This window comes from Sorex fumeus, unplaced genomic scaffold, assembly GCF_029834395.1.
Source record: "Sorex fumeus unplaced genomic scaffold, SorFum_2.1 ptg000019l, whole genome shotgun sequence".
NCBI classification, from domain to species: domain Eukaryota; kingdom Metazoa; phylum Chordata; class Mammalia; order Eulipotyphla; family Soricidae; genus Sorex; species Sorex fumeus.
The window spans coordinates 14,414,740-14,486,828 of record NW_026606076.1 but is presented as its reverse complement, the minus strand read 5'-3'; the positions used below and the strand labels follow the sequence as shown (position 1 = coordinate 14,486,828).

At 42.7% G+C, this 72,089-nt stretch overlaps 5 protein-coding genes across 5 annotated transcripts; all 5 read right to left on the bottom strand.

The window, feature by feature from the left end:
• Positions 1-26,779: 26,779 nt before the first annotated feature.
• LOC130021989 (olfactory receptor 2G6-like) lies at positions 26,780-27,706 on the bottom strand. The gene has a single exon (XM_056112719.1). It carries the CDS (start codon positions 27,704-27,706, stop codon positions 26,780-26,782), a length of 927 nt encoding a protein of 308 aa, XP_055968694.1.
• A 4,781-nt stretch (positions 27,707-32,487) lies between these two features.
• Positions 32,488-33,426, bottom strand: LOC130021988 (putative olfactory receptor 2W6). The gene has a single exon (XM_056112718.1). The coding sequence runs from the start codon at positions 33,424-33,426 to the stop codon at positions 32,488-32,490; it is 939 nt and encodes a 312-aa protein (XP_055968693.1).
• A 5,992-nt stretch (positions 33,427-39,418) lies between these two features.
• Positions 39,419-40,357, bottom strand: LOC130021987 (putative olfactory receptor 2W6). The gene has a single exon (XM_056112717.1). It carries the CDS (start codon positions 40,355-40,357, stop codon positions 39,419-39,421), a length of 939 nt encoding a protein of 312 aa, XP_055968692.1.
• Positions 40,358-48,444: 8,087 nt separating this feature from the next.
• On the bottom strand, positions 48,445-49,383 carry LOC130021986 (putative olfactory receptor 2W6). The gene has a single exon (XM_056112716.1). The coding sequence runs from the start codon at positions 49,381-49,383 to the stop codon at positions 48,445-48,447; it is 939 nt and encodes a 312-aa protein (XP_055968691.1).
• Positions 49,384-63,201: 13,818 nt separating this feature from the next.
• On the bottom strand, positions 63,202-64,140 carry LOC130022356 (olfactory receptor 2Y1-like). Its single transcript, XM_056113101.1, has one exon. The coding sequence runs from the start codon at positions 64,138-64,140 to the stop codon at positions 63,202-63,204; it is 939 nt and encodes a 312-aa protein (XP_055969076.1).
• Positions 64,141-72,089: the final 7,949 nt, after the last annotated feature.

Genomic DNA, 72,089 nt, shown 5'->3' with positions numbered 1-72,089 from the left:
CTTTGGGATATGAATGCATTGGAGTTAATTAAAAATGATTTTGTGTTTTTTAGAGCAACATCGGGCTGGAGACATAGCACAGCAGTAGAGCGTTTGCCTTGCATGCAGCCAGCCTGGCCAAGCCAGGTTGAATTCCTCTGCGCCCCCTCGGAGAGCTCGGCAAGCTACCAAGAGTATCTTGCCCACACGCCAAAGCCTGGCAAACTAACCATGACCTATTCAATATGCCAAACACAGTAACAACAAGTCTCAAAAAAAATGGAGACGTTACTCAGACTGTTCATCCATATCTCTCCAGCATCCTGGTTCCCGTCATGTGAGCCGCGGTTGAAGCTGACAAACACGTTCAACACTGTGAGTAGACAAGGCACAATATAGGGGTGCATGAAGACAGAGACCCGATATTTCACATGGACGATCAGTGACAGCCTTAAAGGATAGATTCTGTGACAATTTGCTGTTCTATTCTGGCCAGGAATTCTTGTCTGCTTCCTTCTGGTCTAAACTTGTTTTCCTTAGGGGACTACCCCAACTTTGAGCTTTCTGTTAGAGGGTGAATTTCCCACAACTTAATATTCATTACCAAAGTCTCCTGCCATGTCCATGAATTCATAGGGATTTTGGTTAAGGTCGCATTATCTTTTCTGGACATTATCTTCATGTACTTCTCTACGATGAGTCACAACTTCTCAAGAAACTTTCATGGGGCAGGGCATTTCCTTGTATGCCGCCAACGTGTGTTTGATCCTTCACATCCCAATTGGTACCTCACGCACTGCCAGGAGTGTTTCCTTTGTGCAGAGCCAGGAGTAAGACTAGAGCATTTTCTGGTGTGGCCCCAAAAACAAACACGAGGGAGACAATTCTGGGGTAAAACACTGAGAAAAAACACAAAGCAAACAACTTTGTGTTGCGGCCGGACTTCAGCTGGAGGAGGCAGAGGAACCTTCTTTGGTCCACACACCATACAGCTGTTAGAAAAATGAAGTTCTGAAATTGCTTATAAATACATGGATATGGAGAGTATCATGCTGAGAGAAATATTCAAAAGGACAGGGACAGAATGACTGCACTCTAGTGGGATATAACAACATGGTATAAGTCTAACAGTCAAGTACGGTAGATCTAAGGGCCAGGAGGATGGTTGCTGATTGGAAGCCTGTCTCAGGGCTGGGGAGAGGGCAGTTGATTAGAGAAGGGACCTCTATGACAATGAGGGCTGGAAGGGATCACTGTGGGTGGGAGACGTGTGCTGAGAGTGTGCAAAGGGAGAAGCGTGATGGCTTCTCAGTTAGCTCCAGGCGCCGGCGCAGATGGTTTGTTGCAGAAGGCTCAATAAAAGAGAAGGGGGAAAAATACAACTAGAGGGCTGGAGAGAGATAGCACTGCGTGAAGGGCACTTGCCTTGCATGTGGACAGTTCTTCTTAGTACTGAAATAAATTTCTTAGCTTGTTGCGGGAGGTGGGGGTGGGCACTAAAACTTCCAGACAGAAAGTCGGAGTCCAGGGAAATAGATCCTGCGTGAAACAGCAACGGGCTGGAGTGATAGCTCAGAGGGTAGGGCATTTGCCTTGCATGCAGGCTGACCTGGGTTTGATTCCTCCATCCCTCTCAGAGAGCCTGGCAAGCTACCAAGAGTATCCCGCCTGCACAGCAGAGTCTGACAAGCTTCCCATGGCGTATTCGATATGCCAAAAAGTTACAAGTCTCACAATGGAGATGTTACTGGTGCCCGCTCAAGCAAATCGATGAACAATGGGAGGACAGTGCTACCACGCTAAGTATTAATATCAACAATCACAGCTCACTTTATTCCATGATATCTTCAATAATATGATAGAGAAATAAAGAAGCTTAATAGTGATAATGATAAATTGTTAGGTTTCTTAATTCAATATTAATGATCTGCATTGGTTCGTATTGAAACCTTCAAACAAAAATATCATTATGACAGCACAATTAATACCATACGTAAAAGATAAAGGATTAGCAGCATAAAAACTACTATAAAACAACAGCAATTGGTGCAAGAAATTGTTGGTCAAAACTTTTTAAGCTCGTAGAAACATTTTGTTGGATGACAGAAAAAGACATCTGAATGCATAAAATATTTATGAATCAGAGCCTCTGGTATTGTGATAGAAACTTCTTACCAAAATGAAAAACTCTGAAATTTATAAAACAAATCCCTAAACAACCCTAAAATCATTTAATTAAGCTGAAGTAGATAGGATATTTCTAATTTTCTTTTGTTCGGTTTTTGGACCACACTCAGCAGTACTCAGGGCTTACTCCTGGCTCTGTGCTCAGTGGGTTGGTGGGATCAGGGACATTATGGGCTGTCAGGGATTGGACCTGCATCAGCTGCATGCACGGCAAGAGCCCTCCCTGCTGCACTGTGGCTGACAACCCCAATAATCCTATTTGTTTATTAGATCATAGGATCTAAGAAAAATACATGGAAAAAAAGGCATTTGAGAGAATAGTTAAGTGTTAATGAGAAATACATGAAGAGGCGGGTAGAAGAGAAATACAGAAAAGTGAACATCAGAAAACAAAGTTTAATCATAGTGGAAAGGTGAACAGAGCTTCTGTAAAAGTTATGAATGAGGATGTAAATATTCTTAGCAAATTGGTATATGTGGTACGATTAGGACTAGTGTTGGCCACCATAAAGTTTTCAAAAATATTTTTAAATGAAAACGCAGATTAAAGCAACAAAAGGAGTCAGAGAGATAGTCCAGAGCATAGGGCACTTGCCTTGCTCGTGGTGAGTTTGGGAGTAATCCCTGGCATCATAAAGGGTCCCCAGAACCCACCAGCAGTGATCCCTGAGTACGTAAGCCAGGAGTAAGTCCTGAGTACCGCTGGTATGGCCCCCAAACAACCAAAGTTAAATAAAAGGGAAAGCACAGTAGAATAAAAGCATAACAATGTATATGGTTGAAACTGCAGAAAAGAAAATCATAATTTGATGGGGCTAGAGTGACAGTGCAGTTGGTAGGGCGCTTGTGTTTCACGCAGCCAACCAGGGTTCCATCCCCAGTATCCCCTGAGCACGACCACAGTAATTCTTCCTCGTTTTTCACGCAGCTGACCAGTTACCATCCCATAGGGTCCCCTAAGCGCCACCAGGAGTAATTCCTGCATGCAGAGGAAGGAGTAACCCCTCAACGTTACTTGGTGTGACTCAATAGCAAAAAAACAGAACAAAGAAGAAAAATACCCAGTATATCATAGTATAAAGGAATGTGAGTGTAGGAACTCAGGTGAGCTTAGCATTAGAAAGTGTTTCCCACAAAATCAGCATCAGGAAAAATAAATTCTCCATTTTTTTTCTTTAACTTTTGGGGTCACACTGGTTAGTGTCTTAGGCTTCACCAGGCAATTGACCCTTTCTGTATAATCTTTGTCGGTGGCCAACAAAGGCCCCAGCGGCTGTCCCCCTCACCACCGAGTTCCTGGGGGTCTCAGTCCACTCCCTCAGCCAGGTGGCCCGTGACATGGGGCAGACGGGGGAGGAAACAAGGGCCATGCTAGTTGATTCCTGACTGCCCATCAGGCTCAAGGGCTGAAACACCACCTAGGGGTATTCCTCTTCTCCTTAATTAACATCTTAATGAACATCTTCTTATTAGTTATTTTTGTATGGACACAGTAAGAGATGAACTGAGGCTTGTAGGGCAGCTCTCCTGGGAAGATCTTGCCACAGACTCAGACTACAGTGCTCAGGCCAGATTAGTCATTCCTAACCCTAGCAGGGTCCTATCTGAATCTAGTTATTGCTTTTTGGTTCATGACAGCACTTGTCCATGACCAAGCTCTTAACTTTTAGCTAAGCATTGTGGCACTTTGGCCAGGCCCATTTTGGTGCCAAGGTAACACATAGCTCACCACTTGCCCTGGGTCCATCCAGTCTCTCGTGGGGACCCTACTTTTGGGGGTGCTAGGTCGAAAGTGCAACTGAGGCTTAGGTTGTAAATATCATTGAGTGTCAATTAACTCCCACATTACAAATAGAGCATTTACTGTCTTCTTGTACCCATACAAAAAGGACATTGCTCTGAATTAACTATGCAAAGGACTTAAGGAGAAGAGAAAAACAATATTTACAAGATAACAGAGCACAAAGAAAGAAGTTACAAATAAACACAAAGGAATGGGAGAACTGTGATGGGAGCAACCCAAAAACCCTAGCACCCTGATGCAAGGCAGAAAGGACAAACCAATGCTATCCTACACCTTTCCTCCTCCCAGAGAAGCTTCCCATGCCCTTGCTAACATCCCTAATTTGGTTAAAGTCTGTCTTTCACCTTTCCTTTGTCTTGGATATTAACCCTAAGTGCTTTAGGCTTCATCAGTGAATTTCCCCCTTTCTTCCTCCCAGAGAGGCTTAACATGCTCTTGCTGGCAACCCTAACTTGGTTAAAGTTTATTCTTAACCTTTCCCTTATATTTAACCTCTCATTGCCACAGTTCCCCAGGTCAGTCTTGATTAGTTAGAAGCCAAAACTTTCTGGTAATTCTGAACTTTGTATTTGTACTGCTTTGTATTCTTCGAAGTGCTGTAGATTTGTACCTGCTTTTCTATCTCCCCTATAGAGCAACGTTCTTTGGTTAAACAAAGAAAGACCGTTAATGCTATGCTTCTAATATTTGGGAGTTGATTGACTCTGAGATATATCTGTTCCAGGCCATAATTACTTGGTCCTAATTACTAACTCGAGCGGGCCCAGTAACGTCTCCATTGGAGACTTTGTTGTTACTGTGTCTGGCATATCGAATACTCTTGGTAGCTTGCCGGGCTCTCCGAGAGGGGCGGAGGAATCGAACTCGGGTCGGCCATGTTGGCCGCTTGTAAGGCGGACGCCCTACCCGCTGGCGTTTGCCTTGCATGCGGCCAACATGGCCGACCCGAGTTCGATTCCTCCGCCCCTCTCGGAGAGCCCGGCAAGCTACCGAGAGTATTCGATATGCCAGACACAGTAACAACAAAGTCTCCAATGGAGACGTTACTGGGCCCGCTCGAGCAAATTACTAACTCAGGCTTCATTTGCTGTAGTTCCTAACACCCCAAAAGGGAGGTCCCGCCCTGGGACTGGGATGGACCAGGGGCAAAATGCAAAGCCAGCCGGTATCAAACTGGGACAATCTAAAAGGCATAAATGTATGGTCTTGATGCAAATTGTTACAAACTAGGAGACAGGACCCTCATGGGGAAGGACAAGCTGAACTGCCTGAGGACTTAGTCTGATATTTATGGCAAAAGACTTGCTTCCTCTCAGAGCCCAGAGACCTAAGTGTTGGAATCTTTGTCTCTTGCTGCTTTCATCCAAACAACTGCAAGAATTGATAACTTACACAACTAGAGGGAAAGATAAGAGAAAATTAGATGTCCCTTGGAGACAGAGTGTCTTTTTGAGTTGATTTACCAAGATAATTTCCTCTGCCAAATGTTTTCTATGTAAATGAGCAATCATACCTATGTCCTTACCTCAATCCCCCATCAGATGTTCTATAAAAATGCTAGCAACTCTGCATTAAAAGAGCCATTTTCACCCTCAGACTGTGATCCTCCATCTCCCCATCTCTCATCTCTATGCTTGGGAGCCCTGAGGAGGCAGGGAGGCAGCTCTGGTCCACGGAACACAAACACATCACAGTAGCAGTTTGTGAACTCACATACATGGTGATGCTCAGGTTTCTACCTGCTCTGCATTCAGGAAATATTCCTGGTGGTGCTCAGGGGACCCTATGGAATGCCGGGGATTGGAACGAGGGTCAGCTGTGAGCAAGGGAACCTTCCTAACCCCTGCTCCATCCCCAGGTAAAGAAAATTTTTCTAAAGAAAAATCCCTGCCTCGTCCTTCAAGCAGGAGCAGAGACAGGAGGTACTTACTGAGTCTGAGGCTGATGAAGTTGACAGCACCCTCTGCCAGGCTGCAGGTGAATGCCTGTGTATTAATCCAGGGCTATAAAAACACACCAGTGACTTGTCCCCAGACTCCCTGTCACTTTTAGCTCAGGAAACTTTCTGGTGTGCCATGGAATCACAAGTTACTGTCTGAGTTGATCAATTTAGAAAAGTTTTTAATGAAAGTCCCCCTCAGGTGTTCACTTCAGAAACTTCCCCATTACGTCATCCTGAATCCGCAAAGGTCTGCAGGAGCAGAGCAGGAAACAAACTTGGGGATAATTGGCTACTCGCAGAGAAATCAAAAGTTCTCATTTCTCTGATCAAATAGCTATGACAGCCTTTTGGAGAGTAATCGCTTTTCTCTCAGGATTTATTGTGGGAACAACCAAATATCCACCGAGATAAGAAAAGAAGGATTAAAAATTATAATTTTTTTATTAAATCACCATGAGATACAGTCACAAAACTTTCATGTTTGAATTTCAGTCCTACAATGATAGAACTCCCATCCCTCCACCAGTGCACATTTTCCACCACCAATGTCCCCAGTATCCCCACCCACACACCCCTTCCACTGCTTCTGTGGCAATTTCCCCCCATAATCTTTCTCTACTTCTGTGCATTATGATTTCACAATATACATACTGATGGGATATCACATTTGGTCTTTTAAGGACTTTCAGCACACATGTCTCATCCTGAGTGATCCATCCATCATCAACTCAGGGATCCCCACTCCATCCGAGCTGCCTTTTCCTCCAGCTCCTAAGGAAGGTTTCCAACTATTAAGCAATATTTCTGGCCCTTACCTGTACTGTCCTTGGGTTTCAGTCTCATAGTATGTTATTTTGTATTCCACAAATGAATGCGGTCATTCTACATCTGTCCCTCTCTGTCTGACTCATTTCACTTAGCATGATACTATCGATGACCATCCACCTATAAGCAAATGTCATGATTTCATCTTTCCTAACAGCTGTATAGTATTCCATTTTGTAGATGTACCAAAGTTTATTTAACCAGTTGTTTGTTTTGGGGCACTTGGGTTGTTTCCAGCTTCTGGCTATTGTGAATAGTGTATAGATTAGCTCTTGGTCATGCATTCCACTTGTCTTTGAAAGCTCAACTTTTTCCTGTGGTCCACCTTTTCTCCAACCCATAAATGATTTAGTCTACCACACTACCTCCCAAACTGTCACAAGCTCTCGCTGCACTCTGAGGTTTCATGTATATTTCTCTGCTGGAACAGAGCACAAGGTCACCAGGCACGCAGTGAAGCTGAGAGGAGAGGAAGTGGCGTGTCCCGGGTATACTGGGAAGATTTCCAGCTCTGGGTTTTGCTCAATGATTAAGGATCAAGCCTCAGGCAATAAGCAGGAGAAAACTGGGTAGAAAAGCGTGCCATCCCGTGGCTCTTAGGCTGAACTGCCCTTGCTTGAATTTCCCACCCTTAAGATTTCTAGCCCTTGGGTTTGCTTCAATGTTGGGGGTCATTAAAGATCAAGCATGCAGCCTGGGAATATAGTGGGATTATAGTGGGTAAGTCGCTTGCTTTGCATCGGTTCGGAACTCTTGCACCCCATATAGTCCCCTGCGCACCAACAGGAATATTTAACGATTGGCGGGACCAACCCCTGAGCATTACTCTGTGTGGCTCCCCCAGCCAGTTGCTTGCTGCCCTCGGCAGCCCTCCACACTGACTGGCCCTGCAGGTGTTTCTGACTTCTATTTTGGGTGTTCAGAATTTGCAATTCCAGGTGGGGTTTGGGGGACCATAAAGAGAAGTGTTACTTGTCCGTTCCCATCTACCATACTGACTCACTGGTCAAGTGACTCAAGTTTTTTATTGGGGAGGGGGGCTGGTGGCCACAGCAGAATTTCTGCAGGCGCTCAGAGACCCTACATAATGCAGGAAATTGACCTGTGTTGAACACAGAGAATTACCTCCCCCGTATTCTATCTCAAAGAACCTCCTCTGAAAGGTTTCCTGTCTCGGTCACCCCATACCTCATCAGCCCACATTTCAATAAATGCCCTTTATCAATTCCATGTGTAGGTGCTGAGGTCGAAGCAAGATTTAGCTCAGTAACCACGGCCTAAGGTGAAGGAATCAACTGACGAAGAAACTGTAGTTATGGTTTGTGTTTGCTAGTTTCTAATTAAGCGCCACACCCAGCAATGTTCTGGGGTGATTCCTGGCTATTCTCTCTTAATTACTCCTGTAGGTACTCAGGGAACTATATGGTGTGCCTGGGATCGCACCCGGTTTAACTACTGCAAGGGGAGCGCTTTTCTACCGTTTTCTCCTGCTTATTGCCTGAGGCTTGATCCTTAATCATTGAAGCTGAACCCAGCACTGGAAATCTTCCCTGTAAACCCGGGAAGCAACACTTTCTTTAGGTAACCACAAGAGGGCGCTGTGGAGCGTGTCCGTCCCTTCCCAATATCCTTTCTCTCAGGAATGTCCACCCCTGGTCCTGACCTCCAGAACCTGCTGGAGCTCCCGGACCCTCTGAGCTCTTTGCAGAGGGACCCCCGATCCTCGCTCACCTCTGCAGCCCCACACACTGCCACACCAGTGCTCTGGCTTTATTTTGGGGTGGCGACAGCAGAACTAAAGTTTTGGGTGTGCAAGGCAGTTCTATCTCCTTTACGGACCGCTTTTTTTTTTAAAGGTTTCCCATCACAGTCATCCTCACAACCCATCCCGCTCCGTACATTTTTTTTCTTTATCCATGATACTTAATTACAACACATTATAATTTGGTATTATTTACTACAATTGGATTACACCATGAGAAGGACATTTCAAAAAAACATAAGCCTCGGGGCTGGAGCAATCCCCACCTGTCCACCTGGTGCATTTGGGACTGACAGGCATTCCCAGGTGGTGGACAACTGGACAGGTTGCAGACTGTTCGCCAGAAAACAAACTTTATTGAAAAATAAACACGGCTAAAGAGGGGAAAGAGGAACTGTGAAAAAACGGGAGAAGGGGATAGAATGGGAAACAATGCGGGGAAGCACAGTGGAGGAGTTGAACACAAGCCGGAATTCAACACACATGGAGAATTGTTGTGTCCCTGGGCGTGATGAGCCACGGATGCACTGCAATGGGTGTCAGTTTACTCAAATAACGTAACCTCCAGCAAGGGAGAAAAGTCAACTCATAGTCAAGTCAAACTGCTTGTAATAGAGAGGTAATGATAACACAGAGCAATTACAAATTATGGGGGGGACAGCGCCCCTTCTGGGAATGCCCTATGCCATCTCTGGAGCAGTGTCTCTGAAGCCCTCCCACCTGCAGGAGAAGCCCTGGATCTTTATTCAACAAGGTGGCACTGTCCAGATGACCCAGAAACAGTGCCTGCGGGAACCAAACACATGAGGTACACTTGCCTTGCACCACAAGCTGATCAGGGTTTAATCCTCAACACCACATAGAGGTCCCGAAGAACTGCCTGAGTGTAGAGCCAGAAAAAGCCCTGACCATCACTGAGTGTGACCCACATAGCCAAAAAGCCATAAACTTGATCAAAATGAAGATTAGATTCATACAAAGACAGTAATTTTTGAGTCCTTGGGCACATCAGAAAGTTTCCTGAGCTCAAAGTGACAGGGCCTCTAGGGACCAAGTCACTGGTGTGTTCTCATGGCTCTGGAAAACACACAGGCATTCAACCGCAGCCTGGCAGAGGGTCCCGTCAACTTTGCCAGCGTCTCTCTCTCTCTCTCTCTCTCTCTCTCTCTATATATATATATATATATATATATATATATATATATATTTACCCTCTGTCTCTGCTACAGCCAAAGGAAGAGACAGGAATTTTTCTTTGGAAAAATTTTCTTTCCCTGGGACTAGAGAGATAGAGCAGGGGGTAGGGAGTTTGCCTTGGACGTGGCTGACCAGGTTCCAACATCCCTGACATTCCATAGGGTCCCTAGAGCACTACCAGGAGTATTTCCTGAATGCAGAGCCAGGAGTAACCCGGGAATCACTAGGTATGATCCAAAATGACAAAAAAAAGAAGAAAAAGAATTTAATTTTCCTGATCCCATATTTGTGGGACACACTTTCTAATACTAAGCTCACCTGAGTTCCTTAATCACTTAATCACTTAATTTCCCGTTAGTCGTTGATTTGCTCGAGCGGGCGCCAGTAACGTCTCCATTTGTCCCTGTCTCGTGCTAGTGTAGCCCAATGGCATCTGTTCGCTCCGGGAACATGAAGGGCCTCAAACTGATCGTTCATGATCTTGACGAAGAAGTCTGACCATCTGGTAGGTGGGCGGCCACGCAGTCTCTTGACATCCCGTGGAATCCAATCAGTAACAGCTCTAGTCCAATGGTCGTCTTTAAATCTCATTACGTGACCAGCCCATCTGATTTTCGACACCTTGGCAAATGAGACAGCGTCCCTGATCCTTGATCATCGACGGATGTCAGAACTCCGGATTTGTTCTCTCATTTGAGTGAAACGTGATATTCTAAGCATAGCTCTTTCTATTCTTCTTTGGGAGACCTGAATAGCGTTCTCATCTTGTTTGCGTAGGGCCCAGGTCTCTGAGGCATATGTTAATGCAGGAAGAACAGTGGAATCAAAGAGATGTGCCCGGAGCCGGAGGTTCTTCGTCCTCTTAGCTATTTCTTCGACGTTCTTGAAGGCATTCCAAGCCACTCTCTTCCTCCTGCGCAGCTCGGGTGCCAGGTCATTTGTCATGTTGACCTCTCGACCTAGGTACACATAGCTGTTGCATTCAGAGATGGTCGTTCCATTGAGAGTGAATGGGGCGTCAGGAACAAGGCTGTTTCTCATAAACATTGTCTTCGTAAGATTCAGCTGTAGTCCTACCTTTCCACACTCACGGTCAAAGTCAGCCAGCATTTGTGCCGCTTGGCTGATGTTTGGTGTTATTAAAACAATGTTATCAGCAAAGCGGAGGTGGTGTAGTTGCCGACTCTCTATCTTCACTCCCATTCCTTCCCATTCCAGTCGCCGCATGATGTTCTCGAGGGTGGCACTGAAGAGTTTCGGTGAAATGGTATCACCCTGCCGCACCCCTCTCTTGACATCAACGATCACTTCTTTGTATAAAGGTGAGATCCTGGTAGTGACCATTCATGGTAACTCACAGTTCCAGCAATACAGCTCACGGAGGATCCTGATGTATTGGGCTTGAATGCCCTGATTGGCTAGGGCTTCAATGACCGCTTCCGTCTCAACAGAATCAAAGGCCTTCTTTAAATCAAGGAACGTTAAGCAGAGCGGCATCTTGAACTCCCGAGAAACCTCAATGAGCTTGGCTATCGTGTGGATATGGTCGATGGTGCTGAATCCTTTGCGGAACCCTGCTTGCTCGCATGGTTGTCCTTCATCTAGTGTTCTGCCAATCCTATTCAGGATGACTCGAGTGAACAACTTGTAGATGACAGACAATAGGCAGATCGGGCAATAGTTGCCAATGTCATGGATGTCTTCCTTCTTGAACAGTAGTACGGTCCTGCTGGTTTTCCACTGGGACGGAACCTTGCATTCAGACAGGTAGCGAGTGAAGAGCCGAGCCAGTGTATTGATGAGTACTGATGGCAGGTTCTTCAGGTGTTCAGGTCTGACCTTGTCTGGGCCGGGTGCTGTTTGTTTCTTTACCGACGAAATGGCGTGTCGGATTTCGGAAGGGAGAACGTTGGGAACGACATACCCATCCTGTGGAATTTGGTATGTCGGCAAGTGGACATGGCTATCGAAGAGATTTGAGTAGAAGTCATGGATAATCTTCTCCATTGCCGTTCTGGAGGATGTGATGGAACCATCAGGACGTCGGAGGGCAGTCATCTTGGTCTTATAGTTGGTGAAGGACAGGCGGGCGTTACGAATACTTTTCCCGGCTTCTGCCGCATCTACCAGTACTTCTGCTCTTCTCTCTTTGAGGTCTTCCTTGGTCGCATCTCTGCACTGCTTTGCAAGCTCGGATGTTAGCTTGCGGTTGCCTGAGGCATGCGCCAAACCACGCTGGTGAATTAGCTCAAGAGTTTTCGAAGATAGGCGACTTTTTGTTGCTATCTCTCTCTTGGCGTTCCTCGCACATTCATGGAGGTGCTGAACCAGTCGATCGTATTCCTCGTCAATGTTGTCAACAATGGCATCTTCCCATGTTGCCGCAATAGTACCAAAGAGTTCCCAGTTGGTGGTCATTCTGGGAGTTCTCTTTTTGAACTTTGCAGCCCTTTCTCCCCGCTCTGTGAAGTAGAATTTTGCACGAAGGAGACGGTGGTCCGATCCCGTTCGAAATTTTGGGACAACAGCGACATCAGTCAGGCAAAACCGTGGATTGAATGTGATGTGGTCTATTTCATTGTGGAATCGTCCACCGGGAGACTCCCATGTCCATCGTTTAGATTCTGCCTTCTGGAACTGTGAGTTACCATGAATGGTCTTGGTCGACATGATGAACTCAGACAGTGTCTCACCCTGTTCATTCCATTCTAGGCCATGGGTCCCGATGTGAAGTTCTTCAGCTGATCTTCTCGGTCCTATCTTGGCATTAAAATCACCCACAATGATCTTGTAGAAGGTGTGGTCTTCTTTATAGAACTTCTCTAGCTCCATGTAGAACTTATAGATTTCTCTTTCATCGTAATGAGATGTTGGTGCGTAGACAACGAAGATAGAAACTGCAGGCAGTGAGCCACATCTATTCAAATGTAAACGTCCGATTCCGGTTGTTAGGCATTCGAATGAATCAATGCTCTTGGCCAAGTTTGTGTTGACAAGTACACCGACGCCTCCAACACCTCTTTTATCGCATGTTCCGAGGAACAATTCTTCTCCGGTGTCGAAAACGGCATGGTGAGATTCGTGCCTTCTTGTCTCGGTCAGACCAATGATGTCGTACTTGATCATTCGCGCTTGTACCATCAGGTCCTCGATGGATGCATCTGATGCTAGCGTACGTGCATTGAAAGTACAGACGATCATTTTTGTCTGTACTTTTGCCTGAGTTCCTTATACTCACATTTCTTAACAGTCATAATAATCAGGTTTTTTTCTTCTTTGTTTTTTTTTTTGTTTTTTTTTGTTTTTTTTGTTTTTTGCTTTTGAGTCACACCAAGTGATGCTGAGGGGTTACTCCTGCCACTGCAATCAGGAATTACTTCTGGTGGCGCTTGGGGGACCCTCTGGGATGACAGCTGGTCAGCTGCGTGCAAAGCAGGCAAACAGGAATTACTCATTCGTGCTCAAGGAATACTGGGGATGGCATCCAGGGCTGCTGTGTCAAAGGCCAGTACCTACCCACTGCACTATCCCTCTAGCCCAATCAATTTATGGTTTTCTTCTCTGCAGTTTCAACCATATATTTTGTTACAATGTTTTATTCTACTGTATTTTCCCTTTTATTTAACTTTGCTTGTTTGGGGGCCCCACTAGCAGTGCTCAGGCCTTACTCCTGGTTCTGTGCTGAGGGATCACTCCTGGTGGGTGCCAGGGAACCTATACGATGCCAGGGATTACTCCCAAACCCATCACGATCAAGGCAAGTTCCCAATCCATTAGTCTATGACTCTGACCCCTATTCTGCATTTTCATTTAAAAGTATTTTAATGCTGAAATTAGACTATAGACCAAATATGATTGCCACTCAACGTCTCTTTTGCAAGCCATAAAACCCAAGAGGAGAAAAAGAACAAAAGGGAATGCCCTGCCACAGAGGCAAGGTGGGATGGGGGATAGGGGGTGGGAGGGATACTGGGACCCGTGGTGGTAGAAAATGGGCACTGGTGCAGGGCTGGGTATTTGATTATTGTATAATTGAAACCCAAGCACAAAAAGTTGTAAGTCGACAACTGTACCTCATGGTGTCTCACTAATAAAAAGTAAAATAAATAAATAAATAATTAATTAATTTTAAAAATTTTGGTGGCAAACTATTTCTTATAGTAGCACATACAACAAGTTACTTAGAATGTTTACATCATCCTTACTCATTCACTGACACCGCGACACTGTTCACATTTCCACTCTGATTAAACTTTGTTTTCTGAGTTCACTTTTCTGTTATTTCTCTTCCCCCATCTCTTTATGCATTTCTCATTGATTTTTAACTTTACTCCCAAGTGCCCTTTTTGATGTATTTTTCTTAGATCCTTTGATCTAATAACCCAAGTATTAGAACTCTTGGGAGCAGCAGCCACAGTGCAGTGGGGAGGGCTCTTACCGTGGATGCAGCAGATGCAGATTCCATCCATGATAGCCCAGAGGGTCCCTGACCCCACCAGGAATGATACCTGAGAGAAGAGCCAGGAGTAAGCCCTGAGTACTGCTCAGTGTGGTCAAAAAAAATTAACAAAAGAAAATTAGAACTATCTTATCTAGTTCAGCTAAGTTAAATCGTTTTAGGGTTGTTTTGGGGATTTGTTTTATAAATTTTAGAGTTTTTAATGTGGTAAGAATTTTCTATCACAATACCAGATGTTCTGATTCATAAATATTTTATGTTTTCAAATGTCTTTTTCTGTCATCCAAAAATGGAACCCGGGTCGGCTGCGTGCAAGACAAATGTCCTACCCGCTGTGCTATCGCTCTGGGTCCAAGGAATTTTTTGGAGGGGGCTGCTTTTGCGTGGGCCCGCAGGGTTCTGGGGACCATTGAGTATCTGGGAATGAACTTGGTCAGCTACAAGCAGGGTGAGATTATTTTGTCTTTCTTCTGTTCACTTTGAACAAGAAAATATTTGAGCCCACTTTGCTCTGTCTGTGACCCAGATATTTGGAAAGATTTCCAGTTATAATCAACCCCACGTGCCATCACCCCACATTCTGAGGGTGCCCCAATCCTCTTCTACCAAAAAGATACAGGGATACAGCAAGATACAGCTCAGAACCCACCAAGTTGGGGTGAGAAAATCCGCATTCAAAGGACTGAGGCTGTTATGGTTTTATTTGGTTTACTCAGGATTTGGGGGCCACACGCCCAGCAATGCACAGAGGTTCTTGTGGCTCTGCACTCAAGAATCACTCCAGCATGATGGTGGGGCTGTATGGAGAGCCAGTGAAAGAACCAGGGGCCTGTGACTGCAAGCCCAGAGCACTAATCGCTTTGCTCCCTCTGCAGCGACCCAGCGGCTTGCTTGATCCTTAATGACCCTGTACCTAACACTGAAGCTAAGAAAAGGGCTGGAAAACTTAAGCATAGAAAAGTCGGGCAGCTGTAGTTGCGCCGAAACGCCACGAGATGGCGATGTGGGGAGTTTCCGTCCGGGCCCAGGCCCGTTTCTCTAAGAATTTTCCACCCTTGGGTTTGCTTCAGTGTTAAGTATGGGGTCATTAAGGATCAAGCAAGCCGCTTCCACATGTGCAGCAGTAGGAGAGCCATGCGAGTGCTTTCTTTCACTTGAGTAACCTGGGTTCTATTCCTGCCTTTATATCTTTGTTGGGTGCTAAGCTGAATCTCCGTGGGGGGTCGAGTGGGTTGCCCTAACTTTGTCTCTGGACCTTGAGGGGTGCAGAGGATTGAACCGGGCCTGGAATGAGCAAGGAAAGGTTATTTTCTTACATTTTTTGTTCTTTTCGCTCTGAGCAAGAAAAGTTCTGAACCTACCTTGCTTGTCTGTGATCGAGCACTTTGAATGTTTTCTGTTATGGGCAACCCTACAACCCAAACCCAAATCTGGCAACCCAAATTTTCTAAGAGTGGAAAATTCTTAATGAAACTGGCCTGGGATGGGACAGAAACTCTCCACATCGCCATCTCGCCGTGGCCCGACTTTCCCATGCTTAAGATTTCCAGCCCTTTTCTTTGCTTCAATGTTAAGTATGGGGTCATTAAGGATCAAGCACACAGCCTAGTGCTGTGGATCAAAAACTGAGTCAGGATGACACTTGCCTTTTATGGGGAGATCCAGGCTCTATCCCTGCACCCCATACATTCCCCCGACCACCGTCAGGAGTGAATCCTGACTGCAGGGGCAGGGGTGACCCCCGAAAATCGCCGGGTGTGGTCCCCAAAACACAAACAAACAAAAGCCTTTCACGGAGGATTTCTTCACGCCAATCTTGGGGATGCCGAGCTGAGTCTTGCTTCCACCACCTTCCACCACGGAAGATCGGGAAGGTGTGGGGATGCCTGGGACAGGAGCCGTTTGGGAAAGGGGCTTAGAGGGAGAGTCGTGCCACGCTGCTGGTTCGATCCCAACACCCGGGTCACCCCATGCAAGGCAAGCGCCCTCAATTCTTGGTACCACTGCATGGCCTGAGGGGCCTGCTGGATCCTAGTGACCCTCAGGGTAACATGGAAGTGAACCCAAGGGCTGGAGATCTTTAGGCAGAAAGTCGGCCACGGCTCTTCCACCAATGTACCGCGAGAGGGCGCTGTGGGGCGTTTCCGTCCCTCCCCTGGGACGAATCTCTAAGAAAAGTCACCCCTGTTACTGACCTCTCTCCAGAACCGGCTATAGCTCCCCAGGACCCCCTGAATTTCTGCGGGATCGCCCCATATAGGCAAGTGACCTCCCGGCTCAGTTTTCAATCGAGGCACTAGGCTGCGTGCTTGATCCTTAATGACCCCATATTTAACTTTGAAGCAAAGGGCTGGAAAACTAAGTGTGGGACAGAGACTGGTCCACATCCACAGGAACAAAAGCAACCGGTGCTGGCGCGGATGTGGCGAGAAAGGGACCCTCCTTCACTGCTGGTGGGAATGCCGGCTGGTCCAACCCTTTTGGAAAACAGTATGGACGATTCTCAAAAAATTAGAATTTGATCTCCCATTTGACCCAGCTATAGCACTCCTGGGAATATATCCCAGAGAGGCAAAAAGGTATAGTCGAAGTGACATCTGCAATTGTTTGTTCATTGCAGCACTCTTTACAATAGCCAGAATCTGGAAAAAACCTGAGTGCCCAAGAACAGATGACTGGTTAAAGAATCTTTGGTACATCTACACAATGGAGTACTGTGTAGCTGTTAGAAAAGATGAAGTTATGAAATTTACATACAAGTGGTACTACATGGAAAGTATCATGTTAAGCGAAATGAGTCAGAAAGAGCGGGATAGACACAGAAAGATTGCATTCATCTGGGGAACATAAAACAACAAAACGGGAGACTAACACCCAGGAATGGCTAAGATTAGTACCAGGAATTTTGCTCCATGACTTGGAGGCCAGCCACACGTTCTAGGCGAAAAGGAAGCTCAGATACAGAAGAGAGTACCAAATGAAGGGTGTTGTGAGGACCCTCCCAGGGTGGGAGAAGCATGCTAAAAGTAGTCTATAGACCAAACATGATTGCCACTCAAAGCCTCTCTTGCAAAACACAGTACCCAAAAGAAGAGAGAGAGAACAAGGGGGAATACCCTGCCACAGAGGCAGGATGGGACTGGGGGGGGGGGGGGGGAGGATGCTGGGACCCGTGGTGATGGATGACGGGCACTGGTGGGGGGATGGGCACTTGATCACTGTATAACTGAAACCCAAGCACAAAATTTGTAAGCCTATAACTGTACCTCATGGTGTTTCACTAATAAGAAAAGAAAAAAAAATGATGCCTGAGCTAAGCCCCCCACAAAGATCTGAAGGCTGGAATTGAACTCTGGTTACTAAAGTGAAGAAAAGCATTCGCAGGGCTCTCCTACCGCTGCATCTGTGGAAGCAGCTTGCTTTATCTTTAATGACCAGATACCTAACATTGAAGCAAACCCAACGGTGGAAAATTCTTAGAGAAACGGGCCTGGGCAGGGACGGAAACTCCCCACATCGCCATCTCGTGGCGTTTCGGTGCAACTACAGCTGCCCGACTTTTCTATGCTTAAGTTTTCCAGCCCTTTCTTAGCTTCAGTGTTAGGTACAGGGTCATTAAGGATCAAGCAAGCCGCCTGGGTCACTGCAGCGGGAGCAGAGCGGTTAGTGCTCTTGGCTCGCGGTCACAGGCCCCTGGTTCTTTCACTGGCTCTCCATACAGCCCCACCATCATGCCAAAGTGATTCCTGAGTGCCGAGTCAGGAGAATCTCTAAGCGTTGCTGGCCCCCAAACTATGAACAAACCAAATAAAACCAAAACATCTTCAGTCCCTCCTTGGAGGATTCCGTCACCCCAACGAAGGAGTTTCTTAGCTGTATCTTGCTGTATCCCTGTATCTTCTTGGTAGAAGAGGGTTGGGGCACCCTCAGAACATGGGGTGATGGCATGTGGGGTTGACTATAACTGGAAACCTTTCCAAAGAGCTGGGCCACAGACAGAGAAAAGTGGGCTCAGAACTTTCCTTGTTCAAAGTGAACAGAACAACAACAAAATAATCTCAGCCTGCTCACAGACGACCAGGTCCAATTCCAGGTACTCATTGGTCCTCAGAACCCAGCGGGCCCACACCAAAGCAGCCCCCATCGCCCAAAAAATCCTCGGATACAGAGCTATAGTACAACGGGTAGGGCATTTGCCTTGCACCAACCAGGGCATCCCATATGGTCCCCAAGCACCACCAGGAGGAATTCCTGAGTGGATAGCCTGGAGTAACCCCTGAGCATCGCTGAGTGTGACCAAAAAAGCAAATAAAATAAATACATAAATAATAAATTCCTTGGCAGAAGTGATGTGTTTGAATTTCCAAGGAAGGAGATTTCTGGGTCTTAGGCTCGTTATCCCTGTGTTAATTAAAATTCTTCTTAACCCACCCAAGTTCCTCTGATGGCGCACTACTGCTACCCGTTCTGCAGACCCGGCAGCCTTCCTGGGGGGCCTGGAGTGCGTCCGCCGCCGTCTGGTTGGGGCCCAGCTCCTGGCCTGAGGCCCCCACAAGCCCAGTGCGCGGCCCTGGCCCCCCGCGACCTCGTCCAGCCCAGGGCCGAGTTCTGGCACAGGCAGGGGAAGGTCCTCCGGGCGCCAGGCTCAGCAGGGACAGAAAGGTCAGCTGCTCGCTGCTCACTGGGCACCGTCTGCGTCCATGCAGGAGAGCTGGAGTGCCTGGCTGGGAGTCAGGGGCCAGCAGGCCGCCAGGGGCAGGCCAGCTAGCCCCGGTTCTTCCTCATGGTTGCACTTGGTTTTGTTTTTGCACACCCGACGGTGCACAGGTATCACTCCTGGCGGGGTTCAGGGGGCACGATGGGGTGCCCGGGATCGAACCCTGGTCGACACGTGTAAGGCCAGTGCGTCACCGCTGGGCATCGCTGCAGTCCGGCTGTGTCTCTTTCTCTCTGGAGACGCCTGTGTTCTCTCCCCAGCGCGTGCTTTTCTCTCAACCTTTCTAAGTAAGTTTCTATAAAAAGTACCTTATGGGGCCCACGCAATGGTGGGGGGTGGGGGTAGGGGCTGCATACAGCTTTGCACACAGCAGACCCGGGTTCGATTACCCAGAGTCTGTTCCTGCGGCTGGCACACGTGTCCCTATTCTCCCAGTCACTGACCCAGTCATTGCTCAGGCCTCAGTCAGTCTTCACCTTATCCCCTTGAGGCCTATGGATCCTTCCAGCATGCACGGACCCCAAACTCCCACCATGTCTCTGGGTCTCCTGCCCTCTCTCATGAGCCAGCCTCTCTCCTCCCGGCCCGCCTGCGGCCCAACGCTGTGACTGACCTTCTTCCCTCTTGGATGGAGCCGTACCAGCTTCCTGGCTGCTCCCTGACCATGAGGTCAGTTTCTCCCATGGGACGCAGGGGGTCAGTGGAACAGAGTCTCTGGGTACCTCCCACCAGCATCGTTTTTTTGGGGGTGTCAACTTCCTAAGTAGTGCTCAGGGGTTTGGGGGTCCCCCTGGTGAGAGTTGGTTACTCAGGCCTTGAGATGCTGAGGGCCGTCAGGGCCATACCTGTGTGTGGGGAACATGTGGTGCCATGAATCAAAACTCGGTCTTTGCACGTGCTGGGCATGCGCCCCGCCTCCTGAGCTGCCTCCCCAGTCCCTGCCCTGGCCCTTGTGGCCTGGTCATCCCAGGCTGTAAACTGGAAGCATTTCGGTCTCCCAGAGTGCTTGTGAGCTTCAGGAAAGGTTTGACCCAGCTCACACTCTTCAAGAAATGATGGACGGATGGAGCTGGTGGGCAAATGCCCCTGGTTCGTGGCTTCCTCTCAGTCTTTTAAATTCCTTTCTTGATCTTTTGTTTCAGCAGGAGCTTCTCTGGGTCTGTTGCTGGCCAGATGTGAGGGTCTTATCAGGTCTTAGCTCCTGTTTTCTGCAAGGTTGTCCTTCACAACCTCAGAGCTATTCCCATAAATTGACCCTCATCGCCTTGAGAGGGGGCCTTCCCTGTCTGCCTGCCTGCCTGCATCAGTTCCCTCCAAGCCATTAGGAGGTGCTGGACATTAGGACTTAAACACAGGAAGCATTGGAAGGGGATCAGGTGCGAATAATTGGGCCCTGGCAATACTGTTACACAGCCTCTTTGTAATCACATTTTTTGTTTTTTAAATGAAAAGCTAGTATGGTGGTTGCCTCTCACTTTTTTTTTTTTGCTTTTTGGGTCACATCCGGCGATACTCAGGGGTTACTCCTGGCTTTGCACTCAGGAATTACTCCTGGCAGTTGCTTGGGGGACCATATGGGATGCTGGGAATCGAACCTGGGTCGGCCGCGTGCAAGGCAAACGCCCTACCTGCTGTGCTATTGCTCCAGCCCCTCTCTCACATTTTTTTAAATGAAAAGCTAGTCCGATGGTTTCCTGGCATATGGTGGGCCCTTGTTCAAATCCCCATAACTACATACAGTGCTCTGAGCACCTTCAGGAGCGACCCCTGAACTTTGCTGGGTGTGGCCCAACTCTTCCCCAAATCCACAGAAATAACGTTCTATTTAGAAAAACTTGGGCTTTGATTCTGTACAGGGGATAAAGATGACACAGTTACTTTGATAAAAGTCTTTTAAATCAGGGTCGGAGGATAGTATAGCAGATCAGCCCATGCCTTCCATGCAGTCAACCTGGCTTCGATCCTCGGCATTCCATATGATCTCGCAAATATCCCAGGAGTTATTTCTCAAAGCAGAGCCAGGAGAAAACCCTGAGCATTGCTAGATGTGACCCAAAAAGCTATACCTAAAAAAAAAGGTGGGGGCCAAAGAGATGGTAGCATAAGTAAGGCATTTGCTTTGCACACGGCTGACCCTGCTTGGATCCCCAGAACCCCATATGGTCCCCCAAGCACTGCCATGTGTACCCTCTGAGCCCTCAACCCTGGCCCCAGCATGAGTGATTCCTGAGTGCAAAGGCAGGAGTAAGCCCTGAGCACTGCTGGGTGTGGTCCCCTCCCCAAAGATGCAAATCATGAGGCACCCAAGTGCTGCTGATGACTCCTGGTGGTACCAGGGGACCATGTGGAGGTAATCCCAGAAAAACCATCTACATGCAGAGAAAGCCTTGATCACAGGGATCACTGAAATCTCTCACATCTGTCATTCATCAACCTGCCCCCCCCCCCCTTACATAGCGCTTTCTGTTCAGTTCACAGAACAGGTTCTTTTTTGGGAGGTGGAGGTAAGGGCATACCCAGAAATGCCCAGGGTTTATGTCTGGCTCTGCAGGCAGAATCACTCAGGGTGGGCTCAGGAAGGGAAGCCAGGATCATATCCAAGTCATCCCCTGGAAGGCAAACTCCCTCCAGTCCCTAAAATCTGAATTTCAATTTACCTCGAATATGATAGCACAGCAGGTAGGATGGTTGCCTTGCACGCGGCTGACCTGGCTGACCTGGGTTAGATTCCTCCGCCCCTCTCAGAGAGCCCAGCAAGCTACTAAGAGTATTTCACCCAGATGGCAAAGTCTGGCAAGCTAGCCTGATGTATTCAATATGCCAAACACAGTAACAAGTCTCACAATGGAGACATTACTGGGCACGCTCAAGCAAATCAATGAACAATGGGAGGACAGTGCTACAATGCTACAGTGCTTCGTTTAGTCTCCCCCAGGCCTTGGGTGGGATACACAATGTCCCCATTATCTCTGGGCTCCTCACAGCTTGCCCTTTGACCATTTTTTTCATTTTTGGGTCTCACCCAGGTGATGCTTAGGGGTTACTCCTGTCTACTCACTCAGGAACTACTCAGTCAGTGCTAACTACTCCCTATGGCAAACACTTGACTCCAACTCTTTGATCTCTTAGTAATAAACACTCCTAGTCCATTCCTTTTGTTACAGTTCTCAAGTTCAAATTAAACCTTTTTTTTTTGCCTCATTTGCACATCCCCCACTGATTTGGTAAATAAAGCGTTTAACTTGCTTGACTTCAAACTGTTATTTATTTCTAGAAAAGTGAGAAATAAGGAGCTCAAGAAATAGTCCAGTGGCTAAGTCAATGATGGTTGGAGGGATTGCTAGGGATGGGGTCCCTGAGCACTGAGCACTGAGCACTGCCGAGTGCCGAGTGTGACTCCTAAGATAGTTGGCAGATGTGTGCTGAAAGTCGAAAAAGGACCAAACATGATGACCTCTCAGTATCTGTATTCAAACCATAATGCCCCAAAATAAAGAGAGAGTAAAACGGAAAGTGCCTGCCATACAGGCAGATGGTGGGTGGGGGGGGGCGTGGCAGGAGGGATACTGAGAACACTGGTGGTGGAAAATGTACACTTGTGGAGGGATCATTGTATGACTGATACTCAATCATGAAATCTTTGTAACTACCTCATGGTGATTTAATTAAAAAAATCCTCACAATAAAGAAGGAAAAAAATAGTTCAATGGGTATTAGTCCAATGCCTTGCATGTGGCCCACCCAGGTTTGATTCCTGGAACCCCATATGGTCCCCTGAATCCTCCAGGGACTGATCCCTTAGCACAGAGAATGTTACTCCAAAACATAAAGAAAGGTGAGAAATTAGAGATTTAAATTTTCAGAAAAAGATGGATGTAATAAGCAATAACTTTTTACATCGCATCAAGAAATTGCCTGTCAAATATTTACTATATAGCAGCAATTTGTAATTTTTAGCCCATGAAAATAGTAAAATACATTTGTATTAGACAATTGATTTTGTATTCTCACTAAAATGTTCTTTTCTGCTACAAGTTACTATTGAATATTTTTAGTGGTCGTACAGCAGATTGGGTGCTTGTCTTCTATGGACAGAAAGAGGGAGAGAGAGAGAAAGAGATATCATTTTTATTAGCTCTTATCAAAGAATCACTTACAATGAAGATTTTTTAAACTTTGTTGAGGGAATGTATATTAAGAGTAGTGTTCACCTTGGATATGGCATGAAGTAAACATTTAACTTGTGGGAATCCAAGTACATTCAAAATATCTATAATAAATAATGTTAATAATGTTAAATATTACATGTTTCTTTAATTTTGAAATAATACTTTAATTATATACAATCGTTAAATATATTTTATTTAATTAATTTAAATACATATATCATATGTAAGTCACTTATACTTCTTTCCATTTAAAAGTATATTTTTGTGGCTTCTAAGTAATTTTGAGGACTTTGAAGTTATTTTCAGAAATTAAATGTATTCATTCTATGCTGTTTAAATTCTAATGCTTCTGTGTGAAGTGCTTCTTTATTTGAACTTCCAACACCTTGATCTATATACACTACTGAAATACTATGCAGCTGAAAGAAATGATGAAATCATGCAATTTGATCAATTTGGATGGAATCGAAGGAAGTGAAGAAAGTCAGATGAAGGACACAAGAAGATCTCACTTATTTGTGGTACATAGAATAACAGGACCAGGGAATGCAAGGTGTTAAAGGGGGATGCCGATTATCCTGGACCCTAGATGACAGAAATCAGAAGAACATGGAAGGAAAGAAATTGGCGGTGAAATAAAAAGAAGCAGAAGGGAGGTAACAGGAGTAGAGTGAAGAGTTTCAGGTATATCTGTGATATAGATGTGTGATATGTGTACCTAGACCATAGACTCAACAATAATAAAATTGGCAGCTCCATATTCCAGTATCCAGCCTTTTAAAATATTCTTGTTGGGAGCCAGAGCGTTTGCCTTGCATGTGGCCAACCAGGGTTCTGTTCCCGGCATCCCATATGGTTCCCTGAGCACTTCCAGGAGTAATTCCTCAGTGCAGAGTCAGGAGTAACCCCTGAGCACCACCAAGTTAAGAAGACAAAAAAAAGTTCTTGTTAAGAAGGGCAGCTGGGGTTTGGGAAGGGACTTGGGGACACTGGTGGAGACAAGTTGACACTCTTGGTGGGATTGGAATTGGAACAGCATATGCTTAAAATTCTATTCACACCTCTATCCATCACAGTGCCTTAATAAAAGTTAAAATTTTGAAAAGAGTAAAACTATGTAAATTACTATATTAAAATAAACATAGCACTGTCCTCCCATTGTTCATCGATTTGCTCGAGCGGGCACCAGTAATGTCTCACAACAAATTGTGAGACTTGTTGTTACTGTTTTTGGCATATCGACTACATTATGGGCAGCTTGCCAGGCTCTGCATGCGGGCGGGATACTCTCAGTAGCTTGCTGGGCTCTCTGAGAGGGGCGGAGGAATTGAACCTGAGTCTGTCGGGTCGACCGCGGGTAAGGCAAACACCCTACCACTGTCCTATTGCTCCAGCTTAAATAACAATTTAGAAAATTCAACAAAAAGAAACATTAACTCATCTCCGTGAGACTGAATTTATCAATTTGCTGTCTAGTTTTATCTAAAAGGCCCTCCCGTTGATCATCGATTTGCTCGAGCGGGCCCAGTAACGTCTCCATTGGAGACTTTGTTGTTACTGTGTCTGGCATATCGAATACTCTCGGTAGCTTGCCGGGCTCTCCAAGAGGGGCGGAGGAATCGAACTCAGGCCGGCCATGTTGGCTGCGTGCAAGGCAGACGCCCTACCTGCTGTGCTATCGCTAGTTTTATCTAAAATTTGTTTAACATATTTATAGAGATGTTAAAACAATTATAGTTTTTCTTCCCTGACAATAACCAATGCATCCTTTACTAACATTTTTTTCTCTTTCTTTTTAGTGGTGGTGACAGGGATAGGGGTGGGTTCACACCCACCATATTCAGGGATTACTCCTAGCTCTGCAGTCAGGGATCACTCCCAGTGGTGCTCTGGGGACCATACAGAAAGTCAGGAATCAAACTTGGTAGGTAAGCAGTACTATTGCTCTGTCCCCTTTTACCTAGTTTTATAGTTTGCTATATGTCATTCCAATCTTGCTTTAATAAAAGATTTATTAAGACCCACATTATCTGCTTTGGTAACAAGCTATGTCAGAGAAGCTTTCATATTTGATATGTATTCTTAATGATGGGTCTCATTCTCCTAGCCCTGAAAGAGCCTTGAATATGGCACTTTAAAATCTCAGGGCTAAGACGAAGGAGACGTTACTGGTGCCTGCTCAAGGCAATCGATGAACAACAGGTTGATCGTGACCGTGATGTATTCTTAGAACTCAGAATGTCCAGAATACCTTAAAAATTTACAGCTAGGATAATCCCGTTGGGAAAATGACCAAACATCACACACTATCCAGATATAAATGTTCAAGACAACAAAACCATGAAGAACTTCCTGCATGATTAACTTTTTATTGGGCTCCAATTCATATAATTGATGAGAACCATGTAATATTTCATTGTATTTAGTGCTTATGTTTCTATCAATATGGGCTGAAATATGAAAAGCAAGCTATAGTAGTTGTTAGCACTGCATTATTGTATCTTGGATTTATAGTTCCAAGCATTTTAGAATTAAAATTTGGTTGTCCTTTCTCCTCTTGCAGAGAGCTTAGTTTAATTATACCCACTACAGTGCTCCTGGGGTCACACCCATTACCACCAGAGCACTCCCAATCCTCTGTGTTTATCTTTAACATCTCCTTTGTGTTCTTCCCCTATGTGTTAGTCACAAATATTTCCAAATCAGACAGTCAAATCTTCTGATGGCTCTGGATTTTGCATAGGTAAGTGAAATATTACTTTTCTCTTTCCTTTATACCCTTTGCATATTTTTACTTTAGAGTGGATGTCCTTTTTGTATAGATGCAGGAAGACAGTTAAAGCTATGGTTTTGTAATATGGGAGTTAATTGACTCTGAAATACTCCCGGGAATCCAGCATATTTACCTGATTTAGGCCTCAGCTGCCCTTAGATTGATATTAGTTTCTTATACCCCAAAAGGTGAGTCCCACTGAGGGACTTGAACCAGGGGCAAGCAGTAAGCTACCTTGACTTCAACATGGGACAGCCTAAGGTCCATAAGAAGTAAAATAAGTTAAAAGCACAGTCATGGAACAAACTCTGAAATGACCCAAAAGGAAGTCACTGAATAAAGATCTTATCAGAATTAGGAAAAACCAACCTGGCTTGAGGACTATACTCTGGGAAATATAGCAAGATGTCCCCAAGAAAAGCCACCCTTTACCATGAATCCAGAGTGAGCATTTTAAGAATAATCCAGAATATAGATAGAAGCCTATCTCTCTTACTGTGTTCATATAAAATGACTAGAAATATTATAAAGAAGAAAATTTAATATGAGTGTTTAAATGAATTACCAGTAAAGGAAAGGAGAAAGCAATATGCCCTGAGATGGAATTCTGCCCCTGGGTGATCTCCTAGAAGGAATCTAGAGTGCTGGAACCCCTAGATGGAATTCTGTCCTTGGGTGGAACTGCTAGAAGAATATTCCCCGAAGGAGGGGCTTTATATCAGTTCATACACCTATGTGAAATTACTGCTCCCGACCCTTCGTGATTTCTCTATAATAATCAGATTGATTTAAATAAACTGCCACCGGTGACTAGTTTGTGGACTTTTTCCTTCATCCATCAGCCAGGGGGATGGTTATTGGTTCCAAACATACCATGGGACCCCAGTCACCTCTGGAAGGTGACTCAGACAACCACAATGTTTTTTATAGCTCAGGTTCCAAAAATCATCATGTCCCCAATAGAATCAGTGTTTTAACATAAGTTTCCTAACTGCCCTTTTCACATCTTTGTTCCTCAGGGTGTAGATCAATGGGTTCATGGAGGGAGCAACAATGGTATAAACAAAGGCTAGTGCCTTGCCCTGATGCTGAGAATAGTTATTTTTCGGTTGAAGGTACATGAACATGATGGTTCCATAGAAGAGCAAGACCACCGTCAGGTGAGACGCACAGGTCCCAAACGCCTTCCTTCTGCCTTCAGCAGATTTCATCCTGAGCACGGCCCTGGCTATGCAGGCATATGAGGTGAGAATGACACAGACTGGAACAATAAGGATGATGAGGCGAGGCACTAGCTTCTTTGACTCTGTTGGACGAGTGTCCACACACGAGAGCTTGACAATGATCAAGAGCTCACAAACAAAATGGTCTACATGGTGGTGACCACATAGGGGTAAAGCAATGGCCAGTGAAGACTGGAAGAGAGAGTTGCCAATTCCCAACATCCAAGATATGGCAGCAAGGAGGTGGCAGATCTGTTGGTGCATAATTGTACTATACCTGAGCGGCCAGCAAACAGCAGCATAACGGTCAATAGCCATGACAGCCAGAAGGACACATTCTGTGGATCCCAGAGCCAAGGCCACGGTAAATTGCACCATGCAGCCCAGATAGCTGATGTGATTATTTTTTCCCCACATGTTCACCAGCATCTGAGGAACAACGGAAGTGGTGAAAAACACATCCAGAAATGAGAGGTTTCGCAGGAAGAAGTACATTGGGGTGTGGAGGCGGCTATCCAGGATGGACACCAAAATGATGGCTGCATTTCCTGTTAGTGTCATCATATAGAACCCAGCGGCAAAGAGAGAGAGAATGAACTCAGCCCGGGGATACTCTGAAAAGCCAACTAAGATGAAGTGTTTCACTGAGCTCCCATTAACTTTCGTCATCTCAAATATTTTCAGCAGTAATTGAAATTGAATAAAGTCCTCTGTGTATCAACAACAACAAAAAAATAAACAAGTCGACTGTGAGCTGGCAGTTATTATTACCTAGTAAAATGCCACATACATATTTATTTATACATTTTGATTTTAAATACAAAAAATTAAAATTATATATAATAATGTATTACATTCATTTATTTCACATGTGTTATGACAGAATTTTACAGACAATTGTTCAGTTTTAAAATGAATCTTCATAGTACCCATTTAAATTTCCTAATGTACAAACATTTTATGTGACTTAATGATATTGGAACACATCACAGCAGTCTGGGTTTGGCTCCAGACTACTGAAAAAAAGGTCAACATTACAATATAATCAGTCACATTTATTTTGTGTCTAAACGGTGAATAACATTTTGCTTTTATATAGTATACTTGAAGCATGAAATAGCATTATGGTTTAAGAGGCAAGCTATAGACATGAAATGTTTTGTTGCTAAAATACTCCATCATCTGAGGTTTCCACTAAAAAGCTAATCTTTTTCAGGGAAGCTGTCTATAGCATGAGATACCAATTGACATCATGCACCCACAGTTGAACTTTCAACCCAGCACTACTGTGTACATTGAGTTAATGTCATGTTCTAAATTCATATTGACATTTCAACAATGTTCATAGAATACAAACCAGTGGGAAGAGAGATAGTACAGTGGGGAGGGTGTTTGCATTGCACATGGCTGGCCCCAGTTTGATCATTGGCACCCCATGGGGTCCCCCAAGCCTGCCAAGAATGATCTGAGGGCAGGACCAGGAGCAAGCCCTCAGCACTGCAGAGTGTGGCCTAAGCATCAATACAAAAATACACACCAGAATAGATTCCATCACTTATCCAAAGAAGCAATTTCTCATTTAGTCATTTCCCCCCTAAGATTATTGCAACTTAATCGCATTCTCAGGCTCTTCTAACTTTAATTCTATTTCTTATATCATATTATCATTACTTCCTCCACGAAAATTGGAACCCTCTTAAATTGACCTGTGAGACTTGGAATTTATTTTATTTTAATTGTTTGCTTTTTGAGTCACACCCAGAAATGCTCAGGGGTTACTCCTGGCTCTGCACTCAGAAATTACTCCTGGCAGTGCTTGGAGGACCATATGGGATGCCAGGGATCGAACCCAGGTTGCCTCATGCAAGGCAAACATCCTCCTTGCTGTACTATGTACTATCGCTCCAGTCTCTGAGACTTGGAATTTATTATCATCTTCTATGAACTGTGAATAGTCTTAATGACATCTAGAATGTTCAAATCTTTTCAGTAGATAGCAATGAATTCTGTCCAGATCAACCAGAGGAATTGCTATAACTACAGCCTTACAAGTGTTCTTTCTTTTGTTAATTAGAGTTGAGTTAACATGTTGACTGGTACAACATCTTTGGAAATCAATATGGACACTTCTAAAAAAACAAAAACAAAAACAAAACAACAAAAACAGTTGTGAGCTTCCCTCTCCAGCCCCTGAATACGCTTTAAATTAAACACAAAATTTTATTCCTCAACCTCTGTGGACAAATTTCAACTTTTCCAACATTGAATACCACAAACTACTACTTTTGTTCCCAGAGAAAAAAAAGTTCTATAAGCATTGTTTTTTAGATTTATGTGACTAGTTTGATATCTTTGGGCATATAGATGGATTAGAAACTCTTTTTTGGTGAACCTTCGTGAGTTCTACTATAAGATTCTTTTTCTCCCTACTAATACATATGCTCTCTGATTAGATATTCCTGTTCTTAATAGTGTTAGGCAATACAGTCCTCCAGCATAAATCACAAAATTGTAGTGAGTGAAACCATATATAGATAGCATTAGGTCAAATAGTTGTTTATGATAACTCTGGAAGTGATATTTCTGGGTTCCTTTTATCTTATCCATTTAGAGGAAAATACAGAACTTATTCTATATTTAAAAATTAATAAACATTGTTTTTGCACTTGAACTTTCTCTCACTCTCACACTAAGTATTGTTAGGACAGAAACGGGATGATGGACCTGCCATAGAGGGTGAGTCAAAGGAATAGAAAGCTTTGATTGTACCTGGTGACAGTTATCTGCTTCAGTTGAAAGGGTTGAGCTCCAGTTGATAAATGACTCAAATTTAACTAAGCCTATGGAAAATATGGTTGGTTCATGAAGACTGCAGAGAGACACTGCCTCATATTGTAGTCTCCAGGGCTTCGGCCTCCCGTGGTTAATTACTGTGTGGAAGGGATGAGCTCAGGGGAAGAAAACTAGAAAAGATGATGGAGGATTCCTCTAGAGACCTAGAACTAACTCAGAACATTTCATCACTGTGTTATCTCAGTTTGCCTGATTTTCAAGTTTGGTGCCTTGGGGGCTTCTTAGGGTAAGGTAATTACATACAAATAACACAGATGTTACATACATGTGTGGCACTACAAATTTTAAATTGTATTTTTTAATTTTCCATTCAATTAAGTATCTTTTTAAAAAATACTTTTTTTGGGTCACACCCGGTGATGCACAGAGGTTACTCCTGGCTCATGCACCCTGGAATTATTTCTGGCGGTGGTCAGGGGATCATATGAGATGTTTGGAATCAAATCCGGGTGGGCCGCATAAAAGGCAAACACCCTACCCGCTGTGCTATCACTCCAGCACCCAATTAAGTATCTTAAGTGTGCATTTATATTTAGTTTTGAAATTGATGTTACAAAAAAGTAATTTAAGAGGCTGGAATGATAGGATAGTGGGTAGGGCATTTGCTTTGCACATGAGTGATCAAGTTTGATTCCCAGCATCCTATAAGGAATTCAGTCTCGTGAACCCAAAATGATCAGTCGCAAGATAACTTGAGAGTTTGTGTACAGAACTGAACTTACAGTGGCAGGGGTAGAGGGTGACAAGGGAGATGGGGGTGGATCCGAAGGAAGCCACCTCGGTGGGAGTGTTGAAAAATATGCGAGAAATTCTGCCCTACAACATTGTAAATTGAGATGCCCCAATAAATAGAAGGGAAAATATCAGGAAGCTTATCTGAGAGTAAACCTCTAATGCTGATAGACTGCAAGACTTGAAATCTGAACGTCACTTCAAGAACAGTATCTTCGGGCCAAAGAGTTAGTAGAGCAGTTACGACGCTTGCATTGCGCATGACCAACCTGGATTCTATGTCCTGTGCCTCATAGGACCTCCTGAGTCGGGCCATAAGTAAACTCTGAGCATGGCCAGGTGTGGCCCTCTGCAACCCTTAACACCAAATAATCACAATGTCATTATATAAGACTGTCATTATAAAAATTACATCATTTAAAGTTATCTGTGTCTGCTTACTATTACTGAATTTCATTCTCAGAACTAGTAATTAATAACCTTAAACACAAAAATGACACAACTTAATATCACTAATTTATTGAATTTTGTGTTATATGTATTAGAAACTAACAATAAACACTTTGCTTCATGTGATCACACCTGGCACTGCTCAGGGCTTACTCCTGACTCTGCACTCAGCTATCCCTCCTGGTGGTGCTCAGGGTACCTTATGGGATGCCAGAAATCAACGCAGACTGACAGCATGCAAGGCAAGCAAGCATCTTTGTACTGGTGTACTATCACTTGGACCCCTGATAAACACTTGAAGTCAAAGGACCTATTCCATCAATCTCTGGCAACTGAAATGACTGAAACATTCTGTTAACACCTTTATTAACGTGTTATTAATGAATCACCTACCAGACATTTTAAACCTGTGGCAAAGTGAGGAAGGCATAATATTTGTTAGTTTATAGGCCATATCCAGTGGTTCACAGGGCCTACTCCTCACTCTGTGCTCAGGGTTCACTTCTTATTGTGATCTAAGGGGACAATTCATATTGCAGGGAATTGAACGTGTGACTGTGATATGCAAGTTATGTGCCTTAATCACTGTACGATTACACTCTGGTCCAAGAGCACAACAGTTTTAAAGAGACACAGACAGCTTTATTCTAAGGAAAACCAACCCCATGATGTCAATATGTGCTCTCCATTGTCCTGGTGAACTTGTCAATTATCCTATGTCAATCTTGTCATTCTCTTGCTAATGGCTGGGAATCACCAGGAAAGTTCTAACAATTCGCATATTGACTACCCTGTCTTGTATAGCAGCATGCTTGTGACCACCTTCAACATGGGTATGGGATCCAGTAAACCAAAGTAGTTACAGGAATTCAAATATGGAAGTTTATTGAAATGATTTATAGGTAATAAAATTTATCATTAAATTTCAACAATAACTTCATTATGAAATAATTTAGTAAATAATAATGATGATTCAATTTAATAATTTAAGTTTAGAAACATACTTTAATTTATATAGATGATGTATTTATACTTCTCACAGCCTGTGCTATATGCATATGTTTATGGCTTATGAATGATTTAATTACGAATTTGAATAATAGGGGGGCACACCCAGCTGTGCTCAGTTGTGTTCCTAGCTCTGTGCTCAGGGGAGCATATGGGGTGCTGGGGATCAAACACAGATCAAATACCCTGCATTATCCAGATATAAATGTCCAAGACAACAAAACTTGTGAAGAGCAACCTGATAAACGTTTTATTAGCATATAACACCTATGGCTGATGACATTTTATATTTTGCTTGCATTTAGTATTTATGTTTCCGTAAGTTTGAATTAAACTCTGAAAAGCAATTTGTTATCCTTGTAGTTATTGCACTGCCCTAATCATTTCTAGGACCCACGTTCCAGAAATCATGAAGTCTCAGACTCCTTCCACACAATTTTCCTAACTGCCCTCTTTACGTCTTTGTTCCTGAGGGTGTATATCAGCGGGTTCATGGTAGGAGCAAAAATCATATAAACAAGGGCCAGGGCCTTGCCCTGATGCTGAGAATAGTTATTTTTCGGTTGAAGGTACATGAACATGACGGTTCCATAGAAGAGAGAGACCACTATCAGGTGAGACGCACAGGTCCCAAACGCCTTCCTTCTGCCTTCAGCAGATTTCATCCTGAGCACGGCCCTGGCTATGCAAGCATAAGAGATGAGAATGACGGAGACTGGAACAATAACGATGATGAGGCGAGGCACTAGCATCTTTGACTCTGTTGGACGAGTGTCTACACACGAGAGCTTGACAATGATCAAGATCTCACAAAAGAAATGGTCCACACGGTGGTGACCGCATAGAGGTAAAGTGATGGCCAGTGAAGACTGGACGAGAGAGTTGCCAAAGCCCCAGATCCAAGATATGGCAGCAAGGAGGTGGCAGATCTGTTGGTGCATAATTGTACTATACCTGAGCGGCCAGCAAACAGCAGCATAACGGTCAATAGACATGACAGCCAGAAGGACACATTCTGTGGATCCCAGAGCCAAGGCCACAGTAAACTGCACCATGCAGCCGAGATAGCTGATGTGATTATTATTTCCCCACATGTTCACCAACATCTGAGGAACAATGGAAGTCGTGAAAATTATGTCCAGAAATGAGAGATTTCGCAGGAAGAAGTACATGGGGGTGTGGAGGCGGCTGTCCAGGATGGACACCAAAATGATGGCTGCATTTCCAATCAGTGTCATTATGTAGAAGCCAGAGACAAAGAGGGAGAGAATGAACTCAGCCCGGGGATACTCTGAAAAACCAACTAAGATGAAATATTTCACTGAGCTCCCATTTACTTTCGTCATCTCAAATATTTTTGACAGTAATTGAAATTGAAGTCCTCTGTGTGCCAACAAAACAAAAATAAACAAGTCGACTGTGAGCTGGCAGTTATTGTTACCTAATAATATATCATATACACATTTTATACATTTTTATTTTAAACACAAGAAAATATGAAATTATATAATAATGCATTACATTCATTTATTTTACAGACAATGGCTCATTTTAAAATAGATCTTCATGATACCCATTCAAATTTCCTACTGTACAAACATTTTATGTCACTTAATGATATTGGTACACGTCAGAGCAGTCTGGGTTTGGCTCCAGACTTCTGCAATAAGGTCAACATTACAATATAATCAATTGCAATGATTGATTGTATTGTAATGTTTGATTATATTGTAAATGTAATTTATTTTGTGTCTAAAAGAGATTAAAACAGTGAATAACATTTTGCTTTTATATAGTATGCTTGAAGCATGAAATAGCATTATGATTTAAGAGGCAAACTATAGACACGAAATGTTTTATTTCTACAATACTTCATCATCTCACTCTACTGAAAAGCTAAATTTTTTTATTAGGGAAGCTTTCTTATAGCACGAGATACCAGTTGACATCATGTACCCACAGTTAAACTTTCAACCCCGCACTATTGTATCCATTAAGTTAATGTCATGTTCTAAATCCTTATTAACATTTCAACAATGTTCATAGAATATACACCAGTGGGGAAAGAGATAGTACAGTGAGGAGGGTATTTTCATTGCACATGGCTGGCCCCAGTTTGATCACTGGCATCCCATGGGGTCCCCCAAGCCTGCCAAGAGTGATCTGATGGCAGGGCCAGGAGTAAGCCCTCAGCACTGCAGCGTGTGGCCTAAGCACCAATACAAAAATACACACCAAAAATAGATTCATCTTAAGGAATCACTTGCTTTGCTTATCCAAAGAAGCAATTTCTTGTTTAGTTACATGTTTTCATGAGATTATAGCAATTTAATTGCATTTTTAGCCTCTTCTGCTAACATTAATTCTATTTCTTGTATCTGTTATCATTACTTCTTCCACGAAAAGTGGAACCCCCTTAAATTAATCTGTGAGACTTGGAATTTATTTTATTTTACTTTTTTGCTTTTGAGGTCACACCCTGCAATGCTCAGAGGTTACTCCTGGCTCATCGTTCAGGAATCACTCCTGGCAGTGCTTAGGGGACCATATGGGATGCCAGCGTCTAACCTAGTCAGCTGTGTGCAAAGCAAATGATCTCCCTGCTGTACCATCACTCCGGCCCCCGAGACTTGGAATTTATTATCATCTTCTCTGAACCGTGTACATTCTAATGACGTCTAGAACGTCCAATTCTTTTCAGAAGATCAGCAATGAATTCTGTCCAGATCAACCAGAGGAATTGCTATAACTACAGTCTAACAAATGTTCTCTCTTTTGGTAATTTGAGTTGAGGTAACATGATGACTGGTGCAACATCTTTGGCAATCAATTTGGACATTTCTCGAAAAACCAGATGGAGAGCCCCTGACTGATAAGTTTTAAATTAAACATAAAATTTTATTCCTCAACCTCTGTAGACAAATTTCAACTTTTCCAATATTGAATACCACAAACTACTACTTTTGTTCCCAGAGAAAAAAAGTTCTATAAGCATTGTTTTTTAGATTTATGTGACTAGTTTGATATCTTTGGGCATAGAGATGGATTAGAAACTCTTTTTTGGTGAACCTTAGTGAGTTCTACTATAAGATTCTTTTTCTCCCTACTAATACATATCTGATTAGATATTCCTGTTCTTAATAGCGTTAGGCAATACAGTCCTCCAGCATAAATCACAAAATTGTAGTGAGTGAAACCATATATAGATGGCATTAGGTCAAATAGTTGTTTATGATAACTCTGGAAGTGATATTTCTGGGTTCCTTTTATCTTATCCATTTAGAGGAAAATACAGAACTTATTCTATACTTAAAGATTAATAAACATTGGTCTTGCACATGAACTTTCTCTCACTCTCACACTAAGTATTGTGAGGATGAAAATGGGATGATGGACCTGTGATAGAGGGTGAGTGAGAGGAATAGAAAGCTGTGATTGTACCTGGTGACAGAGTTTCCTGCTTCAGTTGAAAGGGTTGAGCTCCATCTGATAAATGACTCAAATTTCACCAAGGCTATGGAAAATATGGTTGGTTCATGAAGACTGCAGAGAGACACTGCCTCATATTGTAGTCTCCAGGGCTTCAGCCTCCCGTGGTTAATTACTGTGTGGAAGGGAGAAACTCTGGGGAAGAAAACTAGAAAAGATGACGGAGGATTCCTCTAGAGACCCGGAACTAACTCAGAGCATTTCAATACTGTGTTATCTCAGTTTGCCTGATTTTCAAATTTTGTGTTTTGAGGGCTTCTTAGGATAAGGTAATTAGATAAAAAGCACAGATTCTACATAAATGTGTGTCATTACACATTATTAATTGTAAGTTTTTGTCATTCAATTAAGTATCTGCTTTTCTTTTTTGCTTTTGAGTCACAACCGGTGATGCACAGGGGTTACTCCTGGCTCATGCACTAAGGAATTACTTCTGGCAGTGCTTGGGGGACCATATGGGATGCTGGGACTTGAACCAAGGTCAGCCACGTGCAATGCAATGCCATACCCATTGTGCTATCACCTCAGCCCCCAATTAAATATCTTAAGTGTTCATTTTTTCTTTGAATTTTGAAATTGGTTTTACAAAAAAAAGCAACTTAAGAGCCTGGAATGATAGGACAGCGAATAGGGCACTTGCTTTGCAGGTGAGTGATCAGGTTTGATTCCCAGCAACCCATAAAAAACTCAGTCTGGTGAACCGAAAATGATCAATTGCAAAATAACCTGAGAGTTTGTCTACAGAACTGAACTTACCATGGCAGGGTTGGAGGGCAGCTTGGGAGGTATGGGTGGATCAAAAGGAAGCTACCCTGCTGGGAGTATTGAAAAATATACATGAAATTCTGTCCTGAACAATATTGTAAATCACGACGCTTCAATAAATGGAGTAGAAAATACCAGGAACCATAACTGAGGGTAAACCTCTATTGCAGATAGACTGTGAGACTTGAGATCTGAATGTCACCTCAAGAACAGTGTCTTGAGGCCGGAGAGATAGTACAGTGGGTAGAGTGTTTGCCTTGCACACAGCTGACCCGGGATTCAATCCCCGGTAACCCACCTGGTTCCCCGAGCACCGCTAGCAGTGATTCCTTAGTTGCAGAGCCAGCAGTAACCTCTGAGCCTCGTCGGGTGTGATCCAAAAAGCAAAGCAAAACCAAACCAAAACAAAACAAAACAAAAGAATAGTGTCTTGGAGTCAAAGAGTTAGGACAGCAGGTAGGATGCTTGCCTTGCACATGGTCAACCTGAATTCTATGCCAGGTACCTCATAGGGTCCACTGAGCTCAGCCATGACTAAACCCTGAGCATGGCCAGGTGTGGCCTTTGGCACACACCCACAGCCCAAAATCATCACAGTGTCATTATATAAGAGGGTCATTATAAAAATTATATCATTTAAAGTTATCTATGCCTGCTTACTATTACTGAATTCCATCCTCAGAGCTAGTTAGTAATATCCTTAATGACAGAAAACTAAATGACACAACTTAATGTCACTGATTTATTGGATTTTGAATCATATGTATTAGAAACTAATGATACTTAGTTACTGTGTCTGGCATATCTAAATGACACAACTTAATGTCTTTGAATAACATTTATTAGAAACTAATGATAAACACTTTGCTTGGTGTGGTCACACCTGGCAGTGTTCAGGGCTTAATTCTGGCTCTGCACTCAGCTATCCCTCCTTGTGGTGCTCAGGGTACTTTATGAGATGCCCAAAATCAAACTCAGATTGACTGCAAGCAAGGCAAGCAAGCATCCTTGTATCTGGTGCACTATCACTTGGGCCCCTGATAAATACTTGAAGTCAAAGGACCTATTCCATCAGTCTCTGGCAACTGAAATGACTGAAACTCTGTTAAAGCCTTTATTAACCTGTTATTAATAAATCACCTACCAGACGTTTTAAACTGTGGCAAAGTGAAGAAGGCATAATATTTGTTAGCTTATAGGCCATACCCAGTGGTTCTCAGGGCTTACTCCTCACTCTGTGCTCAAGGCTCATTTCTTGTTGTGAGCTAATGGGACAATTCATGGTGCAGGGATTTGAACATGTGTCTGGATATGCAAGGCAAGTAAGTGCCTTAACTCCTGTACTATTACTCTCGGATCCAAAAGCACAACAGTTTTATTATTTATTTATTTATTTATTTATTTATATATTTGCTTTTTGGGTCACACCTGAGAATCTGGGGTTACTCCTGGCTCTGCACTCAGGAATTACTCCTGGAGGTGCTTGGGGGATCATATGGGATGCTGGGAATTGAACCGGGGTAGGCTGTGTGCAAAGCAAAAACCCTACCTGCTATATTATCTCTCCAGTCAGAATTCAAAATATTGGGAAAAAATAAAATATAGACAACCTATGCTCTTTAAATCCTAATGTTTTTTTGGGAAATGACTCTTGGAATAAACCTTGAACACCAAATTCTGTTCAATCATGGGAAATGAATTCCAATTTCCCAAACTACCATTTTATGCAGGTCTATGAAACTCTGAGTCCGCACGATGACAAAATTAAATGAACATCTAGAAAATTTATCAAATAGAAAAGCTAACCGCTCTCTATGAAACAGGATTCATCATATAGTTGTCTGTCTGTGAGATGCAAACACTTCTAGTACTTCCTCCTAGGTCACGTCATGCATCCCCGACCAATATTCCTCATGGTCATGTTCTTCTTGGAGACTATCGCAGACCGGCTCTCTTTATTTTACATGCGTCCACATCCTCTGGGGGTGGTTTTTCTATTCTCTAATTTTCTGCAACCTTTCAGCTATATTCAGTCCTCAATAAGTGTTTTGAAGAGTTCATCTTTACTCTGACCACTTGGATAGGGTACAGTTTAGAACCATGTCAGCATCTAATACACTACAATCCAGAAACCAAAATGACCCACTAGAAAACCTACCTGGGCTTACAGAACTCTTGCAGAACACAATCAAAAACCTATTGCTGTAGAGAGCTTGATAGTATTCTCCTTTGTATTTGTGACACATTTGCTTATTTTTGATCATATGTGCAGAATTATTTCTATGCCACTGTCAAGTCTGAATCCAAACGTCATTTAAAGGTGATTTGAGATGTCCTAGATACAAGAAGCTTTCTTGATTGAGTCCAGACAAAAATATTACTCTAGAGGTAGAGGAATATACATGGCAACCTTTCAGTATCTGTATTGCAAACCATAATTACCAAAAGGTGAGAGAGAGAGAGAGAGAGAGAGAGAGAGAGAGAGAGAGACTGAGTAGAGGCAGCTAGGTTGTGGAAGATGGAAGGAGAGAAACTGAGGACATTGGTGGTGGGAAATGTACAGTGGTAAAGGTTTGGGTGTTGGAACATTATATGACTGAAACCCATTATGAACAACTTTGTAACTGTACATCTCACCGTGACTCAGTAAAAAAAAAATTGCTCCTAATTTATCTTATGCACTCTTTGGTTATATGTCCTTCTAGTTACATGTCATTCCAATCTTGCTTAAATAAAAAATTTGGTCCATACTATCTGCCTTGATAATTAATTACCTCAGAGTGGTTACCATGACAAATACTTGTTCTATAACTCATAATGTCCAGGATACCCTGAAAAACTATAGCTTTAATAATACCATCAGGCAAGAGATAAATTTCCTGCAGTATCCAGATATAAATGTCCAAGACAACAAAGAGCTACCTTATAAACTTTTTATTAGCCCCTATGGTTGACGACATTTTATATTTTGCTTGCATTCAGTATTCATGTTTCCCTAAGTTTGGGCTAAATGCTGAAAAGCAAACTGTCATCCTTGTAGTTATTGCACTGCCCTAATCATTCCTAGGACCCACGTTCCAGAAATCATGAAGTCTCAGACTCCTTCCACACAATTTTCCTAACTGCCCTTTTTACGTCTTTGTTCCTCAGGGTGTATATCAGCGGGTTCATGGTAGGAGCAACAATCATATAAACAAGGGCCAGGGCCTTGCCCTGATGCTGAGAATAGTTATTTTTCGGTTGAAGGTACATGAACATGATGGTTCCATAATAGAGAGAGACCACCATCAGGTGAGACGCACAGGTCCCAAACGCCTTCCTTCTGCCTTCAGCAGATTTCATCCTGAGCACGGCCCTGGCTATGCAGGCATATGAAGTGAGAATGACACAGACTGGAGCAACAAGGATGATGTGGCGAGCCACTAGCATCTTTGACTCTGTTGGACGAGTATCCACACACGAGAGCTTGACAATGATCAAGAGCTCACAAAAGAAATGATCCACACGGTGGTTACCGCATCGAGGTAAAACGATGGCCAGTGAAGACTGGAAGAGAGAGTTGCCAAAGCCCCAGATCCAAGATATGGCAGCAAGGAGGTGGCAGATCTGTTGGTGCATAATTGTACTATACCTGAGGGGCCAGCAAACAGCAGCATAACGGTCAATAGACATGACAGCCAGAAGGACACATTCTGTGGATCCCAGAGCCAAGGCCACGGTAAACTGCACCATGCAGCCCAGATAGCTGATGTGATTATTTTTTCCCCATATGTTCACCAGCATCTGAGGAACAACAGAAGTGGTGAAAAACATGTCCAGAAATGAGAGATTTCGCAGGAAGAAGTACATTGGTGTGTGGAGGCGGCTATCCAGGATGGACACCAAAATGATGGCTGCATTTCCAGTCAGTGTCATCGTGTAGAACCCAGAGACAAAGAGGGAGAGAATGAACTCAACCCGGGGATACTCTGAAAAGCCAACTAAGATGAAGTGTTTCGCTGAGCTGCCATTTACTTTCATCATCTCAAATATTTTCAGCAGTAATTGAAATTGAATAAAGTCCTCTGTGTACCAACAAAACAAAAATAAAGAAGTCGACTGTGAACTGACAGTTATTATTACCTAATAATATGCCACATACAAATTTATTTATACATTTTGATTTGAAATACAGAAAAGTAAACTTATATATAATAATGTATTACATTCATTTATTTTACATATCCGCTATGATATAATTTTACAAACAATTGTTCAGTTTAAAAGGAATCTTCATAGTGCCCATTCAAATTTCCAACTGTACAAACATTTTATGTGACTTAATGATATTGGTACCCATCACAGCAGTCTGGTTTTGTTTCCAGACTACTGAAAAAAAGGTCAGCATTCCAATATAAATAATCATATTTATTTTGTGTCTAAAGGAGATTAAAATGGTGAATAACATTTTGCTTTTATACAGTATACTTGAAGCATGAAATACCATTATGGCTTAAGAGGCAAAATATAGACATGAAATGTTTTGTTGCTAAAATACTCCATCATCTGAGGTCTCCACTAAAAAGCTAATCTTCTTTTTCAGGGAAGCTGTCTATAGCATGAGATACTAGTTGACATCATGTACCCACAGTTGAACTTTCAACCCAGCACTACTGTGTACATTGAGTTAATGTCATGTTCTAAATCCTTATTGACATTTCAAAAATGTTCGTGGAATACACACCAGTGGGAAGAGAGATAGTACAGTGGGGAGGGTGTTTGCATTGCACATGACTGGCCCCAGTTTGATCATTGGCACCCCATGGGGTCCCCCAAGCCTGCCAAGAGTGATCTGAGGGAAGGACCAGGAGCAAGCCCTCAGCACTGCAGAGTGTGGCCTAAGAATCAATACAAAAATATACACCAAAAATAGATTCCATCTTGTGGAACTGCTTTCCTTGCTTATACAAAGAAGCAATTTCTCATTTAGTCATTTTTTCCCTAAGATTATAGCAACTTAATTGCATTCTCAGGCTCTTCTAACTTTAATTCTATTTTTATATCATATTATCATTACTTCCTCCACGAAAATTGGAACCCTCTTAAATTGACCTGTGAGACTTGGAATTTATTTTATTTTAATTGTTTGCTTTTTGGGTCACACCCAGAAATGCTCAGGGGTTACTCCTGGCTCTGCACTCAGAAATTACTCCTGGCAGTGCTTTGGGGACCATATGGGATGCCAGGGATCAAACCCAGGTTGCCTCATGCAAGGCAAACACCCTCCTTGCTGTACTATGTACTATCGCTTCAGACCCTGAGACTTGGAATTTATTATCATCTTCTCTGAACTGTGAATGATCTTAATGACATCTAGAATGTTCAATTCTTTTCAGAAGATTAGCAATGAATTCTGTCCAGATCAACCAGAGGAATTGCTATAACTACAGCCTTACAAGTGTTCTTTCTTTTGTTAATTAGAGTTGAGTTAACATGTTGACTGGTACAACATCTTTGGCAATCAATATGACAGTTCTCAGAAAAACAGTTGTGAGCTTCGCTCTCAAGCCCCTGAATGATAAGTTTTAAATTAAACATAAAATTTTATTCCCCAGTCTCTGTGGAAAAATTTCAGTTTTTTCAAATATTGAATATCAATAATGACTACTTTTGTTCTCAGAGAAAAATTGTTCTATTAGCATTGTTTTTTTTTATTAATGTGACTGGCATAGTGATCCATGGGCAAAGTGATGAATTAGGAACTCTTTTTTGGTGAACCATAGTGCAATCTACTATAAGATTCGTTTTCTCTCTGGTAACACATATGATCTCTGACTAGATATTCCTGTTCTTAATAGTATTAGTCACTACAGTCCTCCAGCATAAATCACAAAATTGTAGTAAGTGAAAACATATATAGATGGCATTAGGTCAAATAGTTGTTTATGATAACTCTGGAAGTGATTTTTTTCTGGGATCCGTTTATCCATTTAGAAGAAAATACAGAACTTATTCTATACTTAAAGATTAAGAATCATTGGTTTTGCTCATGAACTTTCTCTCACTCTCACACTAAGTATTGTGAGAATGGAAACGAGATGATGGACCTGCCATAGAGGGTGAGTCAAAGGAATAGAAAGCTTTGATTGTACCTGGTGACAGAGTTTCCTGCTTCAGTTGAAAGGGTTGAGCTCCATCTGATAAATGACTCAAATTTCACCAAGGCTATGGAAAATATGGTTGGTTCATGAAGACTGCAGAAGACATTGTCTCATAGTGTAGTCTCTAGGGCTTCAGCCTCTCGTGGTTAATTACTGTGTGGAAAGGATGATCTTAGGGGAAGAAAACTAGAAAAGATGACGGAGGATTCCTCTAGAGATCTGGAACTAACTCGGAGCATTTCATCACTGTGTTGACTCAGTTTGCCTGATTTTCAAGTTTGGTACCTTGGGGGCTTCTTAGGATAAGGTAATTATATACAAATAGCACAGATGCTACATAAATGCATGTCATTACACATTTTTAATTGTATGTTTTCATTTTTCATTCAATTAAGTATCTTTTTAAAAAATTTCTTTTTTGGGTCACACCCAGCGATACACAGGGGTTACTCCTGACTAATGCACCCAGGAATTACTTTTGGCGGTGGACAGGGGACCATATGAGATGCCGGGAATCAAATCCGGGTGGGCCGCGTACTAGGCAAACGATCTACCTGCTGTGCTATCACTTCAGCACCCAATTAAGTGTCTTAAGTGCGCATTTATCTTTAGTTTTGAAATTGATGTTAGAAAAAAGTAATTTATGAGGCTGGAATGATAGGACAGTGGGTAGGGCATTTGCTTTGCACGTGAGCGATCAGGTTTGATTCCCCACATCCTATAAGGAACTCAGTCTGTTGAACCCAAAATGATCAATCGCAAAATAACTTGAGAGTTTGTCTAAAGAACTGAATTTACAGTGGAAGGGGTGGAGGGCAACTTGGGAGGTATGGGTGGATTAAAAGGAAGATACCCTGGTGGGAGCATTGAAATATATGCATGAAATTCTGTCCTGAAAAACATTGTAAATCACGATGCTTCAATAAATGGAGTAGAAAATACCAGGATGCGTAACTGAGGGTAAACCTCTATGGCAGATAGACTGCAAGACTTGAGGTCTGAATGTCACTTCAAGAACAGTGTCTTGGGGCCGGAGAGATAGTCCAGTGGGTAGAGTGTTTGCCTTGCACCAGCTGACCCAGGTTTCAATCCCCAGTAACCCACATGGTTCCCTGAGCACCGCTAGCAGTGATTCTTTAGTTGCAGAGCCAGGAGTAACCCCTGAGCCGGGTGTGATCCAAAAAGCAAAGCAAACCAAAACAAAACAAAAGAACAGTGTCTTGGAGCCAAGGAGTTAGGACCAGCAGGTAGAACGCTTGCATTGCACATGGCCAACCTGAATTCTATGCTCAACGCCTCATAGGGCCCCCTGAGCCCAGCCATGACTAAACACTGAGCGTGGCCATGTGTGGCCCTTGGCACACACCCCCAGCCCCAAATCATCACAGTGTCATTATATAAGAGGGTCATTATAAAAATTATATCATTTAAAGTTATCTATGCCTGCTTACTATTACTGAATTCCATCCTCAGAGCTAGTTAGTAATATCCTTAATGACAGAAAACTAAATGACACAACTTAATGTCACTGATTTATTGGATTTTGAATCATATGTATTAGAAACTAATGATACTTAGTTACTGTGTCTGGCATATCTAAATGACACAACTTAATGTCTTTGAATAACATTTATTAGAAACTAATGATAAACACTTTGCTTGGTGTGGTCACACCTGGCAGTGTTCAGGGCTTAATTCTGGCTCTGCACTCAGCTATCCCTCCTTGTGGTGCTCAGGGTACTTTATGAGATGCCCAAAATCAAACTCAGATTGACTGCAAGCAAGGCAAGCAAGCATCCTTGTATCTGGTGCACTATCACTTGGGCCCCTGATAAATACTTGAAGTCAAAGGACCTATTCCATCAGTCTCTGGCAACTGAAATGACTGAAACTCTGTTAAAGCCTTTATTAACCTGTTATTAATAAATCACCTACCAGACGTTTTAAACTGTGGCAAAGTGAAGAAGGCATAATATTTGTTAGCTTATAGGCCATACCCAGTGGTTCTCAGGGCTTACTCCTCACTCTGTGCTCAAGGCTGATTTCTTGTTGTGAGCTAATGGGACAATTCATGGTGCAGGGATTTGAACATGTGTCTGGATATGCAAGGCAAGTAAGTGCCTTAACCCCTGTACTATTACTCTCGGATCCAAAAGCACAACAGTTTTATTATTTATTTATTTATTTATTTATATATTTGCTTTTTGGGTCACACCTGAGAATCTGGGGTTACTCCTGGCTCTGCACTCAGGAATTACTCCTGGAGGTGCTTGGGGGATCATATGGGATGCTGGGAATTGAACCGGAGTAGGCTGTGTGCAAGGCAAAAACCCTACCTGCTATATTATCTCTCCAGTCAGAATTCAAAATATTGGGGAAAAAATAAAATATAGACAACCTATGCTCTTTAAATCCTAATGCTTTTTTGGGAAATGACTCTTGGAATAAACCTTGAACACCAAATTCTGTTCGATCATGGGAAGTGAATTCCAATTTCCCAAACTACCATTTTATGCAGGTCTATGAAACTCTGAGTCCGCACGATGACAAAATTAATTTATCATCTTGAAAATTTATCAGATAGAAAATCTAACGGCTCTCTATGAGACAGGATTTATCATATATTTGTCTGTCTGTAGAGATGCAAACACTTCTAGTACTTCCTCCTAGGTCACGTCATGCATCCCCGACCAATATTCCTCACGGTCATGTTCTTCTTGGAGACTATCGCAGATCTGCTCTCTTTATTTTACATGCATCCACATCCTCTGGGGGTGGTTTTTCTATTCTCTAATTTTCTGCAACCTTTCAACTATATTCAGGCCTCAATAAGTGTTTTGAAGAGGTCATCTTTACTCTGACCACTTGGATAGGGTACATTTTAGAACCATGTCAGCATCTAATACACTACAATCCAGAAACCAAAATGATCCACTAGAAAACCTACCTGGGCTTACAGAACTCTTGTAGAACACAATCAAAAACCTATTGCTATGGAGAGCTTGATATTATTCTCATTTGTATTTGTGACATGTTTGCTTATTTTTGATCATATGTGCAGAATTATTTCTATGCCACTGTCAAGTCAGAATCCAAACGTCATTTAAAGGTGATTTGAGATGTCCTAGATACAAGAAGCTTTCTTGATTGAGTCCAGACAAAAATATTACTCTAGAGGTAGAGGAATAGGGGGTATGGTGCTGCTAGCAGGTCAGTCTGTACCTGTGAGGCGAATTCGTCAGCAACCTGAAGGCACCGTCAGACTTTCAAATACCCCAAAATTGTTGCTGTTCCTTTGACCAGACCACAAAAACTTGGAGCAAAGTTTACCAAGAAAGTAAACGGCCAAAAGTTAGGTATGTGGGAGACACACCCACAAACCACCTCCAGCTCAGCTATATAATTGGAGGCATGGCATCTCTAGTTCCTGGTCGAACTGCTTAATGGCCATGATCCCAGAGACTCAGAAACAAATCTCAAAACACAACGGCTTTTGGCTGAATGGTCCAGTACCTGCAGTAGGTTACAGGCTCTGGGTCTCCCCAGGTGAGAATAGGTTTCATGCCTTGACCTGTTCCCTCTGACAGCCCAGTGGCCGCCATCTTCCAGAAACCACTGAAGAGTCAGTTTTGTTCACACAGTGATGAAACACATGGGCCCTCATGGGATGGGGGTGAAGCCAGCCCTTTCTTCCCTGTCCCAACGAGACCCCAGGTCGCTACCCACAAACGGCCTCTCTGGCTCCTAATCAAGCTGCTTAATGACCATGATCCCAGAGACTCAGAAACAAATCTCAAAACCCAGGAGCTTCTGGCAGAAATGCATCTGGATCCCGCAGTAGGTTACTGTTGCCGGGCCACCCCAGGGGGGAAAGGGTGCCATCCCTCCGCCTGGTCTCCCTTGGCGGCTCAGTGGCCGCCATCCGCCAGAGGCCATTGGACAGTCAGGTTTGGGCCCGCATTGACAAGACACACGGGGCCTCACGAGATGTGGGTGGAGCCAGCCTTTTCCTCCCCAACCCAACAAGACCCTGAGTCGCCCCCCACAAATGAGCTTTCTGGCTCCTGATCAAGCCGTTTAATGGACCTGATCCCAGAGACTCTGAAACAAATCTCAAAACCCAGTGGCTTTTGAACAGAAATGCATCTGGTCCCTGCATTAGGTTACGAGCGCTCGGCCAACCCAGGTGGGAATAGCTTTCATGCCTTGTCCTGTTCCTCCTGGCGGCCAGGTGGCCACCATCCTCCAGAGGCCACTGGACAATCAGGTTTGGGCCCGCAGTGACGAGACACGTGAGGCCTCATGGGATGGAGGTGGAGCCAGCATGTTCCTCCCCACCCCAAAGAGACCCCAAGTTGCCGCCCATGAACGGCCTCTCTTGCTCCTGATCAAGCTGCTTAACAGCCATGATCCAGGAGACTCAGAAACAAATCTAGGAACCCAGTGGCTTTTGGCAGGAATCACGTCTGGACCCCTCAGTAGGTTACTGTCGCTGGGTCACCCTAGGGGGGAAAGGGTGCTGTCCCTCTGCCTGCTCCCCCTAGGGGGCTCGGTGGCTGCCATCCTCCATAGGCCACTGGGCAGTCAGGTTTGGGCCCTCAGTGACAGACAAGTGGGACTTCATGTGATGTGGGTGGAGCCGGCCCTTTCCTCCCCATCCCAACGAGAACACAAGTCACCGCCCATGAATGGTCTTTCTGGCTCCTGATCAAGCTGCTTAACGGCCATGATCCCAGAGACTCAGGAACAAATCTTGGAACCCAGCAGGTTTTGGAAGAAATCCCTCCATATTTAAATGGTAAAATTTCAAAATTTCAAAATTGCGCAGCCAATACTGCAGTCACATGACATCATATGTTATTCATAACCAGCAATAGAAAACAAATTGTCTACTGTTGCCTGTTGCCTTTTCAGCAGATCTGAGTGTTGGGGTAAAATCCCAAATAATAATGGTGGGTCTGGTGTCAAAATATTGAATGTAATCAAAGTAGAGAGAGTAATGTGGAAATCATCTGCCTCACAGGTAGAGGGAGGGTGTGGGATGGGGGGATACTGGGGTTTTGGGGGGTGTAAAATGGGCAGTGGTGAATGTACGGGTGTTTCATTGTATGATCGAGACTTAAACCCGAAACTTTGTAACTGCTCTCACAGTGATTTAATAAGTAAAATTATAAAAAATGAAAAAAGTAAGGTGTAATTCATGCCTAATTAAATCAGCTAATCAGTGGCTGAATAAATAGCAGTACTCATACGTTAAAAAATAGAGGTAGAGGAATATACATGGCAACATTTCAGTATCTGTATTGCAAACCATAATTCCCAAAAGGAAAGAAAGAGAGAGAGAGAGGGAGTGAGAGAGAGAGAAAGAGAGAGAGTAGAGAGAGGCTGGGTTGTGGAAGATGGAAGGAGAGAAATTGAGGATATTGGTGGTGGGAAATATATAGTGGTAAAGGTATGGGTGTTGGAATATTATATGACTTAAACCCAATTATGAACAACTTTGTAACTGTGTATCTCACTGTGATTCAATAAAAAATTACTCCTAAATTATCTTATGTACTCTCTGGTTATATGTCCTTCTAGTTACATGTCATTACAATCTTGCTTAAATAAAATATTTAGATCCCTATTATCTGCCTTGATAATTAACTATCTCAGACTTGTTTCCATGACAAATATTTGTTCAATAACTCATAATGTCCAGGATACCCTGAAAAACTATAGCTTTAATAATCCCATCGAGCAAGAGATAAATTTCCTGCATTATCCAAATATAAATGTCCAGGATTACAAAGAGATATGTTATAAACTTTTTATTAGCATTTAACACCTATGGTTGACGACATTTTATATTTTGCTTGCATTTAGTATTTATGTTTCCCTAAGTTTGGGCTAAATGCTGAAAAGCAAACTGTCATCCTTGTAGTTATTGCACTGCCCTAATCATTTCTAAGACCCACATTCCATAAATCATGAAGTCTCAGACTCCTTCCACACAATTTTCCTAACTGCCCTCTTTACGTCTTTGTTCCTCAGGGTGTAGATCAGCGGGTTCATGGTAGGAGCAACAATCATATAAACAAGGGCCAAGGTCTTGCCCTGATGCTGAGAATAGTTATTTTTGGGTTGAAGGTACATAAACATGATGGTTCCATAATAGAGAGAGACCACCATCAGGTGAGATGCACAGGTCCCAAACGCCTTCCTTCTGCCTTCAGCAGATTTCATCCTGAGCACGGCCCTGGCTATGCAGGAGTAAGAGATGAGAATGACAGAGACTGGAATAATAACGATGATGAGGCGAGGCACTAGCATCTTTGACTCTGTTGGACTAGTGTCCACACATGAGAGCTTGACAATGATCAAGATCTCACAAAAGAAATGGTCCACACGACGGTTACCACATCGAGGTAAAACGATGGCCAGTGAAGACTGGAAGAGAGAGTTGCCAAAGCCCCAGATCCAAGATATGGCAGCAAGGAGGTGGCAGATCTGTTGGTGCATAATTGTACTATACCTGAGGGGCCAGCAAACAGCAGCATAACGGTCAATAGCCATGACAGCCAGAAGGACACATTCTGTGGAGCCCAGGGCCAAGGCCACGGTAAACTGAACCATGCAGCCAAGATAACTGATGCAATCATTATTTCCCCACGTGTTCACCAGCATCTGAGGAACAACGGAAGTGGTGAAAAACATGTCCAGAAATGAGAGATTTCTCAGGAAGAAGTACATGGGGGTGTGGAGGCGGCTGTCCAGGATGGACACCAAAATGATGGCTGCATTTCCTGTGAGTGTCATTGTGTAGAAGCCAGAGACAAAGAGGGAGAGAATGAACTCAGCCCGGGGATACTCTGAAAAGCCAACTAAGATGAAATATTTCTCTGTGCTCTCATTTATTTTCATCATCGCAAGTATTTTCAGGGATAATTGAAATAGAATCAAGTGTTCACTGTATACCAACACAACAAAACAAAAAGAAGTGAGTCGATGGTGAATTAATTGTTATATTACATACTATGACAGAACAATACACAATGTATGCATTTGTTTTATCTGTACATTTTAATTTCAAATAGACCTAAATATTATGAGACATAATGATTACCATATCATATCTGGTCATTTCACATGTACATTATTATATAACCCATATAGAATGATTTGTTTTCAAGGAAATCCACATAATGGGAACTCAAATGTTCTCATGTGCAGAATTATATAAATGACTGAACTTTATAGGTGTACCACACAGATATCTTGGATTTGATTTCAGATTGCTGCAGTAGAACCAGGACTGTAGGACTACACTGTAGCACTGTCCTCCCACTGTTCTTTGATTTGCCCAAGCGGGCACCAGTAACGTCTCCACTGTGAGACTGTTGTTACTGTTTTGGTGTATTGAACATGCCCGGGAAGCTTGCCAGGCTGTGTGTGCAGGCAGGATACTCTCAGTAGCTTGCTGGGCTCTCCGAGAGGGGCGGAGGACTCAAAACTGGGTCAGCCACGTGCAAGGGAAACACCCTATCCACTGTGCTATCACTCCAGCCCTAACCAGGATTGTACTAAAACAAATTACACTGATATTTTTGTTTCTCCAGGGCATAGAAAAGTCATGTTTACACTAGGCTTTAAGTGAGCAATATAACATTAGAGTGCTAAAAAAGTGTCCAAAACAGGGGTCTGGAAGATATTGCCTTAATTATCGCATATGCTTCTCCTGCTCTGGCCAGGACTGGATTCCAACAACACATGGTCCCCCAACCATGCTTGACACAGCTGGAGGCCTGTGAGCATTGCTGAGTGTGACCCTTCATTTTGGTAAGAAATCACTGGTAGAATTTTAGACCCTCCTGAGAACTGCTGGGATATCCCCCCGACTGCCACCCCCACCCAAAGAAATAGATATTATTAAATAAACTGCTGCTAAAATATGCCATGATTGAGTAAAGATTTTCTCTGAGCTGATCTTTTTCCCTGATAGAGGTTGGGTACTGACTTCCCAGAGTATTTGCCCAAGCTCGGGGGTGGCAGAGAGGGAGCGGGGAGGTAGAGGAGGAGAGAGACAGAGACAGAGACGACAGAGAGAGACAGAGAGACAGAGAGAGACAGAGGCAGATATAAAAACAGAGACAGTGACAGAGAACAAAAAGAGAAAGAGATAGAGACAGAGAGAGACAGACAGAGAAAGTACTTGCCATGGTGGCAGACTGGGGGTAGGGGAGCACGAGGTATACTGAGGACACTGTTGGTGGGAAGTGTACACTGCGGAAGGGATGGGTGATGGAACATTGTATGACTGACACCCAATCATGAACAACTTTTTGAACTGTGTATCTCACAGTGATTCAATTAAAACAAAAATAAACAAAAATCCCAACTCTGTCTTTAAAATGAAAATGTCTTAAAGTCTAATAAAAAGATAAGCATTGGGGTCAGAACAATAGCACAGCCTTGCCTTGCACGCAGCCACAGGGGTCCAATCCAAGGCATTCCATATGGTCCCCCCCAAAACTGGCAGGAGTAATTCCTGAGTGCAGAGCCAGGAGCAACCCCTGAGTATTGCTGGGTGTGACCCAAAAAGAAAAACGAATAAATAAATTATTACTATATATTAAAAAAAAAAGAAAAGACAGGTATTGACAAGCTAGAAAAATCTGTAACCCAAATTGTCATTAACGAGACAGAGACCATCAATGAAGAGGTACAGTAAGACCAAAAATGACCTAGAACCTGAGAGATAGTTTACCAGGCTGAGTTGATGCTTTGCATTTAGGAGGCCATCGATATGTTCCCATCACTGTGTGACCCCCAGCACTATTGGAAAGACCCCAGCACAGACCTGGGAGTAGCCCAAGCACCACCAAAATCACAAAAAGTATTTGGCTAATTGTATATTCAGCCATGAAACATTTCAATATGGTTAATATGTCTTATACAAAGTGTCTTCTGTGACAATAAGATAATTGAATTTAAAATAAGATAGTCATAGGGGTTGGAACTATAGTACAGCAGGGTGGGCGTTTTTCTTGCACACAGCTGACCCAGGTTAGACTCCTGGCATCCCATAACGTCCCCTGAGCACCACCAGGAGTAATTCCTGAGTGCAGAACTAGGAATAATCCCTAAGCATCGCCAGGTGTGACCTCAAAAGCAAGCAAGTAGAAAAAAAAACAGAAAAACCCCAGTAGTGATAGTATACACTTGATCTTAGCCAAAAGGCCGAGAGGCATTATAGTGATAGTATAGAGGTTCAGGCACTTGACTTGCACACAGCCAACTCTGATTCAATCCCTAGTACAGTTTATGGTACTCTGAGTACTGCCAGGAATGATCCTAAAGGAAAATTTTTTAAAAAAGACAACAAAATATCTGTCAAAAAATAGAATACACATTACTACTCAGATTATGTCTTTTAAAGCAGCTCATCTAAGGATTTCTGATGATAAATAAACATTTCTCTTGTGGTTAAAAAGACATAGTTCATTACAATCCTTGATGTATCAAGTGTGGTAAATAGTAATGAGTAGTAAATGAAAACGTACAAGCATCAAGAAAAATTGGGATGTGGTTTAAAAGAATTCTATAGAAAAGCATTCAAAATTTGTTGATGAAAAGGGTGTCCATTTTGTAATCCCAAGGACATATACATACTGTATATAAAAAATCAGCTGATGAACTTTTACAGATATGTTTGATCTGCATTTTGATTGTGTCTTTCAAAAGTCAGGAGCATATAACTTAGCTTGCTGGGTCATGAGTTTGATACTCATCATCCCCTGAGGCCCTGAGTAGGGCCTGGTGTATCCCTGAAGAACAATGGACACAGCTGGGTAAGACCCTGTGCTCCCATTTTCTGCTCTCTCTACTTAAAATACTACACAGTACTAGAGGTTCAGTTTAGGACACTCAAATAGGAAAAAGATATAGAATCATCCAGACTGGAAATGTCACAAAAAAGGATACTCATAGGTGACACCATCTTGCCTCTGTGATTCAGTCAGTTTTTGTGTTTTCAGCTGTGAAAGGAAAGGTTGGTGGCTTGGGCTCACCTAGTTATGCCCTGTTTGCCCTGGGCCCATGATAGAATTCAACAGGAATTAATAAGAACACTTATCTTTCATCCCCTGCACTGCAAAAAATGCATACATACACACACAAAAGCAAAAGCTAAAAATAACAGGTTAGCAAGGTTATAAGATAGAAGATCATATTGTTTTTGTAAACTAGCAATGTCCTGTCCTGTCTGGTCTTCCCGTTGTTCATCAATTCTCTTGAGCAGGCCCAGTAATGTCTCCATTGTAAGACTTGTTGTTACTGTGTTTGGCATATTGAATATGTCACGGGTAGCTTGCCAGGCTTTGCTGTGCGGGTGAGATGCTCTCCGTAGCTTGCCGGGCTCTCCGAGAGGGGTGGAGGAATTGAACCTGGGTCGGCTGCATGCAAGGAAAATGCCTTACCCACTGTGCTATCACTCCAGCCCACAGCCAATGTATGATATAAAAATTAAAATAATTATGTTTAGGGGCTGGAGCGATAGCACAGCAGGTAGGGCGTTTGCCTTGCACATGGCTGACCCGGGTTTGATTCCCAGCATCCCATATGGTCCCCTGAGCACTGCCAGGAGTAATTCCTGAGTGCAGAGCCAGAGCAACCCCTGAGCATCGCTGGGTGTAACCCAAAAAGCAAAAAAAAAATTAGACCTATATTAGCACCCAAGCCTTGAAAGTACTAATTAATCTAATTAACTCAATTAATTAACCTCACGATCACGATCACGACCACCCTGTTGTTCGTCGATTGCCTCGAGCAGGTGCCAGTAACGTCTTCTTCGTCCTAGCCCTGAGATTTTTTTTTTTTAAAGTGCCATATTCAAGGCTTTTTCAGGGTTAGGAGAATGAGACCCATCATTGTTACTGGTATTTGGCATATTGGGTATACCACGGGGAGTTTGCCAGACTCTGCCGTGTGGGCATGAATTAACCTACTTAATTTAATTAATTTGAGAGGTAGAATGTTGTCCTTGGAAAACTACAAAATCTGGAAAAAGTTAAAAATGACAAAGTTCATTTAAATACAGGCTTTTTCAACCATAATTTTGGGAGGCACTCAGGCATGATCAGGAGCTACAAGAGCCAGTACTGGCAATACTTGGTCAACCAGAAATGCAGTACTGCTCAGGTTCAGTTGTTCAGATATACTTGGGAGCAGAGGGTCATACCCAGCTGTGTCCAGTGTTCTCCAGGGATACACCAGGCCCTACCCAGGGACCCATGGGATGATGGGGACCAAACTCATGACCCACCAAGCTAAGTTATACACTCCTGAATTTTGAATGACAAAATCAAAATACTGATCAAACATATCTGTAAAAATTTACTGGTGAACCACTGTAGCAGTTAGTATTTAATGAATAAAACATATTTCATCTTAATTCTGCCCCTCTCGGAGAGCCCGGCAAGCTACCGAGAGTATTTGATATGCCAGACACAGTAACAACAAAGTCTCCAATGGAGACGTTACTGGGCCTGCTCGAGCAAATCGACGATCAACGGGAGGGCCTTTACCTTTTTATTTATTTTATTAATTCTGCAGCTACGTACAATATATCTTAAATTAATTAGGTTACTTGTATTAAATTAACACATTATTTTATATGTTACTAATCAGATTAAATAAAATTAATTGCATTTTATATTAAATCTACTGACCAGGAAACATACCATAAAAGATGAAATATTTGCAAAAAAATCTGTAAAAGTTTAGCAGCTGATTTATTATACACAGTATGTGTAAAAAAATTTATTTAAGGAGTGTGTTAAAAATATTGAATACTTCACTAGATTGTTTGTACTGAAAGTGTTAACAATAGTGTGTTAGGGGCCGGAGCAATGGTATAACGGGTAGGGCGTTTGCCTTGCATGCGGCCGACCTGGGTTCGATCCTGTGCATCCCATAAGGTCCCCCAAGCACCACCAGGAGTAATTCCTGAGTGCAGAGCCAGGACAAACCCCTGGGCAACACTGGGTGTGACCCAAAAAGAAAACACACACACAATAGTATCTTACACTTGGTGAACTGATAGACTATTAATAAAATCAATTTCTCCTTATTCTTTTAGGGTTTTTTTTATCATATGGCCTTCAGGAAACTTTGAATCCCATATTTTGCTTGTGGTATGCTTCTAATAACTTTTCCTGGATGAGGCACTATCATGAGCTAGCTACTGGAAAGAAACTAGAACTTTGCAACAATTCAAGTTGTTTTCATGAATCCATGTCTAGATTCAAAAAGTTTCAGTAGAGAATAGTTATCATAAGCAACAACATGAACCCCCAGCATGAATCATGAAACTGCTGTGGAAAAAGAAAGCGTACAATTTTAATGGCATAAGGTCAAAACTTGCCCATGGTAAAGCTGGAAATATTTTAGTCTTTTTTTCTTTTTAACATAAAATTTTGTGGGTTGCTTCTTTTTCCTCTACTTCATCTCTTAAGATAGAATTGACCTGTAGATGAGCGTTCCCCCCCTCCCCCCCCCCACACACACACTACACATTGCTGGATCCAAAAGAGAGTCATGGACCAGCCATAGTAGTTGAATCAAAGAAAGAAAAGGCTTTTTAGATGGTACCTGGTAAGAGAATGTTTCTGTTGCAGTTCAAAGGATTGATCTCAAGTTGACAAGTGGATTCTTGTTTTACGCAAGAATATGGGAAATACAATTGGCTCACGGAGGCTTCAGAGAATTCTGCCTTAAACTGTAGTCTTCTGGGCTTTGACCTCCCGTGATTAATTAGTGTGAGGAATGGGGAGCCCTGGGGAAGAAAACTAGAAAAGATGATGGAGGATTCCTCTAGAGACCAAAAACTAATCACGCATTTCATCATTGTTTTATTTTTAGCTTAGCACCAATGATACTGTAATCTGTAATCAGACAGACAGATACTACTCTGTAATTAGATAGGGCAGTTTCTAGGTAACTACTGTCATTGCAAATTTTCACAATGAGGTCTTTATCAGCTTTTGATTTGCCGTTGAAATAGTATTTAAAGACTTTTTTCCCTTTAAGTTCTTTGATTTTTCTTTAATTTCGAAGTTAAAAAGTGAAGTAATAAAATGAGGGGCTAGATAGATGTTATAATTTTTAGTTTTTGGCATAAACAAATGTTCACTCAACATAAAGATCACATAGAATAGGGGCCGGAGTGATAGCTCAGTGAGTAAGCCTGCCTTGCACACGGTCAACCGGGTTAGATCCCCAGCATCACATATAGTACCCTGAGCCCCACCAGGAGTGATCCCTGAACAAGAGATCCAGGAGTAAGTCCTGAGCATCTCTAGGTGTGGCCACCCAAAAAACAAAGGAAGTAATGTAATATAATTAGTTATGCTTTGGAGTAGGAGGGGATAAAAAATAAAAAACAGGATATCTTGTCATAAAAGATCACTAATTTTTTGGATGTTATTCTAAGGAATAACACTTGAGATAAATAACCATCAGATTAAAACAATTTTCTGTACCATATTGTGTCTATATTAATAAGGGGTTTGTTATTTCCTTAAAAGTTTAAGATGGCGGATTCATCTAAGCTCAAAAATTACCTTAGCCAGGCACCAGACCAATATTACGGGGGGGGGGGGAAGAGTTCTTACCTTGCATGTGGCCAACCCAGGATCGATCCCTGGCATCCCATATGGTCCCCTGAGTACCACCAAGAGTAATTTCTGATCTCAGAGCCAAGAAAAAGCCCTGAGCAACACAGGGTGTGCCCCCACCAAAATAAACCCCAAAAGTAATATTTTTTAAAAAAGAAATTATTAGGTAGTGGTTAGATGCTTAGAACTTGAAATAAAACAATACAAATGCTCTCAAATTGATGTTTGGGTAATGATTTTTCATGTGCAAAACATTTAAGAGAATTGTATGATAGTGCCTTGCGCTCATAAATATAAAAAATTAATTATTAGGGCCAAAGTGATAGTTCAGAGGGTTGAGCATTTGCCTTGTATGCAGCAGACCTTCACACATCCCCAGCATCCCATATGGTGCCCCAGGGTACCAACAGGAGTGAGAGTGATTCTTTTTTTTTTCATGGTCTTTAACTCATTTTATTTTTTTTTATTTTTCAGTTTACAAATGAGAGATAGAATTCGGAGTTCCGATGTCCATCAAGGCTCAAGAATCAGGGACACTGTCGCATTTGCTAAGGCATCAAAAATCAGATGGGCTGGACATGTAATGAGGTTTAGAGATGACCGCTCGACTAGAGCCATTACTGACTGGATTCCACGGGACGTCAAAAGATCTCGTGGACTCCCACCTACGAGATGGTCAGACTTCTTCGTCAAGACCCTGAATGATCAGTTTGAGGCTCTTCATGTTCCTAGAACGAGCTGATGCCATTGAGCTACACTAGCACACAACAGGGATGAATGGAGACATTACTGGCGCCCGCTGGAGCAAATCGATGAGTAATGGGGTATCAAGTGATCAAGTTTACAAATATTTATTTAAAACATATTTTTCTTTGTTTTTTGTTTATTTACTTATTACAGCGGTAGGGCGTTTGCCTTGCACGCAGCGAACATGGCCAACCTGAGTTCGATTTCTCCGCCCCTCTCCGAGAGCCCGGCAAGCTACCGAGAGTATCTCGCCCGCACGGCAGAGCCTGGCAAGCTCCCCGTGACATATTCGATATGCCAAACACAGTAACAACAAAGTCTCCAATGGAGACTTTACTGGGCCCGCTCGAGCTCGAGCAATTTTTTAACGAATCACATAGATATAGTTACAGATTTACAAACTTTCATGATTATGTTTCAGTCATACAATGACCGAAGACCCATCCCTCCAGCAGTGCCCATTCTCCACCACCAATGTTCCCAGTATCCCTTCGCCATTCCCACCCCTTCCCATCCCCTGCCTCTGTGGCAGGTGCATTCCCTCTTTCTCTCTCTCCCTTTGGATGTTATGGTTTGCAATGCAGGTACTAAGCGGCCATCATGTTTGGTCCATAGTTTACTTTCAGCACACATCTCCCATCTGGCTCCCCGTGACGTATTCGATATGCCAGACACAGTAACAACAAAGTCTCCAATGGAGACGTTACTGGGCCCGCTCGAGCAAATCGATGATCAACGGGAGGGCCTTTACTTTTACTTTACTCCCATCCTGAGCCAGCCCTCCAAGCATCATTCATTTAGTTGTCCCTTCTCTATTTTAGTTGCCCTTTCATGAGAGTGATTCTTGAGTGCAGTCAAGAGTAGCTCCTGAGCATCATAGGATGTATGTGATGCAAAAAAAAAAAAAAAAAAAAAAAAACCTAAAAAACAAAAATAAACCACTCAAAACCCCAAAACCTAATGTCTGTCCTAAAGAAATAGGTCAATTGACTGAGTGAATATTTTGTGTGAGGGAGACCCAAGTTCAATCCCAGAACCACATGGTCCCCTGAGCACGGTAGGAGCAACCTCTGAGCACCAAGATGGTATTAGTTCCTTGATATCTCTGGGAATGGCACAAAAATAAAGTCAATGTAATATCTGGCTGAATATCACAGGGAATTGACTCAGAACCACCAAGTGCCACTGAGGCTGCTTAGAAAAAATAAAATAGGGGCCAAAGAGAGAGTACAGTGAAAGGTGTTTGCCTCAAATGTGGTCAATCCCAGGTAGATTCCGGGAATCTCATATGGTTCCTCAAGCACTTCTTGGAGTGATTCCTTAGTGTAGAGCCAGGAATAACTCCTGAGCATCACTAGGTGTGGCCCCGACACCAAAACTCTAAAAGATAAATAAAAATAAATCACCGTATCACTGTATCACTGTCATCCCCGTTGGTCATCGAATTACTCGAACAGGCGTCAGTAATGTCTCTATTCCTCCCAGCCCTGAGATTTTAGCAGCCTTTTCTTACTTGTCTTTTCCCAATGATTGGAGGCTTTTTCAGGGTCAGAGGAATGAGACCAATTGTCGTTACTTAATTTGGCATATAGAATATGCCACGGGGAGTTTGCCAGTCTTTGCCTATGTGGGCGGGATACTCTAGGTAGCTTGCCGGGCTCTCTGAGAGACATAAATAGGTAGGAAGTGTCTTATACTGTGTCGCGCAGCTGCAAAGTGGATGCCACAACCTGGTGCGGAGTCCAGCACCCAGACCTGGCAGCCGACCTCCACTGCCCAACCACTGCAACACTCCAGGGCACTTTCTGGATGCTCAAGCTAAACCTCACGCAAGAATGAAGTTCCATGGAACCCAGATAACATGGAACTTTGTGACCTTGGACTCGGAACAGAGATCCTCTGCCTGCTTCCCCAGTCTACTGATGACTCAGGGATCACACCCATGAGCCACACCCTGCTGGCACCAGATAATCTCCTCATCCAGAACTCACGGATGCTCCCAAACTGGAGTATAAAAGGAGGCTCCCAGATCCATGCCACTGGACTCCGCACCAATTTAAAAAGTACGTAACATGAAAGACAGTTAATAGGAGGAAGAAATAACTGTACTTATGGCAAAGATTATGCTCTCAATATATGGATTGGATTGCATAAAAAATAAAAATGAAAAATGAAAATGTAATGTCTGCCTAACTGTACCATAATTTCTTAAAATTTCAAAATTTCTTAAAATAATTTCTTAAAATTATTTTACTATGACTGTAAACTTTGTCCCTTAATAAAGTTGAGTGGCTATTTTCTCTGCCCTGAAAGGAAAATAATGACACAATAATCATAATTTTTTTATTCCACTTGATGCTGGTAGGTATAAATGAATCCTTTTTCATTAATTTGATGCATGCATTTGAACTATTTGGACAATGATTATTTTATGTGGCATACATTTAAGAGAACAACTCTTTATCTTGTAAAGATTTTTGTTAGTGTCCTGAGATTGTAAATATAAAAAAAATGAATTCTTGGGGCTAGAGTGATAATACAGTGGGTAGGATGTTTGCCTTGTACCCAGCTGACACCTGGCATCCCAATTGGTCCCCTGAGCACTACCAGGAGTAATTCCTGAGCCCAGAGCCAGGAGTAACTCCTGAGCATTGTAGGGTGTATCCCCCACAAAAATAAAAAGTAAAATAAAGTAAATGAATCCTTAGTCAGTGGTTACATGGATAGGACTTGAAATTAAAAATGCATATTCTTTTTTTAAAAATGCAAATTCTTATCCCAGCCCTCCATTAAATAACCGTATACCTGTCGTCCCATTGTTCATCAATTTGCTCTAGGCCCCAGTCCTGAGAATTTAGCATCCTCTCCTTATTAGTCCTTCCCAGAACTGCTGTATTGGAGGCTCTTTCAGGGTCAGGGGGAATGAAGCCCGTAACAGTTACTGTTTTGGGCATATTGAATATGTCACGGGTAGATTGCCAGGCTCTGCCATTTTATGAAGAAAACCACATAAAAGAAAATCTAATCTTTAGTCTCTTGATCAGTCAAGGAAATAGGAGTCATTAAAAAATCTGTATTTTCTGTAGTAAGAATCAAGTGTGGTAATGTAATCTATTGCAAAGCATGGTGCTTGTATTACAGAAGTGTTCAATTGGAAATTTTATTACAGCATATACTATGTTTAGGAAAGAAAAAAATCTTTTTAATCAAAGAATATTTTAACTCAAGAAATCCCAGAAGCCTCATCACAATCAACCAAAGCAAAATTGTGAAGTACTTTAAGCTCGAATTATATTCTTTTCCAAAACCTTACTTTCCAACCTCACTCTTCCTTAATTAAAAACTTTATCTCAAAAAACAGGATTGGTAGGCAGTCATTAGCAAGGGTTGGATTTAGAGAACAACCTCACCTTGGGGCAGGAGTGATGTACAGTTGGTAGGGCTGTTGCCTTGCATGCAGCCAACCCTGGTTAAAACTTTGACATCCCAATATGGTCCTCTGAGCCTGCCAGAAGTGATTCCTGAGCACAGAACACGAGCAAGTCCTGAGCACTGCTGGATGTGACTCAAAAAACAAAAACCAAAAAAAAACCCCTGCAGTTTTACCTCATATTTATGATATCAACTTAGATTAAGTTATTTAACCTCTAGGACTCTTGTTTAATCATAAGTAAACTGGAGATATAGTAAAACTCAAAATGGTGTTATAAGAAAGACAATTTAAGCCAAAAATGGTATTTAACTATTAGCAATGTTTATTTTATGGTAATAACAAATGTGGATTCAATATAAAAATCACAGAGAATAGAGGCTGGAGAGATAGTACAGTGGGTGATGCCTTGCACATGGTTGACCAGGTTCAATCCCTGCCCACAAATATTTTTTCCCGAGCCCTATTAGGAGTGATCTCTGAGCACAGATCCAGCAGTAAGTCTGAGCATGGGACTTGCTGGTTTGATTATAAAACAAAAACAAAATCATGGAGAATAATGATTATTAACAAGGTCAACTGCATTTTTATATGAAAGCAAGATTTAAGTACGTGGAATGAAAAGACAATGCTGGAACTTCAAATATCCACTGCTTTTATGCATTGGTGTACATGCATTGGTCTACTGATCCCTTTTCATAAAAAAATTATTCAGTGTATCCCCCTTTAAATTTATTTTCAGATAGTTAGAAATGATCATTCTGGATAAGAACTGAGTGTTGGAAGTAGGTAAAAGGATATACCTGATAACCTTTCAGGATCTGTATTGCAAACAATTTAATGCCCAAAGGGAGGGAAAAAAGAGGGGGAGAGAGGGAGACAGAGAGAGAGAGAGAGAGAGAGAGAGAGAGAGAGAGAGAGAGAAGAAGAAAAAGTGCCTGCCATAGAGGTGGGCGGGGATGGGGGGGACAAGAGGAAAACTGGGGACAGTGGAGGTGGGAAATGTACACTGGCGAAGGAATGAATGTTGGAACATTATATGACTGAAACCCAATCATAAACAACTTTGCAACTGTGAATCTCACTTTGATTCAATAAAAATAAATAAATAAATAAATAAATAAATAAATTTACCTTCTTTAAGGAACCAAACAGATAGGATTGGGGCGATAGTACATATGCAGGGAGCTTGCCTTCCATGTGGCCAACCTGGGTTCGATCTTGAGCACCCCATATGGTTCCTTGAAACTACCAGGAGTGAAGGTCAGGAGTAAGCCCTGAGCATGGCTGGGAATGGCCAGAAAAAACAAACAAAAACCAGCAAGCAGTAAGCATCCCCTATTGCACCTGAGACTACTACAGAAACCCAGGTCATTCCATCATTCCTGGTATAATGGGGTAGGGGTTGTAAAGAAGATATCACTCACTCCCTGAAACACCAGAACACTCCCCGATGTGGGTGTCTCTCTGTTTTTGTCACTTTTAGTTTTTCTTCTTTGCTGTATTACTTCCTCTTGGCTTGTTATTCATTCATGGTTTTGCTTTTGGGGGCCACCTGGCAATGCTCAGGGGTTATGCCTGGCTCTGCGCTCAGGAATTACCTCTGGTGGTGTTCAGGGGACCATATGGAATGCCTAGGATCAAACCTTGGTGCACTGTATGCAAGGCAAAAGCCCTATCTACTGTACTATTGCTCCAACCCATGGCTTGTTATTTTTATGTTCCTTTCTTTTCCCAGGAAAAAAGAACAAGACATTACTCATTCATTTCTTATGAGTAATGTATCAACCAATATACCACTCAAGGACCACAGCAATAGTACAGCAGGTAAGGTATTTGCCTTGCATTTGCCTCACCCAGTTTCAATCCCCAGCACCTCATATGATTCACTGAGCACTGCCAGGAGCGATTCATGAGTGCAGAACCGAGGGCTTCAGAAACAAACAAACAAACAAAAAAACCAAAACAGAACACAGACACCAGTCATCAAGACAGAGAGACACTGTAGAGCTGATGAAATGGTGGGATCCTTTTACTTAATGATACTCTAATCATTTTGTATCTCTGCTTCCAAAAGTAGGTGAACGTCACCCATATCTGAGAACCCACATGATCCATTAGGCACTCTGTTCACGATCTCTTTATTTGCTTTAAGAGTAAGCACCCAAGGAGACAATAGAAATTGTTATGAGAAGAGAGAGGTCATGGCTAGGACAATGAATTATAAAAGAGGGTTCAGCCTTTGGTACAAAATATAGGAATTAAAGTTAGTTGTCCAATGAACTCTTCCCTCAATCTCAGACTTGTCTGGATTCTAGTCCTCCTCTTCAAAGAGACCATTAACACACCCCAGTCTCCAATCTTACTCACTGTGAAATTCTGATGTAAGTCAACACACTGATCAGCCATTGCACATTGGTCAGTCAGTGATTTAGAAGGTCTGGAGAGAGCTCCATTACCAAGTGCCAAAGCACTAAAATCCTGAGTTCTCTGGAGGGCTATTTCCTGCTCACCAACTGTTTCTAGAGAACTGAAGGGGCCTCCTGATCTGTGCGTTTCATATCATGAACCATTTTTTCTGTGAGAAGCCTGCAGTTGCCTTCTATGCAGCCAACCTAGGTTTGATCCCCAGAATGATTATATATATATGTAAATATATATATATATAGCTATTCCATGCTATTGCGTACAACTGTGCATGGTCTTATATGCATAGCTATCCCATGCCATTCCATACAAGGGCAGAGACAGCCTGGGATAAGGCACTTGCCTTGCAAGCAGTTGAACCCAGTTTCAGTCTCAGGCAACACATATGTTCCCTTAAGGTCCCTAAGCTCAAAGCTGGCAATAAACCCTGAGCACCTGACAGATGAGCCTCTTGATGCTCTTTTCCTATCCCGAGGCTCTGCCAATTCCCAGCAATTTCCGCAGTGCCTCCTTCACATCCTTGTTCCTTAGGGTATAAATCACAGGATTGAGCATGGGAGAAATGATAGTATAAAAGAGGGCAGCAAACTTTCCCTTGCTTTCAGAGTAACTACTCTTGGGTTGCAGGTATGTGTAGATGGCGGAACCATAGAAAAGGGAAACCACGAGGAGGTGTGAGCCACACGTTCCGAAGGCCTTCCTTCTGCCCGTCGTTGACTTGACTCTCAACACCGCCTGAACGATGTGCACATAGGAGCCGAGAATTAGTGCGGCAGGAACAATCAAGATGATGGCCCGAGCCACAAACATCTTGGCCTCGGTCCCGTTCTTATCCTCGCAAGCCAGCTTCAGAAAGACAGGCATCTCACAGAAGAAGTGGTTCATGAGACGAAGACCGCAGAGTGGCATGGCCATCATGAGGCTGCTCTGAATCAGAGAATTCACGAGGCCTCCCAGCCAGGAGATGGTCGCCAGGATGTGACAGAGCTGGGAGTGCATGATGGTTGTGTAGTGTAGTGGGCGACACACAGCAGCATAGCGGTCAAAGGCCATCACCACCAGAAGAACACATTCCGTGGAGCCCAGGGCGAGGGTGATGAAGAGCTGGGCCACACACCTTCCGTAGGAGATGGTCCTGTCTAGCCCATGAAGGTTGATGAGAAGCTGGGGCACTGTGCAGGTGGTATAGCAGAGGTCCAGGAAGGAGAGGTGGCAGAGGAAGAAGTACATGGGTGTGTGCAACTGAGGGTCCAGGATCGAGAGAGTGATGATGGTGGTGTTGCCAAAGAGAGTTAGGGAGTAGAAAATGAAGATAAAGACAAAAAGAATAGGTTCCAGTTGAGGCCAATCCGAGAAGCCCAACAAGAGGAACCCTTCCCAAAAGCTAGTATTAAAACTTCCCATCGCCTTTTGTCTGTGGATGTAGCATAAGACAGTTTAATGTCTCCTAGGAAGAGCAAGGAGCTATTTCTCTAAGTTCTCCTACATTGTGCATAGTCTTATATGAATAGCTATCCCCTGCCATCCATCCAATATCTTGGTCTTTTCACTCCTCTGATTTAGGATGGAGTTAACCTGAAATGAATGAGGAGTGATGTGACTTCATTAGCCCCCTGTCCTGCCACCTGCTCTGTTCTATGACTTCCACCAGATGACTCAATCCCTCAGGTTTGATTTTTCTTCGTCTGGAAGTAAGGGTCTTCTCTCACCTCCCTCGCAACATTGAGGTTTGGATGAAATGTGGGAAGATGGAAACTTCTTTTGAAAGCCTAAGGTGTAAAATGGGAGCATGCTAAGTGAAATGAGTCAGAAAGAGAGGGACAGACATAGAAGGACTGCACTCATTTGTGGAATATCAAGTAACAGAATGGGAGATTTACACCCAAGGATAGTAGAGATAAGGACCAGGAGGATTGCTCCACGGCTTTGAAGTTGGGATCACATGCTGGGGGAAACGGCAGCTCAAATAGAGAAGGTACCACCAAGTAAAGGATGCTTGGAGGGCCAGCTCGGGATGGGAGATGTGCGCTGAAAGTATATAGATCAAACGTGATGACCCCTAAATGCTTGTATTGCAAACCAGAAAGAGTAAACGGGAATGCGCCTGCCACAGAAGTGGGGGTGGGGGCAGGGGGATAGGGGGTGGGTGGCGGGAGGGATACTGGGAACATTGGTGGTGGAGAATGGGCACTGGTGGAAGGATGGGTATTCAATCATTGTATGACTGAAACGTAAGCACAGAAGTTTGTAAATCTGTAACTGTAGCTCACAGTGATTCATTAAAAAAATGGTAGCATGAGTATTTTATGTTCATTGGATCCTTTTCCTGGTCTACTAGGTAGTCTGTTGAAGTCTATTATCCGAAGATAACAAGTTTGATATCAGACATTGGAGCTCTGGGTACTCACTTCCTTCTATTCCATGTATATGATCAGCACAGGAGTTCTGATCCTATAACCAACCAAACAATAATATTCATAGTTCATGAATATTTATTTCCTGTGGAAAAGGAAACAACACATCAGCTACTTTCTCATTTTAGTGCCAAAAATTATTTTTTGCAATTCTTGCTCGTTATTTTTTTATCAAGGAATTTAGTTGTTTTGTAGGCCACTCCCAGTGGTGCTCAGGGTTTGTGGCCAGCTCTGAGCTCAAGGGACCTTAAGGGAACATAGGTAGTGCCTGAGACTGAAACTGGGTTCAACTGTGTGCAAGGAAAGCACCTTATCCCAGGTACTCTCTCCGGCCTTGTTTTGCGTATTTTTATGATTACATGGAAATAATGTAATTTCAGTTGATTAACAACTTTAATTTATAATTTTATGATATTTGAAAGAACCAGAACACCAAAGCTCTCAATATAATAAAACAAGCAGCCCTAACATTGTCCTAAACTTATTGTCCTAGGAAAACAAAATAGCACAAAGCTTAAGCTTATTTTCAGGTTCTCAGTTGTACAAACCTAGGGTGGAGACCAGACTTAACAGTTATTCCCTTAAAAAGTAGCGAAGCGGGGCCAATGAGATAGTATAGTGGGAAGGCACTTGGCTGACCCAGTTTCAATCCCCGGCATCCCATATGGTCCCATATGGTCCCCCAAGCACCACTAGGAGCAATTCCTGAGTGCAGAGCAAGGAGTTACCCCTGAGTATTGCTGGGGGGTGGCCCACAAACAAATTAAGTCCAGGAAAATTGTATAGGGTACATAATGTACAAAGAATGTGGTTAGTCAGGGTTCATTCCTTACCACATGACCTCCCAAGCATTGCCAGGTGTAGCCAGGGAGTCTTCCCCACGCCCCACAAAGCATCACTTTCCAAGGCCCTGAAGGTCTCCTGAGCACTGCACAAGGAGTCCCTGGTGATCCTCAACATCATGGGACCCAATTAATATTGTATCCTTGGGTGCTAGCACTGAACTACCCGAAATCTCTAGCAATGGGCCCTGAGCTAGTGTAATCAGGCTAAACTCTACATATCCAGGGGTTTGCATTGTGAGTCAAATGCTTTTGGGCTTATCTTAATGGATACTTCCTCTGGGAGAACCATCAGAGGAAAAGCAGTCTTAGAAGCCCTGTCTCAGTAGCTTGTCTCATCAGCACCCATGTTCCAGATTCCAAAGTACTGCCACCTGCCTTTGGCCTCCATCTGCCTGTCTTTACCCTTTGTTCCCAACCCAAACTCATCATCTTCACCTTATAAGACTTGTTCTTTCTTGGGTGAACTACCTTAGGGAAGAGAAGTAGTACTACGTTACAGGGTTTACCAGATCAGAAAACTATTCATTAGCCCCTAGTCCTTTACTCTGGATTCAGATCAAAGCTTAGCTGTCATTTCTTCTAAGTCAGGAGTTCTCCACTAGAGGCATTTTCCTCCCAGGGTGGGGGGGGGGGGGTCATTAAGCAATGTTGGGAAACGTTTTTATTACTCTAAGTCGCATGTAATTAGTTAAAAACACAGTCTTCTGATGCACTGAACACATACCTCTGCCAGCAAACACACACACACACACACACACACACACACACACGGTCATGGTCACCGTTCTCTTGTTATTCATTGATTTGCTCCAGCGGGCCCAGTAACGTATCCATTGTTAGACTTGTTGTTACTATGTTTGGTACACACACACACTCAAAAATGTGAACAATGTTTTTGATAAACAGCTTTCTTTTGAGGGTGACTGCCAAGTACCGTTGAGGGGGTTCATGGGTCTTTTCCAGATACTTTTAGCCTACCAGAATAGTAGTCCAATGCACTACTCCAAGGACGTGGTTGTGCTTGGGTCCTGTGATGCCCACGATTCACAGGTTATCCAAGATTTGCTCAGAAGTACCTCTAGGACCATAAACTCAACACAGCAGCAGTACTAAGGGCATCCAGAGCTGCACCCAGCACTGCTCTGGGGTCCGTGTGTTATCAGGAGTTTAACTAGGGTCAGCTACATGAATACTCTGTTATCACCCTAACTAGAGAAACCCTTTACTCAAAGGTGTTTTGCCAACTCTTCCTGTCCAAGCTAAACCTCTGGCTATAGTGTTTTATACTTGCCCATGAACAACTCACCACACTCAGCTTCTGATATAACTATTTCTACAGTCTCCCTCACCAGTATGGACAGAAAACAGGGCTGTGTCAGTCTTGCTCACAATTATTACAGTTTGAGAACCCAGAACAATGGCCAGTACCTACAAATTTCCAATAATGAAAGTCCAGGTCCAGGGAAGTTGCTTTAAGAACCCATCACTGCCTTGAACATGCAAGACCTGAGTTTCATCTCCAACACTTCATAGACCCCCAAACACCGCTGGATGAGAGCTGTGGCTCCTGACCAATACCAGCAGTGGCCCTGATGTCCACAACAGTAACAAAAAATAAATCTAAATTAATTGAGATCTGATTCCTACATGGACTTACCAGCATCAGCTCATCACCAGGTCCTTAGACTATGACGTTCTCCTCTCGTTTCAATATTTTGAAGAGGAATAATGATGTAGTAACCAGTGTTTGTGAGGATCTGATTTTAAAAATAAAAGGACTCACTTTCACTGATTGTTGGAATGTTGTGTGGTTCATTCCCTATAGAAAAGAGTAGGCTACGTCTTAGAAAAGTAAGCCTAGTTGGGGCCAGAGCAATAATAGAGAAGGTAGGCTGCTTGTGTTGCACACGGTCAACTCATGTTCGATCCCTGGCATCCCATATGGTACCCTGAGCACCGCCAGGAGTAATTCCTGAGTGCAGAGCCAGAAGCAACCCCTGAGCATCGCTGGGTATAGCCCCAAAAAACAAAAAAAAGGGGGAGGGAGAAGAGGAGATAAACAGACACACAAAGAGAGCATATGAACAAACGATTGCATATGAATAAGTGCTCATCATCACTTATTAGGGAAATGCAAATCAAAACAACAGTGAGATAGTACCATGCCAGTGAGAATAACATGTATCCAGAAGAAAAAAAAAACTGGTAATAGTCTTGGTGGGATTGCAAATCCCAGACATTCCACTTCTTTGCATATACCTCAAACACAAAAAAACATTCATTCAAAAAGATAAACACACACATATATCACACACCACTTACTCCAATAGCCAGGATATGGAAACACAAATATCCAATGACAGTTGATTGGGTAAAGAAGTTGTGGTACAGACACACAATGAAACATAATGCAGAAGTAAGAAGAGATGAAACCGTGCCATTTGCTGCAACATGAATATAACTGGGGGATCATATTAAGCAAAATAAGTCATCAGAGGAAGAAGGACAAATCATGGATGACCTCATTTATTTGTGGGATAGAGAGAGACCAAAACATGGGAAGAAAACGCACCAAGCAAATGTAAGCCACTGACTTTAGGTTACAAAACTGATTATCAAGCCGTAGGGGATGAAAAAATGAAAATCAAACAAGAAATGACCTAAGGACATGGATCATCATCACATAGTGGTGATGGAGTGCAGAAACTTTGTACATTGAACCTATAAACTTTAACACTATCCTGACCATACTACTTAAACTATAAGAAAAATGGAATAAAATACACTAATAAGAGAGATTTAAATAAACAAACACAGTCCAATAATAGACTGCCTTGCTACGTAGTGATATTCATGTCCCTTGAAAGTTTCTTGCTTGTTCAAAGGCTGAAAGTTGGCTTTTTGGGATATTGGGGAAATGTTCCTGTATGAATGGGGAGAATGGATTAGATGGTTTTGTGTCCCCAATCCTGTCCATATTTTCCTAATGTCAAATAATTATTTTGTCTGTCTGGTTTACTTGGGAGGGGAACTTCCAGCGGTGCTCAGGGCTTACTCCTGGCTCTGTGCTTGGAGAACTCTGTTGGGGATTCTCAGGGGACCATATTTGTTGCCGGGGAAGGAATCCCAGTCAACTGGGTGCAAGGTAAGTGTGCTTCCAGACTATCTCTCCAGCCCCTCAAATATTTTTTTAAATTAAACCCTTACTGATAATGCCCTTTGAGAACATCAACAACTTTGGCATTTGCATAGCTGAAGTTCTTACCCTTCATATCCCAGAGATAAATATTTTTTAATAGATAGCACTGTAGCACTGTCCCTCCATTGTTCATTGATTTGCTCAAGCAGGCACCAGTAACATCTCCAGTGTGAGACTTGTTGTTACTGTTTTTGGCATATCAAATACCCCATGGGGATCTTGCCAGGCTCTGCATGCAAGCAGGATACTCTCAGTAACTTGCTGGGCTCTCCAAGAGGGCCGGAAGAATCAAACCCTGGTTGGCTGCGTACAAGGCAAACACAATACCGGCTGTGCTACTGCTCCAGCCCTTTTATATATAAAGGACTTATATTTAGAACTATAAAGAATTTAAAACTTACAGTGTAACAAATAACTAAAGAATAGGGAGATTTGAATGGCCACTTCACCAAAGAAGATTTTGCGGTTGCAAACATAAAAGTTATTAAATATTATTGGAAAAATGAAAATAAAAGCCATGTATTGATATTTCAGAAACACTATAGTGACTAAAATTGAAAAAAATATGATCCTTAGTCATGGTGAAGATGCAGAGTAACTAGAGGCATTGTCAAGAAAATTGAATACATTATGTCCATATTAAGACACGTGTTCATAGAACCTTTATTCATAGTAATCTTGGCTTGAAATAACTCCAGTGTTCCTTAATGAGTGAATGGGTTACAAAATTAAGTATACCATACAGAATCCATGTATAAATCCATACAGAAATACACCATATAGAATGTATGTATGAATCTATTTTAAATTTTCCTGGCAATTTATATATATATATATATAATATATATGTATATGTAAACACTATATGACCTTATCCAGATTGAGATCAATGTTTATGTGGATCCTGTGTGTTTGTCTGTCTACATGCACATCTGTGTGTGTGTATATATATATACAGCTGGAGCGATAGCACAGCGGGTAGGGCGTTTGCCTTGCACGCAGCCAACATGGCTGACCCGAGTTCGATTCCTCTGCCACTCTCGGAGAGCCCGGCAAGCTACCGAGAGTATCTCGCCCCCACGGCAGAGCCTGGCAAGCTCCCCGTGAAGTATTCGATATACCAAACACAGTAACAACAAAGTCTCCAATGAAGACGTTACTGGGCCCGCTTGAGCAAATCAACGAACAACGGGAGGGTCTTTACCTTTACCTTTAAATATATATATATATATATATGACTTTTAAAATATCAAGCTTCATGAGATCAGAAATGACATTTATATTTGTTTCAAGGCCATGCAGTACTGTTTCCTCCATGCTGGTACACTAATTTAGAGATATATTTTCTGAAAATAATGGGGCCATACTCAAGGCAGAAAATCAGGCTTTTCTTCTGAACAAAAAGAGATATCAACTCCTTCTAAGACACTTTCATTGTTCCCAGTCCTGAAATCTGTATCTAATTTTGTTTCTTATTATGCCAACATGCAAAACTGACAATTTTTTTTAAAGATAAATTTACTTTCACCCCTTCCTCTACAAAATAACTCCTCTGAAAATCTCAATCATTCTTTTATTCTGACTCTACAACTCACACATGTAATCAAGATATCAAATACTCAGAATAACCCACCAATAACCTTTCTGCCAGAGACCAGAAATTCAGAGTCCAGCATGCTTTAGGGACGTCCAAAAATTAACAATTGCTTGCTTCAACTCTGACTCTGTCCACTTGTCTCCAGAAAGGATACAGTTTTTTTTTTATCTATTACCCCAAGAAGTATTCCTAGATATGTCTTAAACAACCATGCATTATTCTCTCTTCTGGTTCTGATGTATCCTAATTACTTTGTATATTAGAACCATTGAGTTTTTTGTGAACTTCAGAATTAGTTGCAAGCATCTCTTTAGTCTGCATAAAGAAACATAATGTCCTATAATTATTTACTGATATAATTAATGCAATTGGAGCAAGTAATGTAGGTAGGACCAGAGACCAGAGGGATGGTCTAATAGGTAAGATGCTTGCTTGCCTTGCACACATGATGAACTGAGTTTGATCCTCAGCATCGCAGATGGTCCCCCGAATTCTTCCAGGAAGATCTCTGGGCACAGTCATGAGTAAGCCTTGAGCACTGCCAGGTGTAGCCTCCCACCCCCCCCCCCGAAAAAAATAAAGGTAAATAAGACTATTTGTTTTTGCTTTCTATTTTGATAAGCAATGTGGTATGAGGTAGGTGAACAGAAAAAGACTATCATCACAAAATCTCTATTAATGTATTAATGTGAATATTTTAGAGAAAGAGGGGAGGGTCTGGGGCGGAGCTAGAAGGGACATTGGGGACATTGGGGAAATGTACCCTGGTGAAGGGACAGGTGTTGAAACATCATATGAATAAAACCCAATTATGAACAACCTTGTTCATAACTGTGTATCTTCCAATGATTTAATAGAAATAAATTTTAAAAAATCTCTATGTCCTTAAACATGGAACCCAACAATGAACTCAGTACAGTTATGTCTAATAAAATGTTCCTAGCTTCCCAAATCTCTTATCTAATTTATTGTTGTGGTAGTTAGGGTAACATACAACAGTATTAAACTTTATGATCTTGATGTACAGTCATTACATCTCACTACTACCAAAATGCCCAATTCCCTTCACCAATTTCCTTATGTGACTTCTAGCTCACTTCTTAATTCCCCTGACTTCTGCTTGAAATCTCAGATTTGCAATTTAGGGATAAGGGATTCTTATTGTTCCTTTCCGTTCCATTCCGTTGTTTGTATCTTTACACACCATATCGAGATGTCTAGATTTTTAGTTATGAAACCAGAGCAGCCAGTCAGTACTTACCCAGAGCTCCAAGAGCAAGAGCCACTGTATTTACTTC

What these genes read in the sequence shown, in the direction of transcription:
- LOC130021987 (XM_056112717.1), bottom strand. Translation starts at nt 40,357, where the DNA reads ATGATGAAAGTAAATGGCAGCTCAGCGAAACACTTCATCTTAGTTGGC.
- LOC130022356 (XM_056113101.1), bottom strand. Translation starts at nt 64,140, where the DNA reads ATGGGAAGTTTTAATACTAGCTTTTGGGAAGGGTTCCTCTTGTTGGGC.
- LOC130021986 (XM_056112716.1), bottom strand. Translation starts at nt 49,383, where the DNA reads ATGATGAAAATAAATGAGAGCACAGAGAAATATTTCATCTTAGTTGGC.
- LOC130021988 (XM_056112718.1), bottom strand. Translation starts at nt 33,426, where the DNA reads ATGACGAAAGTAAATGGGAGCTCAGTGAAATATTTCATCTTAGTTGGT.
- LOC130021989 (XM_056112719.1), bottom strand. Translation starts at nt 27,706, where the DNA reads ATGACGAAAGTTAATGGGAGCTCAGTGAAACACTTCATCTTAGTTGGC.